Source organism: Papaver somniferum, chromosome 10, assembly GCF_003573695.1.
Source record: "Papaver somniferum cultivar HN1 chromosome 10, ASM357369v1, whole genome shotgun sequence".
In the NCBI taxonomy this organism is placed as follows: Eukaryota; Viridiplantae; Streptophyta; class Magnoliopsida; order Ranunculales; family Papaveraceae; genus Papaver; species Papaver somniferum.
In genome coordinates, this window is record NC_039367.1 from 73,863,482 (window position 1) to 73,925,135 (window position 61,654).

The 61,654-nt window shown below is 38.8% G+C and overlaps 2 protein-coding genes across 2 annotated transcripts; one reads left to right on the forward strand and one right to left on the reverse strand.

The window, feature by feature from the left end:
• Positions 1-40,127: 40,127 nt before the first annotated feature.
• On the forward strand, positions 40,128-40,751 carry LOC113315792. The gene has a single exon (XM_026564043.1). The coding sequence runs from the start codon at positions 40,128-40,130 to the stop codon at positions 40,749-40,751; it is 624 nt and encodes a 207-aa protein (XP_026419828.1).
• Positions 40,752-41,344: 593 nt separating this feature from the next.
• LOC113319630 (ATP-dependent Clp protease proteolytic subunit-related protein 3, chloroplastic-like) lies at positions 41,345-44,383 on the reverse strand. The gene is made up of 9 exons (XM_026567874.1): positions 43,979-44,383; positions 43,781-43,882; positions 42,894-43,016; positions 42,677-42,736; positions 42,239-42,335; positions 42,058-42,131; positions 41,856-41,909; positions 41,678-41,761; positions 41,345-41,605 (listed from the first exon to the last, which is right to left on the reverse strand). Exons 1-9 carry the CDS (start codon positions 44,279-44,281, stop codon positions 41,510-41,512), a joined length of 993 nt encoding a protein of 330 aa, XP_026423659.1. The 5' UTR covers positions 44,282-44,383; the 3' UTR covers positions 41,345-41,509.
• Positions 44,384-61,654: the final 17,271 nt, after the last annotated feature.

Here is a 61,654-nt window from a genome sequence, read left to right on the forward strand (position 1 = left end):
AAACTAATTTCGGGGTGTTAACTCTTACAGCACAATCTCTACTGTTAGTGGAATCATAAAGAGGTAAGAGTTAAGAATTACCATTTTTGTAGATGTCTCCATAAGTATCCTGTTGTCAGATTATATGACCCCATCATGTTGTCGAAGTTTGCACCTGGTATGATGATATACTGAAGTAGAATGCTTTGTGCACATTACAGTTACTTCGCAAGGATGTCTGATTCGCAGGAAAATGACACTTCCAGTGATACGTGTATGGACGAGACTTCTATTATTGGTGATGAAGAAGAAGAAGCACCCGGAATCAAAAATGTTCCCAATATAGATGATGCACTCTTCGCGGTTCAGCAAGACACTGATAGACGTCTCAGAACTCCAGCATTCCGCTGTAGATGGTGGATTTTCGACAAAGGCTAAATTCGTAAACTCATAATCATACGAAACTCTGATTTAGAAATCATACGTGAGTATCGAGACACGAGTCTCTCATCGAATTCTCAACAGAGGGTACTTTCTCTCAGAGTACATGTTGATATGAAGTCCCACGACTGGACAACGACATATCTCATGAATACTGAATACTTTCAGTGATTATTTCTATATAGCATCACGTGATGGACGGCTCCTAGACAGCTTGCTCTGCTAGTATAGAGCGATAACGTCTTCAGGAACAAACAACGAGTTTACCCTGACTATATAAAAGATATGACTTACCGACAAGCTCATATCGGGATGATTAATGCTCCTAGACAGCTTGCTCTGCTAGTATAGAGCCACAAAGTTAATTATTCCTAATTACAATCGCTCCCATTCCATGGTTGAATCCACGACTGGTCCCATGGAATGACAATAACAATTGTTCTGATTCTATGATCGAATCCACAGCTTGATCTCATAGAATAACAATAACTATATTATCTCATTACTCCGATTTCATGATCGAATCCACAACTGGTCTCATAAATGGTAATAGATAAACCTTAATTACTTCGATTCTATGGTCGAATCTACGATCCCATGGAATGGTAATGCTCACTTTATTATTCTGAATTCGTAGTCGAATCCTCAACTGATCCTATGAATTAATAATAAACATCTTATTACTCAGTTTTGTGAATTATTCTCCACTGAATTCCACAATTAGTAATAAATAATCAGCAACCGGGCGTCTGAGCTACCTCTAAGTAAGCCTCGTTTAAATGGTGAAGGTGTATTCAACGATGATACACTAACAGTCACCGCACGAACGAGTATTTCAAAAATACAACGAAACGATGAACCTATGCAAAATAGAGAAGAAAATAATAAATAATTAAAAATATTGACCAGGGTGCTGGGAGCACAGACACACGACCGACCTAGTGTGTCGTGGTCAATCGTTTTATATTTTAATGCATTTTTATTATTTTCCATGATTTGATGAAAATCCTCTCATTTTATCAAATATCCTTCGTCTCGAGGAAACTCCTCGGTTTCATGGTACTTCCATAAATCCATAAAAAATGATATAAAATTAAGGAAAGGAGTGTGGGGCGTGACCATTAGCCAACCGGCCATGCCTTGGTCCCAACCGGCCCACACCCACGGTTCCTTATTATTTTATTATTATTATTATTATTTCTCTAATTTCATGAAAAAACTCCTTGATTTCATGGTATTTTTGCATAAATCATCAAATAATAATAAAATATTAAAATAAATTATGAAATTTGTGGGATCGGGCCTTGGCCGGCCGGCCATGCCCTAACCGGTCCCACACGCCCCTTTGTTTCATTATTTTATTATTAGTTTTCCTTGATTTCATGGTATTTCTCTCAAATTAGGAAAAATTCCCTCAAATCATCAAAAATACCTAAAAAATATTAAAAAATTATGAAAACTCGTGGGACCGGGCCCAAGCCGGCCGGCCATGACTCCACGGTCCCGCACGCCCTTGTTTTTAGTATTTTAATATTTTTTACTTCTTTGAACTCATGAAAACTCCTTCAGTTCATGGAAACTCCCTAAATTCATCAAATTTCTCAAAATTCATGAATTTTTCATAAAATCATTATAAAATTAGGAAAACTTGTGGGACCGGGCCCTAGCCTGCCGGCCATGCCTTCCACGGTCCCACACGCCCTTGTTTTATTATTTTAATACCTTTGCTTCCTTGAACTCATGAAAACTCCTTCAATTCATGGAAACTCCCAAAATTCATCAAATTTCTCAAAATTCATGAATTTTTCATAAAATCATCAAAATATTATAAAATTAAGGAAAAGGCACCTCGGGACCGTGGTCATGACCGGCCGACCATGCCTTGACCACGGCGGTACCACGCCTCCTCATTCCTTATTTTATAATTATTTTTCATCATCTCATGGTGTTTTTCCTCAGTTTGAAACCCTAATTTTGGCATATTTTCACAAATGGATGCTCAATTGCACGCCAGAAAATATCAAAATTCTCAGGATTGAGACACGGACGCCTTGGGGACACGATCACGCTATCTTGACCGACCAAAATTGGCTCTTTGGCTCACGGAAGCCGGTCCCATCAATTTTCACAGTTTTGACCTAATTCTCACAATTGCTCGTATTAGGTCCAAAACTCTCCCAAACACTTTGGATTTTCATGAAGTGATCATCAGGCGGTCACGAGACAACCCAGGGCCGGTTTCATGACTCCATGGTCGGTCCCTCGCCTCGTCATAATTAATTAGGTTTTCTCACCCAAGGCTCAGACGAGCATTTTCGAATAAATGATTAAACCAGCATTTAATCATTCTTTCACCAACAAATCGTCAACTCTTCATGAGTTCTTCGTATTTTCTCACGTGAGCATATGGACACTACATGGTTTATCCACGGTCCCATGTAATCGCTCCCTCCTTCGTCCCATGGTTGAAATTCTGACGAACCATGAATTGATCATCAATTGATCAAATTAGGGTTTCTGAATCCAAGGATCATCATTCCAGATTCTAACCTTAATAATTTTATGACGACCTCATGGTCATTAATTTTATTAATTATGCTCGGTTCGACGACCAGTATTCTAATTAATATTTTTGGTACGCTGCAAATAATCCATCAGACGAGCAACACATGCTCAGACGATCAAATATTCAACAATTCATCACATGAGCAGCACTTGCTCAGATAAGGAATGTTTGCTCAATATTGGCTCAACAATCAATATTCAACGATCCATCGAATGAGCAATACTTGCTCACTTCATCGTAAGAACTATACCTCTGTCTCATGACATGTTCAATTCATGAGTTTCAGAACATCATGTTCTACTCAACGACTACATGGACTCATCGTCCCATCAAACCACGAAGTTATCAATTGGCTAACAAACCACGAGACGTCAATCGTGTCACTTGGGGGGATATCACTTAGGGTTTTGTTCTGGCGGTCTACGACACGTATGTTCAAACACACGATGGAATGTGAGCAAGTCGTGCAATCAGTTGAAGGAATTCACGAGGTAGTGGGTGGAAAATTGACCAAGTCTCCACACGTTGAGCAACTGGTTTCAAACACGATCTCCACTTCCCCACTCCTTGATTCCATCAACTGTCACACTTCATGGAATCATGGTGTCTACAATTCCAGCAATATAAATAAGTCTCTGAATCATGATTGAATCGGCATCAACAGTATCATCAATCTCACGTCTCATCGACAACACGAGATCATCAACTCATCAATTGAGCAACTACTCTCAATTGAGCAATTTCAATCATTCGGAGCTTATCATATTCAGAATTCACACACCCACAATCTTTGATTACCATTGATTCCATATATTTCCCAGCTTCCCTCCTACAGATCATTCCATCCTCTCTTGTGACTGAATTTACTCTGGAACGGTCATTGTCTTGATTTAGGCCGGAGTACTACAGATTGATCTCTCGAATCTAAAACACCCCCTTTGCAGCGGTGCATCTGTGTGAGGTTTAACATTCTGCTCGGTTCGAGGAGTCTCCTCCGTACGGTCGTCTCCCCAATTCCTTAAAAACCAGCAAATCGTTTTTCCCCATCTACAGATTGGCGACCACAGTGGGAGATCATTCTCTCGGTTGCAATCTCACAATTTCACAAGATGGTTGATCTCAGGTCAGGTTCAGTTACGAATCCTAACACAAACCGTGCTAGCACTATCAACAACAACAATCAGAATATCCCGGAGACAATCCCGACCTCCAACACTGATGGTGGTGACATTACTCCTCCTCGTGACGAAGGTCATCCATTGTCCGGACGACACCCTGAAGAAGTCAGAGGAGATCCACCGCCTACCATTGCTGATCTTATCAAAGCGCGGGAGACTCTTGCAAAGAACCAGACTGACATGGCTGCTACACAGAAGGAGCTGCGTAATTATCTCAAAACTCTTACTGACAAGATGTCAGAGAAGACTCAAGAGAAGGGAAAGGAGAAGTATAAATCCTCGGACGACGTTCCTGAAGTAATTCCAATCCATACAGTAGAAGACGACGAAGTCCACAAAACTGCTGCAGAAAACTCATCAGCGAAGGGATCACCGAATTTCATCACTCGCGAGGATCTGGAGCACCTCTTAGAGAAACATGGAAAAGGAAAGACATCGCATGGCCATCGTCATCAACCTCCTTATCATGCCGCTACGCAGAGGATTCCACTCCCCAAAGTTTACGTTTATCCAACTTTCACCTTATATGATGGAACTGGCAATGCTCGGGAACATGTCTCTCGTTTTCTCGAAGCCTTGGGAGAACATGAATATAATCATGTCATCCGTCTCAAGGAATTCTCAAAATCTCTGAAAGGCAGGGCATACACCTGGTATAACAACATCACACCAGGGACCATCAACAATTGGGGAGAAATGGTCAACGCATTTTACAGGAAATACTTCTTCGTGTCAGAACAAGTCACCCTCTCCGACCTTGGAAGAATGTTTCAAAGGGTCAGCGAAAATCCCAATGATTATGTGAAAAGGTTCAGAGTCCAAGCCCTGGATTGTCATGACCCAAACGTCACGGAACAACAACTGGTGGACTTGTGCATCAATGGCATGCTCCCGGTCTACAGGGACCTTCTGGAAAACCTTCGATTCCAGGCTTTCTCAGAGCTTCACGAAGCTGCGAAGAGGTCGGCAACCACTGCACCCTCTCTTTTGGAAAGAGGAAAGTCAACAAAGACTGAAGATTCAAAAGACAATCGAGGAAGCAGACGTCTGATCAACAAGCAGTATAACCTACAACCTTCAACAAATGCTGTCGGGGAAGGGAGTAAGCGAAAAGCAGAACCAAAACATAAGCAGACTTCCTCCACCCATTCAAAGACACACAAGAAGGAGAATTCGAAAATCCCTCCTCAGCATATGGAAGATCCAGAGGCACCTGATTTTCCCTGTTCAATGAAAGAAGTTAATGATCTACTCGATGCCTGGATTGAAGACGGCGCAATCAAATTGCCTTATGTCAAGAAGGAACCAACTGAAGAGGCCATGGAAAATCCTCGGTATTGTCGCTTCCATATATACGTCAGCCATCCCACGAGTGATTGCAAAATTTTGAAGCTTATATGAAAAGGTCGAAACAGGAGAGCTCAACCTGGGGACTGAGGGGGTGCACAAAAACCCCCTCCCAGTCAGAACTTTTACCATCTCCGAACCTCCTGTCAAGGAAGCAGTCCAATCTCTGATCTAATATGTCTGCGAGCTGTTGTATCTTTCGAAAGCTCAAAGGAAAGACATGTTCGTTGCGCTGAACCACATCGTATCTGGAAGACGTCCGATGATCCAAGAGATTATCACCGGACCTTCAGCCACTGACACAAAAATGTATGATTGGGGACTGCTCACCACAGTGCACATTAAAGAAAATGAGTTCAAGAGGGCGTTCATCGATGTTGGTACCGTCGTCAACATCATCCCTTTGAAAAACTCTCAGAGCTGCTGGTATTACTCGACGGGAAGCCACCCACGCTCCCATAGCAATAGGGATCACGAAGGAATCTCCAGAAACGCATACGGATTCATCACTCTCAAAGTTACGGAAAGATCGATCTGCACTGAGGCCAAGTTTTTCATAATCCAGGAAGACCCTGGATACGACATGGTCCTTGGGAGAACTTGGGTTCATGCTGAAAGGACAACGATGCCTTCAACACATCCTGTCATCGACAAGGATTCCGAGTCGGAAGACGAAGCAGAGGACGCACCACCGTTTGAGCATCTGGAAGAAGTAAAAACTCTGATGGGACTTACACATGAACTTGAATATAACCGCACACCTTTGTCAGAAGGTTTCGAGCTCAGGCAAGTCTTATTCCTCCTCTTGCTCCAATATTACCAATGTTCAAATACGCTACTATGGTACAAGGACTTCTCCGCATGAATAATTTAGTAGTCATCAAAAGCTACGAGTGGGTAACTTCACCTCAGCAATATTACACTCAATGGTTGGGTTCAGAACTTCTTCAAATCGGCCACTCCATCGAGAGATTTATTGCTGAAGACTTGGCTAAGCATGATCAACACTATGCTGGATACTCTCTTCCGCGCGAGTGTCTGTACGGGCCACAATCGAGGAATTCCATCAAACAGGGAATTCCGAATCAGCGGAAGATATTTAAGGCACGATCGACTAAGCCTAACAAGTTTCATGAAGGAGACCTGGTTCTCAAAGCAATTCTGCGCGGTCTTCATTCTACAAGGAACTCCAATTGGGAAGGACCATTCATGGTCGCTGAATCCATGGCCGGAGGATACTACAAATTGACCAAAACAGATGGCAGAATCCTACTAGTAATTCACGAAAATTGGCTCAAGGCGTTTATCTGAAATTATTGGACATTTAAGGTATTGGGCGTTTGAAGCACTCATGGCGTTGGGATTTAACATTTAGGATTTTCTTTCATTTGTATTTCAATTCCTCCAAAACATTTGCAATACTTGCAATCAGTATTTGAATTCAGCAATTTATCAAAATTCAGTTCATATTTCGTAAAAGAAAATCTCTATCAAATCTACAAGAAAATCCTCAACCATCAGTCAATCCAAAACCATCTAAATACCAAAAACCCAAGTATAAACCTCACATCTCTCAGAAGTTCAAGAGATCAACAAGAAAAGGCTTTCGCTCATCAGCATCCTTCAAGATTTGCAAAGCCGCCCTCTCCCTATTCAACTCCTCGGTCAGCTTGGAAATCTTGTCCTCCTTCTCCTTCACAGCATCGTTCGGAAAGGGGTTCCTGTCAACGATCATATGGCCGAACTTCTTCCATATCGTCTCATACAAGCGTGCATGTCCAATGGGAACGCTGAATCCACCGACCAGTTCATGATACGGGAGTGAAGTGTTAAATGGAGGATCGAAAACGACCCCTGCAGTTGGATATTCATACACTATTATACGGTTCTCGGTCACTGGAGTGGCTCCCACGACTAAAGCAACAGTTCCTTCGGTATTCTCCGCTGCTGTCTCGGTTTCTTCTATCACTGAGGCAACAACCATCTGGGTTTCCATAACAGCAGTTGCGACCTTCTCATGGCCTTGAAATACAGGGATGGTTTTATCCTCATCAATAACTCCGGAATGGTTAGGGTTATCATCGTTGGCTCCAGTATCCTCAACTTCGGTATTTAGCACCTAATACAAAGATCACATGAGGTTAGAGTCACAAATCCAAAGGAGATTATGAAACACAGTATACCAGCAAGGCAACATCATCAAGTTTCATCATACTACATTCAAGGAACGAGCAAATAACATGAAAGTCATGAAAACACATTTTACGATGAGCCTGTCTGAAGAAACTGAACTCTGCCCTGTACTAAGAGACGAACTGGGAGCAATATACAAGGAATCCAAGAATGGTTCATATTCCATTCTCTTCGTATGGATGTCCTCTATGACATATCAAAATTTCATGACAATCCGATGAACGAGCGAGTAGATGTGGCCAAAATATCAAGTGACGCACAATCTGAAAAAGTTCTGGAAGTCTCCTGGAAGTTTACTATTTCTCCCTTTTCAGGCTCTGAACGTGCTCAAAACTTAAAAAGCTTCTTTGCAAAAGCTTGGAAATTTTCCGGGCTTGAATTTTGACATGCAGATCGTCAAATTCCGACTACGTACGAAGATTCTACAGCGTTTCTATTAAAAAGTTGGGTTCTAAATTTTCCGACGATGAAATTCGACTAAGTTTTCATATATTCACATGGGTTCCCATTCATTCATCCACAATTCAGCACTTTTATACTTCTACGAATAATGTACAGGATATATACTTACTTGAGGAGTCTCCAAAGTGTCCAAGGGGTTGGAATTGTCCACATCAACGACAAGAGGAACATCACTTCCATCCGGCTCCGAATCTTGGGAATTACCTCTATTCCTATTCCTAGAGGATGGTTGAGTTCCAGAATTCTCCATCTCCATGACGACGTCCTCCTGTACACGTCTTTTACAATCAATATTTTCATCTATGATGCACCCCATTTGAACATATGAAGAAATACTTACAGTTTCTTCGTCACTCAAATCAGCGATTGCTTGTTCAGTAGCAGAAAATTGAAGACCTTCAAGACTTGATGGAGTAAAACTCTGCAACAAAATTAACAACATCGGCTTCATGATTCTAATGCTAATAGCAATGAAAGTCACAGTGAGAAATATTGGGAACTCACCAAAGCACCAACCGGGGACTTTACGGTATTAGGTAACAACTTATAACCTTTATGCCTGCCTTCTCCGCCAAGAATAACCGCCTCAGTCTTTGAGAAATCTACACCGATTCGAGGTCGTATATTACGACCGTCCTGTGGTGAAATCCAGTAATATAATCAGAATACAGTTCTTATAATTTCGTGAAGATTATAAAACATACCTGAGAGCATCCTGGAGACGACTTTCGTTTATCACCAGAAAGATACTTCAATCTTGGTCGACTGGAAATCATCTCAGCCGAAGGAATATCCTTGAATGGAGGTCTGGGAAATCTTACAAAGCCACGCAAACGCCCAAGTTGCTGGTCCCAGAATTCTACATAACCGGGGGTTACATAGACGAATCTATCAGAACCAGGAAACCAGTAGCTACTCCCTTCCACGTGAGTATGATCCAAATGAGTCCTGAGTTGCTCAACTGGTGGTTCCTTCTCCATATGGTTGGAACACACTGATCCATACCCATTTGTCGAGCTGCTCTATCAATATTATACTCCTCCACTGAAAGCTCTCCAAACGTGACTGATAGCAAATGACCAGGAGTGCAACTCAACATGAAAGATCTTTCGCCATCAGTCAGATGCGCACCAGACGTCAAACTCGTGCCTTCTCCAGTATTGAAAGTCATCGGCTGAGAAACATAGTCGGGGACTGACACCCACGGGAAAATTGAACTCAGATTCTTCATCTAACACATCAATAAAACGTATTTTAGAACGAGGCTGCTTGGTGGACCAACGCATGATCCTAGCATTATCTTTCTCAGGGAAAGTATGGCGCGCATCAGTATTCGGTCCTTGCAGAACATTACGTGGAGTAGGTGCATAATTCTTAAAATGCTCCCACATCAAAGCTTGAAGAAACATCGTGTTGGCATAACACTCAATCTTCATAGAGCCGTTCGACACACTGGAGTCTATAATCAAGGAGTCCAGGTTGTAATACAAGGAGCCTAAGAATAAACTACCTATCGGAAGTTGCTCACCTTGAGCCATCTTAATAGCAAAGGGAATCACAAAAGGCTTCAACAAGTTTCCACTGTCTTCAAAAACGTCTCTGGACAACCATAAACATAAGAAAGCAGCAATGGGTAACATACCGTCGATGGGTTTATCAGAAACCTCGTCTTTGGGCCACCAGTGTGTCAACCAGGAAGCATAGCATCCTTTACTACCAGCCTTATTCGCTTTCTCCATTGCAGCTGTCAAGACATGAGAAACGGCGGTCTCCTCATCTGAAAGATCCCCAGGAAGATTGCCCGTGATCGGGAGATGCATCAGAGCCGCCACGTCTTCCAAGGTAATGGTAAACTCTCCCCATCTACATATGAAAGTGTGAGTGGGAATGCACCAGCGAAAACAGAGCCACAATACCACTTGCGTCATGATAAATGAACAACTCTCCAGAAGCTTGAATAGCTCTCGTCACCTGCGCCTGGTCGAGCATAGTCCTCACATGAAAACCCAACATATGCCTCGCCCAGCCGGCAAATTTCTCCAAAGGTCGTCGAGAAAGCTTAAACTCTATGATTGATGAGGCGAAGACCCCTCGTTCAAGACAAAATCGAATCACTGTCTTAGGAGTCACCAATTTCTTCTGAGTAACAGTTCTGGGATTTATCAAAAGACGATACACTGGGGATTTCAAATGTTGCTCAGCTCCTGGGATATCTTTTTCAAAGAATGCATCATCTATGTTCGGGACATTCTTAATCCCAGGGATTTCGTCTTCGTCTCCCCCAACGGAAGTTTCATCCATGCATGTCTCATCTCTGGAGATACCATCATCAACGCACATCTCTTCCCTCGAGGCGTCGTCAGCTTGGGAATTGGACATCTTTGCTAAGTAGCTGAAAAGGTTCACACTACATTCTACTTCAGTATGCCGTCCAGATATAAATCAAGGAAATACAAGCAAAAATGGTAACTCTTAACTCTTACCTTTTATACTTCCACTAACAATAGTGATAGTAATGCTAGAGTTAACACCTCAAAATCGTTCGTCTCTTCGAAAACTGCAAAAAAACGAAACTTTATTTAATTTCCGAAACTGATTTTTCATGAAATCACGGACACAATTTTCATAATGTGAACATTCACACAACTGACCTATGAAGTTTACAACAATAAAATATTTCATCATAAATATATTGTCTATCTTCGAAGGTTCCTCAAAACCCACGTTTCTGTTTTTCGAAAAAACAGCAATTAATGCAACTTGCATACATAAACTCTCAAGGATTTTATTAATGAAAACAAACTCATGCAAATAAAATATATCATCATATTTTCACAATATATGTCACGGCTGCATATACATATATATAAAAAAAAATTTTTTTCCTTCGTATCGTCGTTATTTGTCTTTAAAACGAAGGTTTATTTCAAAAATATTGTGAAAGCTCACATCTCATACATTGATAAAGTTTTGTATTTACATGAAAGCTCATAAGCAAAATTTTATCACTGGACACAAGTTCATCATACATATTTTCCTTCGTGTCATCATTATTTGTCTTTAAAACGAAGGATTTTCCAATTTCATGAAAATTCACTTCTTTTATGATGAAACCTTGGTACATGAAACTCATACACTAAGTTTTATCACTGGACCTAGGTTCATATTAAAAAAAAATCTCTCCTAAATCAGGGATTATAGTTAGTTTTCAAAACTAACGATCGAACGAACATACGTTTTCAAAAACGAGGGTTTTTTCATAAAACTCACACTAATATCACACATGTATATAACTTCATCATGATCAAAGCATGAACAACTCATGAGGATCATAAACATCAGCAAAAAAAAAAACGTACCTGGTCGGCCGGAATTTGGCGCGGCGCGGACGACGTGGCGGCGGCGCGCCGCGGTCTTCTCCTGCTGCTGGCGTGAAGGCGAGAGGTGTGGAGAGCTGGTCGTGTGAGGAAAAAAAAAAGGATTAATCCCTTTTATATCAATTTTATTTCCAAAACCTAATTTTCTAAGGATTTCCTTATTGGGCCCGACCCGCGAATCCTAACCGACCACGGACTCGTCATCCAAACCAGCGGTTCAACACCAATTTATGCTCATCAAACGACGCTCCAATCATGACATTGAAGCCTTCATCAAGTCGTGGTTTCTCATGCTCTCTAAATCCGGTAACGTCTCAACTTACGACTAAGTTCAATTACTGGTATTATTATTTATGGCCGGAAAATCACCATTTAATGCTGACTGAGGAACACACTTTCCTCAGTAAGCAGGGGACTTAATGTAGATGGTGGATTTTCGACAAAGGCTAAATTCGTAAACTCATAATATACGAACTCTGATTCAGCAATCAGACGTGAGTATCGAGACACGGTCTCTCATCGAATTCTCAACGGAGAGTACTTTCTCTCAGAGTACATGTAGATATGTAGTCTCACGACTGGACAACGACATATCTCATGAATACTGAATACTTTCAGTGATTATTTCTATATAGCATCACGTGATGGACGGCTTCTAGACAGCTTGCTCTGCTAGTATAGAGCGATAATGTCTTCAGGAACAAACAACTAGTTTACCCTGACTATATAAAAGATATGACTTACCGACAAGCTCATATCGGGATGATTAATGCTCCTAGACAGCTTGCTCTGCTAGTATAGAGCCACAAATTTAATTATTCCTAATTACAATCGCTCCAATTCCATGGTTGAATCCACGACTGGTCCCATGGAATGACAATAACAATTATTCTGATTCTATGATCGAATCCACAGCTTGATCTCATAGAATAACAATAACTATATTATCTCATTACTCCGATTTCATGATCGAATCCACAACATGTCTCATAAATGGTAATAGATAAACCTTAATTACTTCGATTCTATGGTCGAATCTACGATCCCATGGAATGGTAATGCTCACTTTATTATTCTGAATTCGTAGTCGAATCCTCAACTGATCCTATGAATTAATAATAAACATCTTATTACTCAGTTTTGTGAATTATTCTCCACTGAATTCCACAATTATTAATAAATAATCAGCAACCGGGCGTCTGAGCTACCTCTAAGTAAGCCTCGATTTAAATGGTGAAGGTGTATTCAACGATGATACACTAACAGTCACCGCACGAACGAGTATTTCAAAAATACAACGAAACGATGAACCTATGCAAAATAGAGAAGAAAATAATAAATAATTAAAAATATTGACCAGGGTGCTGGGAGCACGGACACACGACCGACCTAGCGTGTCGTGGTCAATCGTTTTATATTTTAATGCATTTTTATTATTTTCCATGATTTGATGAAAATCCTCTCATTTTATCAAATATCCTTCGTATCGAGGAAACTCCTCGGTTTCATGGTACTTCCATAAATCCATTAAAAATGAAATAAAATTAAGGAAAGGAGTGTGGGGCGTGACCATTAGCCAACCGGCCATGCCTTGGTCCCAACCGGCCCACACCCACGGTTTCTTATTATTTTATTATTATTATTATTTCTCTAATTTCATTAAAAAACTCCTTGATTTCATGGTATTTTTGCATAAATCATCAAATAATAATAAAATATTAAAATAAATTATGAAAACTTGTGGGACCGGGCCTTGGCCGGCCGGCCATGCCCTAGTCGGTCCCACACGCCCCTTTTTTTCATTATTTTATTATTAGTTTTCCTTGAATTCATCAAATTCCTTGATTTCATGGTATTTCTCTCAAATTAGGAAAAATTCCCTCAAATCATCAAAAATACCTAAGAAATATTAAAAAATTATGAAAACTCGTGGGACCGGGCCCAAGCCGGCCGGCCATGCCTCCACGGTCCCACACGCCCTTGTTTTTAGTATTTTAATATTTTTTGCTTCCTTGAACTCATGAAAACTCCTTCAGTTCATGGAAACTCCCTAAATTCATCAAATTTCTCAAAATTCATAAATTTTTCATAAAATCATTATAAAATTAGGAAAACTTGTGGGACCGGGCCCTAGCCGTCCGACCATGCCTTCCACGGTCCCACACGCCCTTGTTTTATTATTTTAATACCTTTGCTTCCTTGAACTCATGAAAACTCCTTCAAGTCATGGAAACTCCCAAAATCCATCAAATTTCTCAAAATTCATGAATTTTTAATAAAATCATCAAAATATTATAAAATTAAGGAAAAGGCACCACGGGACCGTGGTCACGACCGACCGACCATGCCTTGACCACGGCGGTCCCACGCCTCCTCATTCCTTATTTTATAATTATTTTTCATCATCTCATGGTGTTTTTCCTCAGTTTCGTTGAAACCCTAATTTTGGCATATTTTCACAAATGGATGCTCAATTGCACGCCAGAAAATATCAAAATTCTCAGACTGAGACACGGACGCCTTGGGGACACGAGCACGCTATCTTGACCGACCAAGATTGGCTCTTTGGCTCACGGAAGCCGGTCCCATCAATTTTCACAGTTTTGACCTAATTTGCACAATTGCTCGTATTAGGTCCAAAACTCTCCCAAACACTTTGGATTTTCATGAAGTGATCATCAGGCGGTCACGAAACAACCCAGGGCCGGTTTCATGACTCCATGGTCGGTCCCTCGCCTCGTCATAATTAATTAGGTTTTCTCACCCAAGGCTCAGACGAGCATTTTCGAATAAATGATTAAACCAGCATTTAATCATTCTTTCACCAACAAATCGTCAACTCTTCATGAGTTCTTCGTATTTTCTCACGTGAGCATATGGACACTACATGGTTGATCCACGGTCCCATGTAGTTGCTCCCTTCTTCGTCCCATGGTTGAAATTCTGACGAACCATGAATTTATCATCAATTGATCAAATTAGGGTTTCTGAATCCAAGGATCATCATTCCAGATTCTAACCTTAATAATTTTATGTCGACCTCATGGTCATTAATTTTATTAATTATGCTCGATTCAACGACCAGTATTCTAATTAATATTTTTGGTACGCTGCAAATAATCCATCAGACGAGCAACACATGCTCAGACGATCAAATATTCAACAATTCATCACATGAGCAGCACTTGCTCAGATAAGGAATGTTTGCTCAATATTGGCTCAACAATCAATATTCAACGATCCATCGAATGAGCAATACTTGCTCACTTCATCGTAAGAACTATACCTCTGTCTCATGACATGTTAAATTCATGAGTTTCAGAATATCATGTTCAACTCAACGACTACATGGACTCATCGTCCCATCAAACCACGAAGTCATCAATTGTCTAACAAACCACGAGACGTCAATCGTGTCACTTGGGGGGATATCACTTAGGGTTTTGGTCTGGTGGTATACGGCACGTGTGTTCAAACACACGATGGAATGTGAGCAAGTCGTGCAATCAGTTGAAGGAATTCACGAGGTAGTGGGTGGAAAATCGACCAAGTATCCACACGTTGAGCAACTGGTTTCAAACACGATCTCCACTTCCTCACTCCTTGATTCCATAAACTTTCACACTTCATGGAATCATGGTGTCTACAATTCCAGCAATATAAATAAGTCTCTGAATCATGATTGAATCAGCATCAACAGTATCATCAATCTCACGTCTCATCGACAACACGAGATCATCAACTCATCAATTGAGCAACTACTCTCAATTGAGAAATTTCAATCATTCAGAGCTTATCATATTCAGAATTCACACACCCACAATCTTTGATCTCCATTGATTTCACACATTTCCCAGCTTCCCTCCTACAGGTCAACCCATCCCTCTTGTGATTGAATTTACTCTGGAACGGTCATTGTCTTGATTTAGGCCAGAGTACTACAGATTGATCTCTCGAATCTAAAGCACCCCCTTTACAGCGGTGCATATATGTGAGGTTTAACATTTCGCTCGTTTCGAGGAGTCTCCTCCATACGGTCGTCTCCTCAATTCCTTAAAAACCAGCAAATCGTTTTTCCCCATGTACATCCGCCTTTTGATAAATCCCAGAACGGTTATTCAAAAGAAGTTGGTGACTCCTCGAGCAGCTATTCGGTTTTGCCTTGAACGAGGACTTTTTCTTGCCTCAATTATAGAGTTCAAACTGTCTCGACGACCTTTAGAGAAATTTTCTGGATGGGCGAGACACATGCTGGGTTTTCCTCGTGTTAGAGCTATGATGGATAGAGCACGGGTTACCAGAGCTATTCAATCATCCGGAGATTTGTATATCTTTCATGACGCACGAGGTATGGTGGCCCTTCTAGCTCGCTGGTGCATTCCAACCCATACCTTTATATGCGGCTGGGGAGAGTTTACTATTACCTTGGAAGATGTAGTTGCTTTATTGCATCTTCCAATCACTAGTAACTTTCCTGAAGAGCTTTCAACGGAGGAGAAAGCAATTTCTGACGGTATGTTGTATATTGCTGCTTTCTTGTGTTTATGGCTGTCCAGGGACGTGTTTGAAGACGCTGGAACTTTGCTAAAGCCGTTTGTAATCCATTTTTACATTAAGATGGCTCAAGGTGAACAACTTCCCATAGGTAGCTTATTCTTGGTTTCTTTGTACTCTAACCTAGACTCCTTGGTTATAGACTCCAGTGTTTCGAACGACTTTATGAAGATTGAATACTACGCCAATACGATGTTTCTCCAAGCCTTGATATGGGAACGCTTTGCGAAGTATGCACCTATTCCCCGTAGTATCTTGCAAGGGTTGAATGCTGCTGATTCTCGACGTATTTTTCCCGAGAAGGACAACACTAGGACTATGCGCTGGTTAAAAAAACAGCCTCAATCCAAGATGCGTTTCATTGATGTTGTAGACGATGAGTCTGAGTTTAACTTCCGTACCTGGGTGCTGATTCCTCCTCATGTTTCCCAATTGACAACTTTCAACGCTGGAGAAATCATGGCTTTGAAATCTGGTGCTGACTTGAGCGATGGTGAAAGATCCTTCGTGTTGAGTTGCACTCCAGGTTATTTAATAGCAGCAACATATGAAGACTTTTCGGTGGAGGAATACAACATTGACAGAGCAACCCATCAGATGGGTATGGATCAGTGTGTTCCAACTTTTCGGAGGAGCAAACCATCGGTGGAACAAATTAAGACTTGTTTAGACCGTACACATGTCGAAGGAAGATCTTATTGGTTCCCTTGTGCTGACCGAGTTACGTATATAACTCCAGGTTATATAGATTTCTGGAACCAGCAATTTGAACGATTACATGATTTCGTAAGGGTTAGTCAACCTTTGGTGAAAGATCTCCTTCCGCTGATATGATTGCTTCTCGACCCAGATTGAAACACATCTCCGGCAGCGATAAGCGAAAGACATCTCCAGGATGTTCACCAGTATGTATCTTTTGCACATTCTTCGTAAAATTAAAATAATTGCCTTTGATTATCACCTCAATTTCTTTTGCAGGATGGTCGTACTGTAAGACCTCATCTTGAAGTGAATTTCTCAGAAGCTGAAACAGTCATTCATGGTGGAGAAGGTAGGAACAAGAATTGTAAGCTGCTGCCTAACACCATAAAGTCCCCGGTTGTTTCTTTGGTGAGTTGTCGACAGCTTTTACGCCGTGACTTCTTCTATCCGTATTATTAGGATCGTAAAACCAATATTTTTTATTTGGTTACAGAATTTTGCTTCGTCTAGTATTGATGGTCTTCAATTCTCTAATGCCGGGCAGACAATTTCTGATTCGAGCGTTGAAGAAGAAAATGTTGTGAGTACTCTTCCTCGTAGCCAAATATAATGCTTCATATGTAAAATGCTAATTGTTTGAGAATGTGTACAGGAGAATGTCGCCATGGAGGTGGAGAGTGTTGATACTCAGTCATCCTCTGAGAATAGAGATGGAGGAAATTCCAAAGGCTCGGAACCGAATGAAAGCAATGAGCCTCTTGATGTTGACACGGACAACCCCAACTCTTTGAACGCTTTGGAGACTCCCCAAGTAAGCACATATCTTGTAAACTCTTCATAGAAGTATGAAATTGTTTATTTATTTATGAATGAATGAGAATCCATGTGCATATACGAAAAAGTTTGTCGAAATTCGTCGTCAGAAAATTCAGAACCCAGTTTTTAGCAAAAACACCGTAAAATCTTCATCTGGAGTCAGATTTTCATGATATGCATATGCATATTTAAGCACGGAAAATTTCCAAGATTTAGCAAAGAAGATTTTTAAGCTTTGAGCATGTTCAGGGCCTGAAAAAGGCGAAATAGTAAACTTCCAGGAGACTTTCAGAACTTTTTCAGACGGTATGTTGCTCAATGTTTTGACTACATCTCCTTGATAGTTCATCGGATTGTCATGAAATTGTGATACGTGGTAGAGGACATCCATACGAAGAGAATGGTATATAACTCATCCTAAGATTCCTTGTATATTGCTCCCAGTTCGTCATCTAGTACAGGGCAGAGTACAGTCTCTTCAGACGAGCTTGCCGCAAAACGTATTTTCATGACTTTCATGCTATTTGCTCGTTCCTTGAGTGTATAATGATGAACCTTGATTATGTTATACTGCTTGTATATTGTATTTTATGATCTCATTTGGTTTCATGTTTAGATTGCTCTAACCTCATGTAATCTTCGTATTAGGTGTCAAATATCGAAGTTGAGGATACTGAAACCAATAAGGATAACTCGAGCTTCCCTGGAGTTATTGATGAAGAGAAAACCATCCCTGAACTTCAAGTCCATGATAAGGTTGTCACTGAAGTTATGGAAATCCCTATTGTTGTTGGTTCAGTGATAGAAGAAATCGAGCCCCCAGTAGAAAATACTGAAGAAACTGTTGTCCTGATTGTAGAAGCTGCCCCAGTAACTGAGAACCGTATAGTGGTGCATGAATATCCAAGTGAAGGAGTTTCTTTTGATCCTCCATTTGATGCATCACTCTCGTATCATGAACTAGTTGGTGGGTTCAGCATTCCCATTGGATATGCAAGCTTGTACGAGAAAATATGGAAGAAATTTGGCCACATAATTGTTGACAGGAATCCTGGACGTGCTTATGCTTTAATAATGCAAGTAAGTGTTATCTTACGTGTTGTAAGTGATATATGCACTAGGTCCAGAAATACTGTGACTCCAGATGTACTCTTTGATTGGGAGTTTAACTTGGAGAATTCAGAAAGACTTGGCTTCAATGTAAAGTGGCTTCGTAAGCAAATGAACGTTATCAAGGACTCATGTGAGAAGAACATACCCTTTCCCAATGATGCCGTGATGGAGAAAGAAGACAAGATTGCCAGGCTGACTGAAGAGCTGAACAAGGAGAGCAAAAATCCTTTTTTGCTGATGTTCTTTGATTTCCTTTTCATAATCTCTTGAACTTCTGAACTTCTGAGAGATGTGAGGTTTTTATTTGGGTTTTGATATTAGATGGTTTTGGATTGGTAGATGATTGAGGATTTTCTTTTGGATTTGATAGAGATTTTCTTTTAAGAAATATGAATTGAATCTTGATAAATTGCTGAATTCAAATACTGATTGCAAGTATTGCAGACGTTCTGGAGGAATTGAAATACAATGAAATAAAATCCTAAATTCCAAATCCATACATTATGAATGCTCAAACATCCGGTACCTCAAATGCCCAATAATTTCAACCAAATGCCTTAAGCCAATTCTCGTGAATTACTGGCAGAGTTCTGCCATATGTGTTGATCAATTTGTAGTATCCTCCGGTTATGGATTTAGAAACCATAAATGGTCCTTCCCAATTGGAGCTCCTTACAGAATACAAATCACGTTTAGTTTCCTTGAGAACCAAATCTCCTTCCTCGAATTTGTTCGGTTTAGCAGTTCGCGCCTTGAATATTTTCTGCTGATTCAATGGCTGTGGTATATATGGACACTCATGCAGAAGGGAGTATTCAACATACTTTCGGTCATGCTTAACCATATCTTCAACAATAAACCTCTTGATAGAATGACCAATTTGGAGAGGCTCTGAGCGTAACCACTTGGTGTAATATTGCTGAGGTGAGACTATCCATTCGTAGCTTTTGGTAATCGCTAAGTTGTTAGTAGGGAGAAGTTCCCGGACCAGAGTAGTATAATTCAACATTGGTATTATTGGCGCATGAAGAGGAATAAGACTTGCCTGAGTATGGAACCTCTTGGTAAAAGAACGTGAACTTTCTCCAGGCTTCTGTGTGAGTTATGTCAAGGCTTTAACTTCCTCCAGATGCTCGAACGAGGGAGTATCCTCCATTTCTTCTGAGTCAGATCCCTCTTTAACATCATGACATGTTGAAGGCATTGGAGCCTTCTTTCCAGCGTGAATCCAAGCTCGTCTAAGGATCATGTCATCTCCTGGGTCTTCCCGGATTATGTAAAACTTGGTCTCAGTACAGACCAAATTTTCTTTGGCTTTGAGGATGATATAGCCATACGCGTCTCTGGAAACCCCTTCGTGATCTCTGATTGCCATGGGATCATGAGTAGCCTCTTGTCGGGTAATGCCAGCGGCTATGAGAGTTTTAAAAGGAATGATGTTGATGGCAGTGCCGACATCAACAAATGCTCTCTCGAATTTGTTTCCTTTAATATGCACTGTGGTGAGCAGTCCCCAGTCATACATTTCTTTGTCAGTGGCTGAAGGTTCAGGAGGTACTTCTGAAATCAGCAGGCGTTTTCCAGATACTATGTAGTTCAAAGCTGTGAACATGTCTCCCCTTTGCGCCTTTGACATATAGAGTAATTCGCATACATGCTCTATCAATGACTAGACTGCTTCCTTGACTGGTTCTTCAGAGATGGAGAAAGTTCTGACTGGGAGGGGATCTCTGTGTACTCCTTCAACCCCCAGATTAAGTTCCCCTGACTCAACCTTTTCCCTGAATATGCGTTTCAAAACGTTGCAGATACTTGTGGGGTGATTGACGAACCTGTGGAAGCGACGGTAACGAGGGTTTTCCATGTACTCCTCAATTGTCTCTCTCCTGACATATGGCAATTTGATTGCACCATCTTGGATCCAGGCATCCAGTAGTTCAAGCACCTCTCCAATGGGGAGAGGAAAGTCAGGTGCCTCTGGATCAGGAGTTTCTGTACGTTGGCCAGAGGCCTGTGGTTCTGTTTTGTCCTTATTTTGTGTCTTTGGAGGAGCTGAGGTATGCTTACTTGGAGGTTCGGCCTTGCGTTTGATCCCTTCTACAATATCGTTTGTGGAGGGCTGCAGGTTGTACTGCTTGTTGATCAGACGTCTGCTTCCTCGAGTGTCTCGCGATTCTTCAGTCTTTGTAGGTTTTGCTCTTTCCAATAGAGCAGGTGTAGTAGTCGCCGATCTCTTCGCAGCTTCGTGAAGCTCTGAGAAAGTCTGAAAACGAAGATTTTCCAGTAAAGCTCTATAGATCGGGATCATGCCATTGATGCATAAATCTACCAGCTGCTGCTCCGTGACATTTGGATCATGGCATTCCAGGGCCCGGACTTTGAACTTTTTCACGTAGTCATTGGGATTTTCACTAACCCTCTGAAACATTCTCTCAAGATCAGAGAGAGTGACTTCATCTGACACAAAGAAGTACTTCATATAGAAGGCGTTAATCATTTCTCCAGAATTGTTGATAGTCCCTGGTGCGATGTTGTTGTACCAGGTGTATGCCCTGCCTTCAAAGATTTTGAAAACTCCTTGAGGCGAATGACATGGTTGTGTTCATGTTCTCCCAAGGCTTCCAGGAAACGAGAGATGTGTTATCGAGCATTGCCAGTTCCATCATACAAAGTGAAAGTTGGATAAGTGTAACCTTTCGGAAGAGGGATCCTTTGCGTAGCAGCAGGATATGGAGGCTGGTGATGATGGACATGTGATGTCTTATCCTTTCCACGATTCTCCAAAAGTCGCTCCAAATCTTCCCGAGTAATGAAATTTGATGGCTCCTTTACTGATGGATCGTATGCGGCTCTGCGGACTTCGTCGTCATGCACCGTATGAATTGAAACCACCTCAGGATCAACATTTGAGGATTTCTCCTTTTCTTTTCCTTTTTCTTGAGTTCTCTCTGACATCTTGTTAGTAAGAGTCTTCAGATAATTAAACAGCTCTTTCTGTGTAGTAGCCATATCAGTTTGATTCTTTGCAAGAGTCTCTTGCACTTTGATGAGATCAACAATGGTAGGTGGTGGGTTTCCTCTAACTTTCTCAGGGTGTCGGACGAACAGAGGATGACCTTTCGTGTTAGCGTGAGGAGGAGTAACATCATCACCGCTAGTGTTAGAGGCTGGAATTGTTTCCGGAATATCCTCATTGTTGTTGTTGCTAGTGCTAGCGTCGTTTGTGTAGGAACCTGTAACTAACCCAGACCTAAGACCAGCCATATTGTGAAATTGTGAGATTGCAACCGAGAGATTAATCTCCCACTGTGGTCGCCAATCTGTAGATGGGGAAAAACGATTTGCTGGTTTTTACGGAATTGAAGAGACGTCCGTGTGGAGACTCCTTGAACCGAGCGAAATGTTGATCCTCACACAGATGCACTGCAAGAAGGGAGTGCTTTAAGTTCGTGAGATCAATCTGTAGGACTCCAGCCTAAACCAAGAACAATGGCCGTTCCAGAGTCAATTCAATCACAAGAGAGGATGGGTTGATCTGTAGGAGGGAAGCTGAGAAATGTCTGAGATCAATGGAGATCTGAGATTGTGGGTGTGTTGTGAATTCAGCGTGAGAACGCTATGAATGATTGAATTTTACTCAAATAAGAGTGATTGCTCAGACGATGAGTTCGTGTAGACGAAAGGTTGTCTGTATGAACTTGCCGCGAAATTGCTTGTTTAGACGAATGTTCGAGCATTCGAATCTTGTCCTTTCAATCAGGATTCAAAGACATTTTATAATGCCGGAGTTGAAAACACCATGATCCCATGAAGTGTGACAGTTGCTGGAATCAGAGAGTGAGGAAGTGGGAAATCGTGTTAAAACCAGTTGCTCATCATGCGGAGACTTGGTTAATTTTCTACCCACTACTTTGCTGACTCTTCCAACTGATTGCACGACTTGCTCACATTCTCGTCATGGGTGAACACACGTGCTGTAGACCGCCATACCAAAACCCTAGTTAATATCCTCCCATGTGACACGATTGATATCTCGTGATTGTGGAGTCAGTTGCTGAATTTATGGGACGATGAGTCCATGTATTGCTGAGTTGAACATGATTTGCAAATGTTCTGAGACTCGTGAATTAAATATGTCTGCTGAGACGAGGTATTATTATGTTTACTACCTAAGACGAGCAAGTTGTGTTGCTGAGTTATTGAATATTGATAGTTGAACCAATATTCTCGAGTCTGAGCAAATATTGCTGGTTCAAGCAAATATTGCTAATTCGAGCAAATATTGCTGGTTTGAGCAAATGCCGCTCATTTGATGAATTGTTGGTAGCAGGACCAAATAAAATATTAATTTAAGATACTGACTGCTGGGTCGAGTAAAATAAATAAAAATGTTGATCATAGAATTAACATAAAATTATCAGAGTATTCTTTCACCAACCGCAGAGTGATGCAGGGACCGGCTACATGGGATGATGAGTTCACCATGTAACGCCCAGATGCTCGAATGAGCAAAATACCAAAGTCTCTTGAGGACCAGTTGGTGAAAGAATGATTAAATGCTTGTTTAATCATTTATTAAAATAATGCTCGTGTGAGCGACAGATAATAAAACCTAGCCGTGAAAAGATGAGGGACCGGCCAAGAGGTCATGGGACCGGCTCTTGGTGGCCGTGTGACCAATAGATGGTCATTTTAGCAAACTCTCGATTGTTCGGAAAGAGTTTGAACCTAATATGAGCAGTTGAACAAATTAGGTTAAAAATAGTTAAAACATGTGGGACCGACCACTTGCAAGCCTCAGGGCCACCCTTGGTCGGTCAAGGGGATGCGCCCGTGTCACCATGTTGTTCGTGTCTTCCTGAGAGTTTTGATATTTTCCGGTGCGCGTTTGAGCAACATTTTGAGAAAATATGCAGAATCCAGGATTTTGCTGAAACTAGGAAAAATACATGAGATGATGAAAAATAATAAATAAAACATGGAATTGCAAGGTGTGGGACCGTCCAGGGCTAGGACATGGCCGGACGGCTAGCAAGCGGTCCCGCAATATTTTCCCAGTTTTATGTAATTTTATGTATTTTCTCTGAATTGAGGGAAATCCCATGAAACTGGAGAGTTTTATGAAATTAGGGAACTTCCATGAGATGAGGGAAATAAAATAGGGAATGATGGAGTATGGGACCGGCAATGGCCAAGGCACGGCCGGCCGACCAAGGGGCACGGTCCCATCACTCTTTCCAATTTTATGTAATTTTTTATGATTTTAGGGAATTTTCATAAAATCAAAGAGTTTTGGTGAAACCAAGGTATTTTGTTGAAATCATGGAGTTTTCATGGAATGAGGAAAACAAAACAAATAATAATAACAATAAAATAATAGGCGTGTGGGACCGGCTAAGGCATGACCGGCCGGCTAGGGCCCGGTCCCACAAGTTTTCTTAATTTTATAATATTTTTCATGGTTTTAGGGAAAATTCATGAAATCAGGGAATTTATATGGTTTTGGGGAAAATTCATGAAATCATGGAATTTTCATGGTTTGAGAGAAATAATAAAATAATGAGACGTGAGGTGCGGGACCGGCCACGGCTAGGGCATGGCCGGCCGGTTGGTGCTCAGTCCCGTGACACCTTTCCCTAATTTTATTATTTCTTGACATAAAGAAATATCATGAGATCAGGAAAAATAAAAATAATAAAATATGATAAGAATATAAAATTGGGCGGGGGACTGGTCACGGCATGACCGGCTGGCTGGTGAGCCCAGTCCCTGGCGCCTTTGCTAATATTTTATTATTATTACTTTTCCTTCCTATTTTGCATAGGTTCATCGTTCATTCGTATTTTTGAAATGCTCGTTTGCGCATTCAAATACTAGTTTGTGCATTATTGTTAAGTACACTTGTACCTTTTTAGTTAGGGCTTATTCGATGCTCAGATGCCTGTTTCGCTGAATATTTATCACTAACCCATGGAATTCTGCTGGGAAAAACCACGAACTGAAATGACGAAATATAACGAAGAATCGTAGAATATTACTGGATATTCAGACGATTAGAGATAATTAACTGATGGCTCTATACTAGCAGGGCTTCCTATCTAGGAGCATTAATTATCTAAGAGTTGAGCAATATGAACTTGCTGGAGTATCATATTTCTCCTATATAGTCAGGGAAAACTTGGTTGCATCCTGAAGACGTTGTCGCTCTATATTAGCAGGCATGCTGTCTAGGGGCCGTCCAATCTTTCGATTCTATATAGAAATAATTACTGAAATTGCTCAGTATTCATGAGATGTGTCGTGGCCTCAGCTGGGAGACTACATATACTCTGAGAGACAGCCTTCTCAGTCAGAGGTTTTATGGCATGAGCTTTCATGCTTTATTGAGAGACATGAGTCTCAATACTCATCCAATTGCCGGATCTGGAGCATAAATAATTACTGAAATTGCTCAGTATTCATGAGATGTGCCGTGGTCTCAGCCGGGAGACTACACATCTGCAAATACTCTGAGAGACAGCCTTCTCATTCAGAGGTTTTACGGCATGAGCTTTCATGCTTTATTGAGAGACGTGAGTCTCAATACTCATCCAATTGCCGGATCCAGTGTATAAATAGTTAGGGTTTTACAATTTTACCCTTGTAGAAAATCCACCATCTACAACTTTATAGCCACGATTTGCAAATATACATTCCTTAGTTAATATAAGTTTAAGTTCACGAATAACCGTTTTTAGAAAATAACCAACTTAAGTACGCGGACTGGTACGCGGACTTAAGTACCCGGAATAAGTTTGTTTTCAATTCACAAACTCCAGCAAAAATTCTCGGTATGAGAACTTCCGACAGTTCGCGGACTTGGTACGCGGACTTGGTTCACGGACTCTTGTTCCGGTTTTCCTGAGCAGCAAAGTACGCATACTTTGGTTCAAGGAATAAGGACTTATACATGTATGAGTTACCTCACAATGTTTATATTCAACCATGGTTATATAATCTAAACTCTAATTTCAATCATTGAAACATTCTTAGAGGACGTTATATGATTGTTATTCACAAACCATTTTTCGTCAAAGCCATTTTCAAGTAATTGAAACGTATCATGATTTTCGTCACTAGTAAAGATGAATTTGGCCAAAGTGAAAGCTTACCAACAAATATTTCGAGAAATAGATAAGCGAGATAAACTCGGCTCGAAATAGCAAATGTGTATAATCAAAGTCTATATAGCAAAATGACTTTTGTCTCAAGATAGGAGATATAGTAGATAGACTTTTGAGTGATAGATAAGTTCAAGTCTCCACATACCTTTTAGTCGATGAAGTTCCATCAGTTCCTTGAGTAGTTTTTCGTCTTTGTATGATGATCGCCATGGAGTCTTGAGCTCAACTACACTTTCTATCCTATTCCGAGACTTAGCTATAAGTAGACTAGAAATCAAGACTTATAGTTTTTATCACTAACATTGACAAACATGCTTGAGATAGCAACGCATGCGAGTTCGACCGAGCAGTGCTCTAACACTATTTACTCATGACATTTACCATTTATCTTATGAGACTATGCCGTATGATTTTAGTACATTTATATTGCAGAGAAGAAATTTCAAACCTTTCGAAATTGGACTCAAGCAATGGATGTTCGTATGTCCTTAAAAATCTTGGTTAAGAATAATTTATTATTCATAAACCAATTTTGTTTAAGTTGATCATTTGGAAATTTCCCAAGCAATGATATTCATTATCTATGACGATTAGAGTGTTTCAAATTGCTTAAAGAGAGTTTTCAGAACTATTAAAATTCTATCATAGGGTGGGTACGCATATATTGAGGAGACAATAACTTAGGCAAGTAAATTGCTTGGAAATCAATCCAGGTGTATATTTGGAAACAATTTAAAAGGCCGTGTTCGTGAATACTATATTAGAAGGACCACCAGTTTTGTGATTATTTATGTAGTGAATGTTCATTCTGGACTAAGTCTAGGATTTTTCTACCGGTTGTTGCATCTTAGGCTGGCTTTTATGGAGCTTCTCAGCTGACTTGACGAGATAAAAGCATCGCCAAAACTCATCCTTCAAGTTGTGATTCTCTGCTTTGCTTGAATGACAACTTGAATCGATTGTTTATGTGTCAGAAAATAAAGAAAATCTTCAAAAGCATAATAATTTTCCGTTGCACAAAAAAAATGTGGAATCCACAAGATCGCATTTTTTTTTTTTTGCCTACATGGCTGGAAAATGTGGGAGACCTATGAGTCTTCACAAGAGTCGGACTTATTCCACATTACAACTGTTTGTCAAATTTTGGTAAATCTTTTCTCTTGATTTTATTCATGATACTTTCATAGATATTTATACATTACGGTTCTCCAAACTTACCTAAGACACTGATTTGAGACTTTCCTTATAAGTCTCACAATCATGACTTACATAACCAATCCTTTCCTAATATATACCACTTACCTTATCAGTCTCAAGTTTGTGACTGATATGGACAATACTTTCTATATATATACCACTTACCTTATCAGTCTCAAGTCCGTGACTGATACGGGCAATACTTTCCATAGACTAACCATTACGGTCTTGGAAAGTATTACCACTTTCCTTAATACCCCCCCTCAAGACGGAGCATGCAGGTCACAAATGCCCATCTTGGACAAAAGACCTTGAAACTGAACTCGGCCTAATGCTTTGGTGAAGATATCCGCCAACTGTATTCCTGTGGGCGTATACGAGGGAGAAATAATTTTCTGTACTATCGCATCCCTGATGATATGACAATCCACTTCGATATGTTTAGTTCTTTCGTGAAATACGGGATTCTGAGCAATATACAATGCCGACTGACTATCACAAAGAAGACTCATTCCCTGTGTATGACGAATTCCCAAATCACCTAGTAATTGCTTCAACCACTTCAATTCACAAGTAGCTGCAGCCATAGATCTATATTCTGCTTCAGCTGAACTCCGAGAAACTGTGTACTGCTTTTTAGTCTTCCAAGACACTGGTGAATCTCCAAGAAGCACAAACCATCCTGTCAACGATCGTCTAGTCAAAGGACAGCTTGCCCAATCTGAATCACACCATCCTTTCAAACTTAAACAACTATCAGAGCGCAACAAAATTCCTTGCCCAGGATTCTTTTTCAAATATCTTACTACCCGAAGTGCAGCTTCCCAATGTTCTTGTCTTGGATGCTGCATAAACTGTGACAAAATATGCACAGAGTAAGCTAGATCCGGTCTAGTCACAGCCAGATAAATCAATCTTCCGATCAATCGTCGATACCTTTCTGCATCACTCAACAACTCCCCTGTTGCTAAAGCCAAACGATGATTAGTTTCCATTGGAAACTCTGCCGGTTTTGCTCCTAACAACCCCGTCTCCATAATAATGTCTAATGCATATTTCCGCTGACAAACATAAATGCCTTGTTTACTGCGAGCAATCTCCAAGCCCAGAAAATATTTTAATTTTCCCAAATCTTTCATCTTGAAACACTGTCCCAAGTATGTTTTAAATTTATTTAACTCCACTATATTATCTCCTGCAACAATCAAATCATCCACATATACCAAGACATTAAGTTGCATCTTTCCGTTTATCATAGTGAAGAGAGAATAGTCTGAATAAGATTGCCGAAAACCATAATTCTTCAAAGCTGTTGATAGTTTCGCAAACCAACAACGTGGAGCTTGTTTCAAACCATACAATGATTTCTTCATTCTACATACCATATTAGGATTGCCTTTCGCAAATCCAGGTGGTATTTTCATATACACCTCTTCCTCCAAATCTCCATGTAGAAACGCATTGTGTACATCCATCTGATGTACTTCCCAATTTTTAACAGCTGCAACAGCTAGAAAAGTGCGCACTGTTGTCATTTTTGCTACCGGTGCGAAGGTCTCTTTGTAGTCTAAGCCTTCCACTTGATGATTTCCAAAGATCACCAATCTTGCTTTTAAGCGAACCAAATTCCCATTTTCATCATACTTCTCTGTATATATCCATTTACTTCCTAGTGCTCTCTTCCCCTCCGGCAGTTCTTGCAAAACCCAGGTATCTTGTTCTTCTAGTGCTCGTATTTCTTCTTCCATTGCTTTCCGCCATCCTGGATGTCTTATTGCTTCTTTAAAATTGCGAGGTGCTGAACTCGCAGTTATAGCTGCAAGAAATTTCTTATATGGTGTAGAAAACTTTTCACAACTAACATAATATGTCAAAGGATACGGCGTACCTGAGGAGGATGATTGTGATGTATGAAGATGAGATGGACCATTTTCTCTAGTGGTGTGCGTCACAAAACCCTTAAGTCTACTCGATGGAATTTTCATACGCTTTCCTTTGCCCATATCACCTTCTACAGCAACACTATTACCCGGACTGACTGCTTCAGCAGGTCTCTCTTGGACTGTTGTACGTTCCTCTTCCGTTGCAATCATATCTTGAACTCTTTCACCATCTCCGTTTGTCGCAGTTTCATCAGGCATACCCACAGCGTCTCCTGCTGTTGCTGTTATGCCTACAGCGTCTCCTGCTGTTGCTGTGACACTCGGTACTGCCACGCTCTCACTTCCTGTTGCTGTTGCTGTCACCTCTTCATCATCGCTCCAGTCACACGCTGGATTCAACTGAGCAGTCTCAGCTGATACTCCAATCTCCTCAGTCTCAATATAATGACCAGGCTGATCACTCGCAGTGCGAGTTGTAACTGTCGACTGCTGCACCACAGACGCTGCATTCTTATATGGGAAACTATTCTCATAAAACTGGACATCTCTTGACACTAAGAATTTTCTTTCATCCAAGTCATATACTTGCCATGCCTTTTTACCAAATGGATATCCAAGAAAAACACACCGCCTTCCTCTACTTGCAAATTTATCCCCTTTGTTATTTTGATCATGCACATAACACAGGCATCCAAACACTTTCAATTGATTATACGGAGGTTGCTTTCCAAACAATATTTCATACGGCGTTTTATTTTCCAGAATAGGTGTAGGAGTACGATTAATCAAATACGCAGCTGTCAATGCGCATTCTCCCCAAAACCGTATTGGCAAGTTGGCTTGAAATCTCAAAGCCCTTGCCACATTCAATATATGTTGATGCTTTCTCTCCACTCTTCCATTTTGTTGCGGAGTGCCTACACACGATGTTTCAAACACTATCCCATTAGTCTTAAAATATCCACGCAATGAATTAAACTCAGTACCATTATCACTTCTAACAATTTTGATATCTTTATCAAATTGTCGTTTCACAAGAGCTATGAAATCAAGAAACGTTCGTTCAACTGCAGTTTTATTTTGAAGCAAATGAATCCACACACCTCTTGAAAAATCATCTACTATTGTTAAAAAATACTGTGCTCAACAAGACGATGTAGCCCTATAAGGACCCCATAGATCTATATGAATCAATTCAAAAATACAACTGGCTTTATTTAGACTACTAGCAAAACTACTTCTATGTTGTTTCGCTCTTGGGCAAATATCACAAACTTCATTATGCTTCTTCAATCTACTTATACCCGGCAACCTTTGCAATACTTTTTCTGATGGATGTCCCATTCGTCGATGCCACAGCTCGTATGATGCTCCACTGACTGCCATAACTTCAACTTGAGGCACACCACAGAAAATGTATAGTCCACCTTGTCGTTCACCCATTCCAATCACCTTCCTCGTCAACCGGTCCTGTATAAGACATAAACTGTTAGTACATTGCACCGTACAAACTAATTCATCAATAAGTTGTGTGACAGAAATTAGGTTACAGGTTATTTGAGGCACATAAAGCACATTATCAAGTCTCAAACCGCCCTGTAGAATAACAGTCCCTATTTTCTCAGATTGTGCATATTTCCCATCTGGGAGTCCAACAGTACACTTCACAATATCTTTCACATCAATCATGTCATCTCTTCTACACGTGACATGATTTGTAGCTCCCGTGTCAATAATCCAATTCGGTTTAGTTTGCTTACCTTGTAGTTGGGACGTATTTTTCTTTGCATTCAAAAACTCAAGCACCTGTCTGAGCTGTGTTGCGGTTACTCCCATCAAATCTGATCCGTCTGAGGAATATGTGATATTTGACTGCTTTGTCTCTGCTATATTTAGATTATGTGCTCGAACCTGATTTCTCGTTCCTTGTCCTCTGCCTCCTCTTCCATTCGCAAAACCACCACGTCCTCTACCACCAGTTCTTCCACCTCTACCATATCCTCTTCCACTTCTCGGTTTATCTCCCCACCATTCAGGGTATCCAATAAGCTGAAAACAACCTTCATCCGAGTGTCCTTGTCTGCTACAGTGCTTGCAATATTTATTTGGATCATACGTGTTGTTGAGAGGACGTTGATCAGATTGTACCTTGAACGCCATCACATTGTCATGAACTTCCGGTGTGGTGGCTACATCTCCTTTCCTAAGACGTTCCGAGTTTATCATTGTTTGATATGCTACATCTATTGAAGGCAGTGGATCTTTGCCAACAACTGTTCACGCAAGGGACCATAGACAGCATCCAGTCCAATTAAGAAATAATGTAATAAATCTTCTTCTCTCAAAGTACTAACCTGTGTTGCAATATCACATTCGCACTTGCCACACTTGCACGTTGGTACCTTCATATATGTGATCATCTCATCCCATATCTTATTCAATCTTCCAAAATAAGCAACCACACTTTCTGTTTGCTTTTGTTTACATTCACTTAAAGATGTCTTCAGCTGGCATGTCCGTGTTCCACTTACAACACAAAACCGTCTCTTCAAGTGGTTCCATAATAAGTTTGCATCATCAAAGTCTCCCAAACTGGATCTAAGTGACGGCTCCAATGTGTTACTGATCCAAGAAACAAGCATCGACTGAATTGCCACCCATTCTTCCAACTGTTCACTTTCTTTAGGTTCTTTGATTGTTCCATCAATGAAACCAAACTTCCTCTTAGCTATTAATGATCTTCTTATGGCTCTAGCCCATTCATCATAGTTATGTCCTTTTAGAACAACCGGTGTGATAATTATACCTGGACCATCACTTGATCCTAGATGATATACTGGATTCTTCTTTTGCGTATCATATTCTATATTCTTGTCCTTGCTTGATTCTTCATCACCACCCATTTTTTTTTTTTTTTCAATCAACTGGCTCGTGATGCCATGTCAAATTTTGGTAAATCTTTTCTCTTGATTTTATTCATGATACTTTCATAGATATTTATACATTACGGTTCTCCAAACTTACCTAAGACACTGATTTGAGACTTTCCTTATAAGTCTCACAATCATGACTTACATAACCAATCCTTTCCTAATATATACCACTTACCTTATCAGTCTCAAGTTTGTGACTGATATGGACAATACTTTCTATATATATACCACTTACCTTATCAGTCTCAAGTCCGTGACTGATATGGGCAATACTTTCCATAGACTAACCATTACGGTCTTGGAAAGTATTACCACTTTCCTTAATACTGTTATATCTTTATAATCAGTACTAGGCCGGGGCTCAACCTTTTGGTGAGAGTCCGCACCATATAATCTCACTCAAACAACTTTTCAGTAGGAACCACGGTAATGGTATAATTTTACTTTTTACCACTATCATTTGATTTTCCATTTACTATCAAAGTAGATATTTAAACTTGAAATCTCTCTATAGAGTGTAGAGTCTGCTATGAAACTCAAGTTTGCCAACTTGAAAGCTGAAAAAATATCGATGAAAATCAATAAGTCAATTACCAAAATCAGGAAGATTTTGCAATATATTTTTGGCTAAATGGTTGCGCATATTTGTGCCTGTTCGGTGATACTTATGAAAGGTAATGTTATCAAAAATGTGCCCGCAATATTTACACAGGCATTTACGAACCCAGGTAACAATACAACTGCAAATGTACACATACTAAGAATGACTAAAGGTCTAAAGCAACCTCCAATGTTCGACAAATTGACTGATTTCTGAAAGTGTACATGCCCAGTCCATCCTTTTACAACTTTTACAATAAAGAGATCCCAAAACCAAAGAGCTAAAGTGAACTGAAAAGAATATGAGAGAGTTATGGTTCGATACCTATTCAGTGGCAACCCTATTACTTCTGCCCATGTTTTAGGAAACGGAAACATGTCACTCTTGAGCTCTTCGTAAGATACACTGTTTTTACCCATTCTACCTGTGATAGAACCATGTCAAAAACCTCGCTGGCCCACCTATCGGGGTCTTGCTAAGTCCCGCCCCGCGTATGATACTGCAATCTAGTGGCATTCATCATAAATTGCTTTTTGCAATGCCAAAGTTCCTACTGTCAAATTTTAAATTCGTAAGTACGCTGAAGGAAAGGTAATCATGTACATTCAAAATTAAGGATGAATGTATCCCAATAGCAAAAATGTAAAATACCTGAACATTGGAACCAGTGGTAATGTTGGGTCTGTCCTAGGAATTACAATGATCTTTTATTTCCTCTTGAATGCTAATTATCCAGCTATTTGCCTGTGATGATCCACTCTCTCGCTACCTACTACGGCTTCTGATTCTCACAGGGTACTTCTAAACATGCATATGTTATTTGAGGAAATCAACCGATACATCTAACTTGTTGTATACGAAGGGAATCACAATATACTGAGTGGATCATCACTTTTTCCACTTTACTATTGCAGACACGTATATATAAAGTGAACAATTTATATGATTACCTGAAGTTCAGTGGTAACAGGGTATTCATGTCACATCCAAGTCGTCACTAACGGGGCAAGATTCTATCTCCTATTTCCACTTAACATCAAGTCATCGCTAATGATCTTGTATGAGACTTCCTTCGGGTTTTAATTTTCTGACATCTCAACTAAGCCCATGTGCATAAACAAACTGTCGAAAACTGCTTAATACCAAACCTCAACCCTGCATTAAAAAAAAAAAAACAAATCAAAACACTAATGCTAATAACAATTTTAAGAAATTAATCAAATTTTGATGAGCGCGCCTGGATGTGTTTCTGGCAAATATGTGAGGAGCATAAATCAGGAATCTTTATATTCGGAAACTTAAACATCAAAGTTCAGGTTTAAATGGGGATAGTTATCGAGCTGGACAGGTTTAGTCAGCCAGAGCCTAGAGCTGGTGTCGATTAATAATGGGCCGAGGAATGATCTCAGCCATCCATCTTAAGATTAATCTCAGCCGCCTTTTGTCCATCATACACACCACCTTTTCTTAGAACATTGATTAGCATATTAGAAATTTGTTCGAAGTATATTGCACAAATATATCTAGGAGATATATTGCACTTGATGTGATTAGATCCAAACGGAAAGATGGTACTCGCGTATCTAATCACTTTCAATTGGTATTGAATGAGCTAAAATAATATTGATAAAGACATTTTAAATTTTGGTTACCAAGTTTATTTGTTGCAGAGGAAGCACACAACACTTCTACTCGCTAGATATTTTAAGTTTATCTAGCATTGTACTATATCTCAAGATACGACGGTGGTTGATTACTCATTCTTCAAAAATAAATATCATTGATATGATGAGACTGTATTTTGGGTTCTTGTAATAGCTCCAAGCTATTTGATTTGGGGACCCAGCAACCAGCAGAATACCAACTCCTGATATTACAAGTGACCCGACTAGACGCGTGACTAAAAATATGGGACACATATGCAGTGATGGAGCCATGATTTCAAGATAGGAGAAGCAAAAAAAAAAAAAAAAAATACACGGCAAAAAGATCTAGCAAAAAAATAATTCCATTGCACATAATAGATTGTATTACAATGCCTAATAGCCTTTGGTATACCCGATAGTATCCATAAAACCAAATTGAGAAAAAATAGTACCTGTAATTTTAGAAGAAAAACCAACCAAATTGAAAAAATATGGTAGACCAAAAAATTGGTCTGTTTTGCGAGGAAATTGGCCAAGTTGGGCTATTACGGAAGCGCAAATAAGGTCCAAAATCCTTTATGGACTTGGAAAACTAAGCTTCGTAGTAGAGGTTTTAAAAATTAGAGGGTCGCAAGTGCACACCTTTTCTTTGTGGTAGCTCTTCCCCTGGACGGATGTGGGAAAAAAAGTGGCGTCCTTCCCCACCGTGGATCAGCCAGGGGTGCAGTTTTGGTGAACCGCCACGTCACCTTTTCTCCAAGTCCCACATTCTTTTGCCTTCATTTTTGTCCCACGACCACGGGTATGATACTACAATGATTTTTGGGAGCCTACCATAGTAATTCAGGTATCCTACCCACTCCGCCAGCCTTCGTCAGAGATTATGGCATTAAACCATACAACATCTTAGCTAGGATTTTTTCATCGATATCTTAAAACGATGGGAAGTCGGGGGAGTTTTGAGAGATCTCAAATAAGTTTCTAATTAAGAGAAGTGGATCCTAACCTTTTCATTATCAATTTTCGAACAAAGGAGGATTTTAATTGGATCTCAGCCAATGGACCTTGGTATCCATTTGGAAATGTTATGGCTGCAACAACTGCGTTTCAAGGAATGAGCATATCCACTGACAGAGTAAAAGAGATATCGTTATAGGCTACCATTTCAAATGCTAAATGCGAACATAGAAGTGAGGAAGTGCTTGGTATTATTGCCAGTGAAATAGGTCAAGTTGCAAGAGTTTGCAAGGGTTCAGAAACACCTGATTGCCAACCAAGAGTTCTAGTTTGGGTAAACATAGAAAAACCTCTCATTAATCATTTGCTTATCAAAGTAGGAAGATATCCAGTTACCTCCATTTATTTCAACTATTTGAACCTCCCATCCAAATTTTGTACTCACTGTTTGCGCTTAGGACATAAAGTTGGTACCTGCGCTATTCTGCATGGAAGACCTTTGGAAGATATTTATGAAATCTCAGTTAACTCTCCATATCCAAGTGATGATATGAAATGGTTGAACGATGTGTTGGTACAAGTATGGAATCCGAAGGATGACTTTGATCATCATGGAACAACAGTGCCAGTAGAATCATATCTTAATCAACCCGGGGTACGTGAAACCTTCACTGATATCTTTAGAACTTACGTAGATGAGGAACCTGCTTTTCAGGATAATCAACAGTCATACGAAGTGTTAGGTCCCTTTGTAATTGAAGAGGAGATGCCTCTTGCATCTTCATCGGCGTTAGGAAAAAGAACCTTCCCATTTAACTTACCAGAGAACTATATATCGCTTCCCGATTCAGAAGATGAATCATTTAGATCAGCCAACTCGGAAACCTTTAGAGTCCTAGACGAGTCTAGATCAACTGAATCGGTGCTGCAAAATGGGTCTAGACTCCTGCAGGACACACCTAACCCGGTTCAACAACATATGAGTTTTTCCTCTCCCTTAGAGGGAAAAAGACTGTCTTTCAATAATGTTAGGGATTCTTTTGAATCCCCAATTTTTGTCTCCTCTTCAGCTCCTTTAATTCCTGCTCCTTACTCCTCAACTAGGAAAGCGAATCAATTCTGCACTGCATCTTCATTCCAAACTCCATTGACTCAGCCTAAATCAACTTTTAAAATTTCAGTTTCTGATTTTCTATCTTCACCTTCTTCTGAAAAATATCTGCTCATTTCCATCGGAGAATGGGCAGTTTTTAAAAATTAATTAATATGGATCAAATCTCTCAAAAAAAGATGTTCATAATGCTGCCTATCTGCCAATTCCATGCCCAGATTTATCCCCTTCAAAGCAACAAGAGGAGACACAGGTACGACCTGAAACTCTCTACACTTCTTACAGCTAAATTCTTGTACTTGATTTAATATATCTCTTAATGTTTCTACTAGTATTGTGCTTTCCTTAGTACCATATACTATTTTCATAGCCTAGAGTAAACCCATTAACTTATCTCTCTTTTAGGAAGGAATCAATTTTTTCTGAATTAATTTAGTCAGAATTCTTAGTTTTTTCAGTATCAACTATCTGCATATCTTTGCTCCTCTTTATAATGAAAATCATAGCCTGAAATGTACAAGGGTGTAGAAATCCTCCGACCCAAAATCATCTAAAAAATTTAACCAATAAGAAAAAACTTGAAATTCTATTTTTATCTGAAACAAAAAATCAGAGGCCCCTAGTTAAAAAATTAGTATATACTTTCCCAAATTATCACATACTTGACCTTGTAGGATTAGCAGGAGGACTAGTAGTGGCTTGGATTCATGGTTTTCACTTTGAAATAGTGCAATGAAACATAAATATGATAAATGTAATAGTCAATACTTCTTTTGACACTAAACAATGGGCATTAACCTGTTTTTATGGAAGTTCTTATCCCTCAAATAAAAATGTAGCTTGAGACTTTTTAGAAGAAATTTGTAAACAAATTGCTCAGAGAAATATGCCTTGGATAGTCATAGGAGACTTCAACATGATCTTTAATCAATCTGAGAAACAAGGGGGACTTCCCTTTAATAAAACATATAGTGAATATTATTACAAGATTCTAGAAAATGCTGGATTATATGACTTAGGATACACTGGCTATGACTTCACATGGGACAATCATAGGGAAGGGAATCAAAGTATACAAGAAAGACTAGATAGAACAGTTATAAATGCAGAATGGCATTTGCAATTCCCAAATGCTTCTTTATCACATTTGGTAGTTGTAGGATCATACCATTTCCCTATACTACTCACTTTAGATACTAAATTTTCAAAGGAAGAATAGGTCTTTAAATTTTATGATACATGGTTGAAAAAATCCTCTTGTATTGAAGTTATAGAAAAATCTTGGATAACAATTTCTGAGGAAGATGCAGCTGTAAGTCTAGCTCAAAACTTGAAAACAGTAGGAAAGAATTTATTAGACTGGAAGAAGAATATATTTGGTCTGCCAGCTAAAAGGATTAATAGATTGCTAAAAGAAATAGAAAGATTAAAAATGAGTAGACCAACTAAATTCCAACAGAAAAAGTTGAAGGATAAGCTGAAAGAATTAGAGAATCTATATGATACTCAATAGGCCATAACTAAACAACAGTCAAGAGATAACATTATAGCACTAGGAGAAAGGAACACAAAATACTTCTATATTATTACATTAAGAAGAAGAAAATGGAATAACATAGAAAGTTTGATAACTAATCAAGGGGTAGCAACTAGAAATAGAAATGAGAACTCTGACTCCTCAACTAACCAGCAAATTCCAAACCCCATTTTTGAAAACATTTCTTCTGTCATATCCTCTTCTGATAACTTAAGCATTTTAAAAATTCCTACAGTAGAGGAAATTTTTTTAGTTTTAAAAAACATGAAACCTAATAAATCACCTGGTCCAGATGGTTTCCCAGTTAGTTTTTTCCTTCATAACTGGAATTTAGTATGACCTCAGGTAACTGATACAATCCAACACTTTTTCAGAACTAAAATAATGAACCCAGATTTAAACAAAACCCATCTCTTCTTAATTCCTAAGATAAAACATCCTAAAAACCCTAGTCAATTTAGACCAATAGGATTCTGCAACATTGTCTACAAGGTTATAGAGAAAATCCTAGCTAATAGAATAAAACCTTTTTTAGAAAAACTTATTTCTCCTTTCCAATCTGCCTTTTTATCCTCCAGGCAAATTTCTGATAACATAATAGTAACCCTTGAAATTATTCATTCTTTTAAAAAGAAAAAAGCAAAAACAGGAGGTCTAGGGATAAAAATCAATATGTCCAAAGCTTTCGATAGAGTAAACTGGAGTTTTTTGCTAACTACACTTCAAACTTTGGTTTTGAGGTTTGTCAACTTATAGAACAATGTATTTCTACAACCACAATATCTATTTTACTAAATTGGAATCCTGGTGCTCCATTATCACCTTCTAGAGGTCTAAGGCAAGGAGACCATCTTTCTCCGTATTTATTCATTATCTGCATGGAAATCTTTTCAAGACTTCTACTATCTCAGGAACAAAAGAAACTTCTACATGGAGTCAAGATAACACCTAAAAGTGAACCTATTTCACATCTTTTCTTTGTTGATGATTGTCTGCTTTTTGTTAAGGCTGACTTAATAGAATGTAGAAACTTATTAGACACAATAGCAATCTTTAGTAAAGGCTCAGTTTCAGCTAATTAATTTTGAGAAATCAGGAGTTTTCTTTAGTAAGAAGGTTGAACTTAAACATCGGAGAACGATGTCTAAACTGTTAAAAATAAAACACATAAACCTTAAAGACCCTTATTTAGGAGCTCCTCTTTTCATGGATAGATCAAAGATAAAAACCTTTACACCTATTCTTGAAAGAATGGAATCTAAATCGAAAGGTTGGAAAGGCTTAGTTCCTTCCCAACCAAGTAGGTCAATTCTAAATAGTTGTTCTTTCTAGTATCCCATCTTATCAAATGGACCGCTTTTTGATGCCAAAATAGATCACTAATAAAATGAATTCAAAGAGACTTCTGGTGGGGAAAGGATGCTGGTCATAGAGATTTCTACCCAAAGGCTTGGCCAAATCTTTGTAAACCTCTTCTTAAAGGGGTTCTAGGATTTAGGGATGCCCGTAAGTTTAATCTTGCAATGTTATCAAAAGTAGCATGGAGACTAGTCAAGGAACCTAATGCCCTTTGGGCAAAAACTATGGGTTCAAAGTATTTAGGAATAAATTTCCTTTTAGAACAAAACCTTCGCAAAAGGGTTCTTGGACCTGGAGCTGCATTAGACAAGGATTGGAACTTGTTAAACAATATAGTGTTTGGGAAGTAGGTAACGGTCATGACATCAATATTTGGAATGATAAATGGATCCCAGAATTAAGGGACACAATATAAAACCTTAGAACCTAAAGAAACAGTAATTTAATTTGCGTCTCTGATTTGATTGACATAGAAACCTGTAGATGAAATATTACCTTACTAACTTCTTATTTTCCAGATGATATAGTTTAAAAAATATGTAAGATTTATCTTTTTAAAGATAAAAACCAAACTCTTAGAAATGATCAAATTAGATGGACTCTAACAAGATCAGGTGACTTCACAGTCAAATCTATGTATGATAAACTGAATGAATCAGGACTAGATATAGTTAGTCTATCATTACCAAAATCTTTCTGGAAATCTCTGTGGAACTTGAATGTCACAGAAAGAATTAAATTATTTATATGGAAATGTTACAAAATGCGCTGCCAACTAATGCTAAGCTTTATGGGAAAGTAAAAGATGTAGTGCCTCATTGTACTATGTGTAATATATAAGTAGAAACTGAACATCTCTTATTTCCATTGTCCTTTTGCTAAGGAAATTTGGGACTCGACCCCCAATCCAGTTCTTCTATCCTTAGACACTTCGAGCACAATTTTAGATCTCTGCAAATACTGGCTAGATAACCCTAGGACAAATATATCCATAAAACTTCTTCTAACAAAAATGTGGTTCATCTGGAAAGAAAGATGTGATAGGGTATTTGAAAATAAATCCAAATCCGCTAGAAGCCTAACATTAGAAATTCAGAGACACTTAGAATTTTGGTCTACAAGGAAAAGAAAAGCTCATAAGCCGAAGGGGCTGAAAAAGAAGAAGCAAACCCATATATGGAAGGCTCCTACCAAAGATACCTTAAAGATAAATGTAGATGCAGCTTGGGTTTCAGTTTTGTTACCATCCAATTATGCTTTAATATTAAGAAATGATGCAAGAAAGTGTGAAGGAGGAAGAGCAGGGAAATCAGCAGGCTCATGCCCACAAGAAGCAGAAGCTATAGGAGTGTTGCAGGCGGCAATTTGGGCTAAGGAAAAGCAGATTAGAAGTTTCAGCATTGAAGGGGACTGTGAAAGCATTTTCAACTACTTACATGGTCATAACCCAGACATTTCTTGGCGTACTAAAGCATGTCTCGACGAAGCAAACAGAATAGCTCAACTCTGTCACAACTTTTTGGGTTTTAATTTTGTTCCTAGACTAGGAAATCAAGTTGCAAATGTTTTAGCCAAATTTATAAGACCTTTAAATTCTGTTGTAGAATGGGAATCATCTCCTCCCCATGTGGCTTAAAACAACTTTTAGTAGATAAATCTAATATTGAAAAATCTCAACTTCCCAGATTAGATGGCTCTACTCCTACTGTACCTGTGACTCTTTCTGAGACTTAGTCTCTTTTTAATGAATTATCTTATTTACAAAAAAAAAAATATATATATATATATATATATATATATCCGTTGCATCATCTTTTAATTCAAAATAGAGTTGCCCATGTGTAACTACAGACCTCGAAGTTAAGTCTCTTTCGATCTTGAAAAGGAGAGATTTAGAAAAATTGCTTCTCGTCAATATTGAAACATTGATGACACCGGCAAATGTGTATGTCACACTATTCAGATTTCCACGGTGAGCAGTTTCAGTGTTTAAGGTAATCTAGCACCCGGGTGAGTGCAGCTACTCACAAGAGTGATGGTTACAGTACTTAACATGAATCACCTATTCGATAAGTTGAAGAAAGATACCTGAAGAGGGCTAGAATTAACCATATTTTCCTATTTTAGAAACTGCGTTGTTGCAGTGATGTATCTATATCCTCCCTAATTCAGAAACTACATATGCAGCTGTTGGATTTGGTGCCAGGATTTTAGAAAAGATCATCCCAAAGTGAAAGTTTAAACAGTCGAAGAGGAACAAAAATTCCATCACAAATTTAAACCACCAAGAATATAGGTTCTGTAAACTACTTTGAGAGAGATTACAGATTTATCAGTATAAAACTACTTACAGTTTACAGATGTGAAACACTAACTATTATAACAAATGAATGATTACATCCCATCGACAACCTTAATTCCCGCTATCTTGTCCCACTCATCAGGTGTCGGAGCATCTGCCATTATCTTCTCTTGACCTCGCCATAGAATCTGAACCACGAGTTCGTTTTTAGATCAACATTTATCAAGATATATAAAGGTGGCAAGTAAATAGAAATGTACCTTGTCAATAACACCAAACTGTAGAGCCCGTGATGAATCCATATAAAATGGCCTCTTCATCAAGTTTGCAACAGCCTCATGCGACTAACAGAAGATCAAACCATATAATTAGATCCTCATCATTCTTGCTTGACCCAAAAAAGAAAAAAGAACTACAAGATATGCACAATATACTCACATTCCCAGTGTGTCTTGCGAGGAGTTTAACAAGTGTGTCTCTATTAGTTACAGTCTGGTGAAAAAGGAAATAACAGTTAATACGAAGATTTCCAGATGAAGTGCACAGATATGAAGAATACAGTGTCTTAGTATTCAATGGAACTGCTAACTCCATCCATTCTTTTGCCTATTGAAGCAATAAAAGAGAATGCATGACAAACCTCTTTAGCACGAATAAGAACATCACTTGCTGGCATTTGCCCGGATGATGGAGCACGAGGTTGTTGGATCATTGCTGAAACATAATTCACATGCACCTTAGGATTAACATCATATGCAGTTACATAAAGTGCCACACAAGAGAGGAACTGCGAATAACAAGATTCCGTGTCTATAATAAACCTTTGGCATGTGGAAACATAAACCGTCTTCCCTTCTTTCCTGCAGCAAGTATGAGACATGCCTGACCAATAGCGGCCCCAACAGCAACTGTATGTATCTGTGTGTGCAGAAGACCATGAGAAACAACACATATTCTTTGTATGTAACTATTCACTCATTGCAGCTTTGAAATGAGGTTTCAAACTAGCTTTCTTTCACAAACTGTGCTCTTTAAAATCAAAATGTGTATAGCGTACACAAATAGCACAAGCTCAAATTTAGTGCGATCAAATCTTATAAACAACAATGGCAAGGAGTACTAGAAGAACACCTTAATCATGTGGAATACATCCACATACATGATAGCATAAGAAATTTATGTACAGCTGGAATAAACTCCTTGCTGGCCATGCACTTGGTGAGCAAAAACAAGAAAAAACAAGTAGAAGTTGAACTTACCTCGTTTTTGATATGCATCATTGCATCATAGATAGCAAAACCCTCTGATTCCATTCCAACCTGAAATAAAGCCAAATTGAAATCAGAAATAACTTCCAGATCATAAAATGCTGGTGAAAGAATTTCAGGGAAGAAATGCAACTTCAAGCATAGTAAAGCTGACAAATGAAATTAAAGAATCACTAGTTTACAGCCGAAAAGCAATAGAAAGACTCACTGTTTCACCATCGTCTCGGGTTGTTCCAGTTGAGTTAATGTAAACATAGATTGGGTCTTTCGGATCCATCCACTGCAAGTAAAGCAACTCCGCGATCACGAGCTCTGTCACAGCTGGTACCAACTAATAAACCAAAGAAAGAGTTCCAATTAGGAACAATTTATCGTAATCATAATAGATGAGCTGGTAAATTAATAAACAAGAACATTATTGCACACTATGCAGATCGAAAAGAATGAACAACAACATTTCTGTTAAAAAACGATTTCAGAAAGCAAACAATTTCACTCACATTTTTCTCTTAACCTTTCAAAAGCATGTCTAGCAATCTTTTACTTCTGGTTCCCCAATATCCTCTAATACTCTACCAATTAGGGATAGTACGACCATATTTTTTTTGTCAAACACAATCCCAACTATCAAACTTGCTAAGAAATCAACCTTTACACATCATATAATCATAAAACAATGGATTTTCAATTTCACAGAGCATTAGAAATATCAAAACCAAATCAACAGTTAAAAAAGTTACAAACAATGAAGTTTTGAACTCCCAATTTTACTTCAATCAAGGGTTCCTCCTCCAAAACCACCTCCACCCCACCAAATCCTGGCACCAAAGCCACCTCCTTCTCCCAATCAATAGTGGACCTGGTGCCACTGGTAGAGGCCTTCGAGGAGGCAACAGGAGTTAAAGGTGGTGTAGGGGCAGGGGGAGGTGTAAATGGCGTTGGAGCTGGTTGAGGACTAGGAGAAGGTTGGGGCTAGTGCAGGCAGAGGATTAAGTGCTGGAGCAGGCACTTGGTGCTGGAGTGTGAATTCGGGGGATATGTTTGGCAATTTTGTTCTTAAATTCAATCAATGAGAAAAAAAAAATGAATACTTACTGGCATGCCAATGTAAACAATCCTTCCATTGAGAAGCAACGATGGCAAATCCGGTGGTGGCTTCCTTGGCCTATGTTCACTGTAAGATACAGATCTTTCCACCTACAAAGCCAAAATTAAAACTTAATCAGAAATTACACAGTTAAAAACTGAAAACTAATCAAAGAAACCATTAGAGAGGGGCAAAAAGAGGGTTACATGAGCAGGAGTAGCCATGAGAGTAGGAGTTTCAAAGAGGTCGAGATAAGGAGGAAGGTCAGAAGATTTGGATTTTAGGTCAAGAGGATTTTCAGCAGCAGCAGCTGCTGAAGCTAATTTAGATAGAAAGGGGTCTTTTGGATTCAAAGGAGGCATCGGGATTTTAAGTGATGATGATGATATTGGTTGGGTTTTGATGCAACTAATTAGGGTTTTTGAATTCCTAGTACTACTGATACTTCTTGTAGATGAAGAAGATGAAGATAATGATGCAGCCATGGGAAGCTGCAGGCAAGAAGCCATGTTTGTTGTTCTCTCCACCACCACTGTGGTTGTTTTCAGAGAGGTTTGAGAGGAGAATGAAGATATAATTGGGGGTTCGGATATTTTTAGATTTCTTTCTTTACTTTCGAGTTTACAATCTGTATGTGCTTGTTATACATGGCCCAATAAGACCAAAATCTTGGAGCCCCAAATTGAACGGTGAGCGTCACTGTTCAACTAGAGAATAGTGAGTTTTCGAGAGGGCCACAATCGCTGAGAAAAGAGTTCTCACATTAAACCTGGAGAGGACACTTGGCGATACTCCATTGGTCAAGGGGTTATAATTTGCAAAACACCCAATTTCAAATCGCGTCAGATTTAACCTAAATCACATAACATCCTTGCAGAAATAACAATCATCCTTCCTTCCAGAAATAACAATCATCCTTGCAGAAATCTTACGATTCCGTGCTAAAAGGTTTGATATTACATAAGATCATTCAAACGGTGAGGTAACGATCATCCTTACAGAAATCTTACATGACCCTGCAAAAAGGTTTGATTTACCTAAACTTTCTGTGCATGAAATCATGGATCTTCATCATCAAATACCAGGCTTAAGCAAAGATGTTACCGGACTTGTTACGAAGCTGCGCCTTTCACTTTTGCTCCATAAGCCATTATATGTGCAGTTGCGAGATAAAAGACTACACAAAAGTATTCTTATACCTGTGTCAGAACAAAGTACAAGTCAAGTGGAGATAAGCCAAGCCAAGATTAATGCTGTTATCGGTAGAGCAAATGCTGCTCACCATGGTTAGGAATATTTCTTCTGAAAAAACTTTTTTTCTCCCTAAATTGAACATAAACAGAAAAATAAACTAGCGTGAGAAAAAAATAAAAAAAAAAACCTAAAACCAAACTATTAATGGCGGCCAACCTAAAACCTAACGCTTAGGTAAATGCTAGGTAATCATTACTTCGAAGAAAACAAAATCTCTTCTCCCTCTGTTTTCTTCTCCTTCTCCGTCTTTCTGTTTTTCTTTGTTCGTCAATATGTTTTGATTTTTTTCCTGATCGATCATGTGTTCTAATTGTTCAATATAAACTTTGTTCTAATTATTGTTTGTTTTGTTTTATTTTGTAGGTGTGGTTTTTGAAGAAGAGATGAATAGCCAAATCCAATTATGTATTGGTAAACCCTAACTCTTTTATGTCTCTTTATTTCTCCGAATCAATGAGATAGAGAAAAGATTTGTTAGTAGTTGATCTTTTAGGCTTCGTCACAGTTGTTAATTGAGCTAACTGAGTTTAACCCTAACTGAGTTGATATGTACCCGACTTTCAGTTTTATTTCAGTTGATATTTTACTATAACATGTCATCCTTTTATCAAAGATTTCTTTGTATTTGTTTTCTTCTTTTTCTTCTACTCCCGTTTTTCTCTACTTTACTATTGTTTGTTTGTTTTTTTTTTTTATGTGCAGGTGCTAATACACGTATGGAGAAGCAAAACATAATCATTGTGGCTTATCGATCATGTTCTTATTAACTGAAGCATGCAACATCTTCATAAATCAAAAATTGGGGTTTTGCTCCTTTTTTATTAATTAATTTGATGTGTTTTGATTTTGGTGACGAGTGCCTACCAGGTTTCTCTTGGAATGATTTTTGACATTTGTCTTAATTTTTACTACATAAATTTGTTTTCCACCGATATTACTTATGAATGTGGTTTATAGACTTATTAGTTCCATGTTTCTCTTTGTGAATTTGATGCAGGTGTTGATGTCTTTTCGTTCTGTTATTAGCAGGATCAGTATAAATGGTCATGATATGCGGTAACTCCTAGGAAGATTTGATATAAACTTGGTTTCTCAAGATGAGCAAACCAGAGGAAAAACGTTGTCTTTATAGTTGATATACAATAGGGTTTACAGTGTTTGGACAACAATTTTTAAAAAACAGACTTCAACTAAAACAGGAAACCCAAAGCTAAACATGGAAGCTAACCATATATACATTATACATTCTGTTCTCTAACATTTCCCCTCGATCTAAGCGGGTGATCAGTCACAGTAAGCTTAGAGCGCAAAGAGCAGAAATGTTGTTTTGGTGTTTGTTTGGTAAAAATATCAGCTATTTGGTCTTTGGAGCAGACAAATCGAACAACCAATTGACCACGTTGAACCCGTTCGCGCACAAAATGATAGTCAATTTCTATGTGTTTAGTGCGCCCATGAAAAACAGGATTCATGGTGAGATATGTAGCACCGAGATTGTCACACCATAAAACAGGAGGAGTGCATACCGGAGCTTGGAGTTCTTTTAGCAAAGATTCAATCCACATGAGTTCAACAGTTGCAATTGCAACACCTCTATATTCAGCCTCTGTACTTGATTTTGAAACAGTTTTGTGCTTGCGAGAACTCCAAGAGATAATATTTGATCCTAAGAAGACACAATAACCACTCGTACAACGCCTATCAACTGGATCACCAGCCCAGTCGGCATCGGTATATGCTTGAAAATTTAGCTTTAATGTAGGAGAACGTTGCAAAGTAATACCATAAGAGGATGTACCTTGTAGATATCGCAGAATCCGTTTCACAAGAAGTAAATGTTGATCAGTTGGATTTTGCATGAACTGACAAACCTTGTTTACGGAAAACGCAAGCTCCGGGCGTGTGATCAATAAATATTAAAAACCACCCACAAGACTTCTATATAATGTAGGATTTGATAAAAGAGTTCCACCTTGTGGATTTAATTCAGTAGAAGTGGTGAAAGGGGTACTCACAGGCTTGGCTCCATGCATATTGGCACGTTCTAACAAATCTTCTATAAAGCGCCGCTGCGAGAGAAACAAACCAGCAGGAGTTCGTGTAACTTCAACCCCGAGAAAGAAAGATAACTCTCCAAGATCTTTCAAGGCAAATTCCTTCTCAAGAGTAACAATCAGATTTTGGACACAAGCTAAAGTAGAGCCTGTCAAAATAATATCGTCAATATAGACAAGTAAATAAACAGTACCCTCAGTAGACCGACGAATGAACAAGGAGGAGTCTGCCCGCGAAATAACAAACCCAAGTTTTTGAAGAAAAACACTCAACCGATTATACCACGCCCTAGGTGCTTGCTTTAGGCCATATATGGATTTATGCAATTTGCATACATAATCAGGAAATTGAGAATCAACGTACCCTGGCGGCTGTTTCATATAGACTTCTTCCGTAAGAAAACCGTTCAAAAATGCATTTTGAATATCAAGTTGTCGAATGGGACAAGAGTATGTAAGAGCCAATGTAAGAGCAACCCGTATGGTACACGACTTTATGACTGGACTAAAAGTTTCACCGTAATCAATGCCTTCTCTTTGATTGAATCCTTTAGCAACAAGACGGGATTTGTATCGTTCAATTGTGCCGTCAGCATTTCGCTTGATCCGAAACACCCACTTACACCCAACTAGATTCATACTAGAATTCCTTGGAACCAAAGACCAAGTACCATTTTTGAGAAGAGCGTAATACTGGTCATCCATAGACTTGCACCAGTTAGGATTATTTTTTGCATGTGAATAACAAGTAGGCTCAAATAAAGAGTCAGTAACATTTGCATGTTTAGAAGCCAACAATACTTTCTTTTGGATAATACCATCCTTTCCCCTAGTGATCATAGGATGATCATTTTGAGTGACGGGTTTTCAAAGGGAATGCTAGATGGATTAGGATTGGGTATTTTGGGCAGTTGAGTTATAGGAGCCGTGGGAACTGTAGGTAGTTGAGAAATGAGTGAATCATGAGGTGGCAGTCTAAATGGAATGGGAGAAGGTTCTGAAGATTGCTGTTGAGTGGACTCCTGCATAGAGGGAGTAAGTGGGGTGGTGTCTACAGGTGGTATGTTACTAGAGACGGAAGATGATGTGATTAGAGTGGAATCGAGGATATTACCGGGGTTCTCATTTAAAGAAGAAACAACAGGGTCAGTGGAAGCCTGAGATGGGGTTGGTATAGACAAGACAGGAACAAAAGAAGGATAAGAAGGTACCTGTAGTGACGACGACGGAGATGGTAGTACAATGGGTGTAGCTGCAAAAGGAAAAACCGACTCATCAAAAACAACATGCCATGACCAATATATTCTTCCATACGGAACATGGAGACATTTATAACCTTTCCGAGTAGCGCAATATCCTAAGAAAACACATGGAGATGATCGATACTCCAGTTTATTAGACCGATAATCACGAAGGTGAGGAAAACATAGACACCCAAAAGTTCGAAGACATAAATAGTCTGGAACTTTATGAAATAGCAATTCATATGGAGATAGAATACCCGTAGGTACCGAAGGAACACGATTCATAAGAAAAGTGGCAGTAGAAAAAGCATCGTACCAAAAACTAGGGGAATGGAAGCCATTGAAATAAGTGTGAGACCTGTTTCGACGATATGACGGTGTCGCCTTTCAGCAAGGCCATTTTGAGCAGACGTGTGAGGACAAGTGAACCGATAAAGTGTACCATTTTGCTGAAGGATTTTGGTGAATTTCCGATATTCAGTGCCATTATCAGACTGAATTTTTTTAATTTTTCGATTGAAAAGAGTCTGAACATGCTTATAAAAATTTCAAAGATCGAAACAACATCAGGTTTGACATGCATCGGGTAAATCCAAGTAAATCGACTAAAAGCATCAACAAAAATTATATAATACCGAAAACCTTCATTAGATAAAATCGGGGCAGCACCCAAAACGTCTGACATAATTAAATCCAAAGGATTGTCATAAACGGTGGTGCTAGAATAGAATTGGAGTTTATGACTTTTATTGGCTAAACAGGACTGACACATAGAAAAGCTAGAACTAGATACTGGTAGATGATATTTCGAAACAACTGTCTTAACAGTTTTTAGCATAGGATGCCATAAACGGTGGTGCCAGTTTTGAAGCGATGTACGTTCTCCGACAAAAGCATTTATAGATGAGACTGGAGAAAGTGTATAGAGACCATCCTTAAGCGCTCCCACGAGTACTACCTTCTCCGTGCAACGATCCTTCACAAGACAACCATTACCATGAAATTCAAATAAAACATTATTATCACGGCAAAACTGAGAGACGGATAGAAGGTTGTTAGAGATATGTGGAACGTGAAGGACATTGGAGAGAAAGAACTTACGATTTGGAGTGTAAAGGACAGTATTACCAATGTTAGATATTCCCATACCAGAGCCAACAGCGGTGCGCACTTCATCGGGTCCATTATACTCGTGATGAGTCTGTAGATTCTGAAGGTTATTTGTCATATGACTGTTGGCCCCACTGTCCACAAGCCAATCATAAGTATAGTTTGGTTGGTGGTACGTAGCATAAGCAGCAGGAGGAGGAGAGTTATTGTTCGATGAAGACCGGACACCTCTATTTTTATAACACTTAGCTTGTTTACGCTGGTCACGAGGAGGATAAGTGATCATATCAATTCGTTTGCGGCAATCTCGAGCACCATGATATGGCTTCTCACATATTTGGCAGATGATAGCAGGTTTTCCGTCTCGTGTGAGGGGAACATCACGACTGCGATTGGTGGAGGCAACATTAGCTTGCAGCTGAGAGGTAGTAATCTGATTTTGCGCACTGACACGAAGGTCATAAGAAAGTAACATAGCTTCAAACTCATCAGATGTAATAACGCCCATGGTGGTAATTAGAGAGCTAACAATGGACTCATAAGCGGAATCAAGACCCTTAATAACATAATGGCGGTATTCCTTGTCAGAAATTTCTATCCCGCTAGCAGCAAGTGAATCGACAATATTCTTAACTGACTGAATATAGTCAGGCATAGCTGAGTTTCCCTTCTTAACAGATGAGAGAGATTCCTTAAGATGAATAAGATATGCATCAGTTTTGGATGCAAAAAGACTCTCTAGTTTCGTCCAGATAGAACTTGAGGTTTCACATGACTTGACTTTCGCTAAAATCGGAGAAGTCAGAGAAGACATAATCCATCCAAGCAATAACTTGTTCGTGCATCTCCAAGATAAAAACAAAGGGTTAGGAGCTCCGTTAACAATGGCCGCTAGAGAAGCAAAAGTGCCATCGACAAACTTTTCTAAATCGTATCCTTGCAAATGGGGAATGAATTGAGCCTTCCATAACAAATAATTATGACCAACAAGTTTTTCCGTGATAGCACCATGTAGGAGTTCAAAAGGAACCTGCTCTGAAGTTGCAGAAGAAGATAGGCTACTGATTGATGAAGATATTGTGGAAGATTGGGTTGATTCAGTCGACATAGTAAAAGGTTAAATAAATTGAGATGAATAAGGTTAAAAGAAAGAAAACCATAAATAGGTCCTAAAGGTGTCGACCTATCTGATACCAAGACAGATTTGATATAAACTTGGTTTCTCAAGATGAGCAAACCAGAGGAAAAACATTGTATTTATAGTTGATATACAATAGGGTTTACAGTGCTTGGACAACAATTCTTAAAAAATAGACTTCAACTAAAACAGGAAACCCAAAGCTAAACATGGAAACTAACCATATATACATTACACATTCTGTTCTCTAACACTCCTATCTGTTCTTATTCTTTTTTATCCATTTTCCTTGAGTTGTTGAGTGAAGTATTGCTCATGCAGTTAATGTTCTGTTGTTGAGTACCATTGACAACCCCATGGTGTACAATAACACAGCGGAAAACACATCATGAATGGGGTTTTAGAAGAAAAAAAATGTGAATCCTTAGACAACATTGTGAACTTAGTGACTAACACTTTACCTAGATCCTTAGGCCACGACAATGTATTGCAGACAAAAATGATGCAACATCTTACGGTTTGTACAACCCGAAAATTGAGATAACATATGACGAGCACAAGCTGAAAGCTCTGTTGGATAATTTTATTATTCTAAATGATTTTAAGTTTCTTATTGCTTGATTTCCTATTTACGTCGGGTAATCAATGATGTGTATTAAATCTGGACACTTTATTGATTTCAAGTCTTTCATTTGTTTCATTTGGTTACTGACTGACAAAGGCTTATCAAAGTTCTACTAAAATTGGTATATACAACTTTTGGCCCTGTATGCTCAAGTGCCATAAATACACAATATGTTTTTTTAGAATAAATCATATCGTGCACCTAAGGCTATCTGAAAATGAAGTTTGCTCGTGGATTCTTAATAATCTTAGCCAATTATAACTTTTAATTGAACATTTAAAGAACTTTCCTTTTCTGCAGAATGATCACTTTAACAAATGAACTTTCTGTTGCTAACTCGGGGAAGAATGTAGACAGTGTAGATGCGGAGATGAAAAATTATCTACGAGCAACTGAGAAATCCACGACAGATACTAGCATTACGAAGTAGATTATGCAGAGTTGCCAGCAGAGGGGCTTTGCTTAGTCAATAAAGATATACAAACAATTTGTTTCCTCACTCTGGGTACCTTTATCTTCTTTACATATTTTTTTTTGTTTCGTAAGGTATTTAATGGAAACATTCTGAAGCACACATCCTCATTACTAGCTTGCATTTGGGTGACGCGTAAGGAAAAGTTTGCAACAACATCTCTGTCCAAGTTGCATGAGAATGCTTTAGATAATGATAATGGGGTTGAAAGCATAAAGAGTATTTAGCAAAGAAAGAGAAGGAAGTCGGTAAGAAGGTAAGAACTTTGCATCATAAATCTTGGTTTAAACATTTCTTAACGATTCACTTGCACAGTACCCACATAGTTGTTGAGCTGTTGGTTATTATTTGATAGTTCACACCCTTGAATATTGGTCAATGATTTTTCCTTAGACTGTCTCATCAGAGTTGGGATCATTAAATGCCATTGTTTGCATCCCTGCTAAAGATTATTGACTACCTGGTAAGTGATGGACTCTAAGAGCATCCACAGTGGGCGAGTATAACCAAATTTATGGGATGAGATCCTAACACAGTGGGACGGAGTAAAGATCAAATTTGGACCAAAGATCAAATTCCAGACCAAATATGGTCGCGACCAAATCCCAAATTCTGATATAGTCGGGCGTAAACTTAAAGTACGTTTGATGTTGGGCGTAACATAAATTTACGCTTGTTAACGGGCGTAAACCAAATTTACGTATGTTGGTGGGGCGGAATTTAAATTTACGTTTGTTGCGGGCGTAACATAAATTTACGCCTGATGAGACGGACAGAAGAATTCCGCACGTTGCCAGGCGGACACCAAATTTCCGCCTGTCTGGGGCGGACACCAGATTTCCGCCTGTCTGGGGCGGACACGAAATTTCCGCCTGTCTGGGGCGGACACCAAAATTCCGCCCCTCCCAAACGGACTTTTTTTTTACGCCTGAGAAAAATTATGAAACATGAAATGAAATTTTCGAACGTTAGAATGATAAATTTTTCGAACGTTGGCGTTCGATTGCGTAACAGATTTTTGACCGTTGGTAAGATATTTATATCTTTCGAACGTTTGAAATTGAATGTTAATAACGGGTTTATTTTATACCTATATATACCAGATGAATTCCTTTCACATTTTCATATCATTCATTTGTATTCGGCAAGAAAAAAATAGTATCAGGAAGAAAAAATAGTTTTCCATATTTCAAATCATTTTGAAAATTTTCATCGAATCGTTTTTAATGTCAACACCACGAATAGCAAGAGGTCCAAATTTTACGACAATCGAAGATGTCACGATGTGTAAAATTCATTTATCAATATCTCAAGATCCCGGCGTTGGAGCCGATCAATCAGAGATTGCGTTGTGGACTCGTATCAAGGATGATATTGAAGCTCATTTACCGGATAAACCAGAGCGGTCTTGGAGTTCCTGGCAAAAACGATTTCAGGGAATAAGTAAAGAAGTGGCGTTGTTTTCGGCAAAACAGGCGGAAGTGGAAGGTGAATATCATACGGGATGGGGTCCGGAAATGACCGTGAGTATTCTCTCTGTTTTGAAACAATTATTTTCTAATATTGAGATGCCCATGAACCTAATTGTTTTTAAAAACATTAACAGCTCGAAGAAGTAAACAAACGGTTTAAGGAATGCAATCATGGAAGAAAATTTAGGCACGAAGAGTGCTACCCAATTGTCATAGAAAATATAAAATATAATCGTCGATCGACTTTTGTTTTTGATACGACGCACGATTTGGATAGTATCGTGAATACCGAGGAAGATGGCACTCAAGTCGAGTCCGGTAACGACACAGATAAAGGAGACATAGAGAATACATACCTTCGTCAGATGGGAAAAAAAGCAGCTAAACGATTGAAGAAAACCGGGCGAGAGAAATCCAACAGCCAAGAGGAATTGATGGGAATAATTATTACACAGCAAGAAAATTTCAATTCTCATTACCGGGAACAATCAAGATTCAAGATGGAACAAAAAAAGGCCGAGTTTGCACAAAAACAAGCTGAGCATGCGGCTAAAATAGCCAAGGAGGTCGCAGACGATGAATTTCGCATCATGATGATGGATCTTTCCAAATTGGATCATGTACAAAAGGAGTACTTCGAACTTCGAAAGGCTTTAATAGTACGGGACAAAAGGAGCCAATTATAATCGTCAAAACGGGATAGTTCGAACCTTAAGTATTAAGTCTAATAATAAGTGATAATAGTTTTAGTAGTTTATTTACGTTTTAATATGTATTAATTTTGTCATTAGTCGTATTATTATGTAATATTTGAGATTTAATTTTATCTTCATTTAATTTAATCAACTTTAACTTATTTTGTAACATCTTACTTTAATTTACCAAGTGATGAGTATATGAAATAGAGTTAATACATTTCTTCGAAATTATTCGTTAAAATAAAATCACATAATTTTTTCATATGGGAAACAACATTTAATTTCAATATTTTTTCCTCGTCTCCAACCTTTTAATTCCCATATTCTGCCCATATATGTTCGATTAAGTCATCGCGCAAGCGAATATGCCTATCTTTGCTGCGCATATGACGTCGGCGTTGCTCAGCTCTAATTTGGGAAAACTCCTCACTGTTGCCTCTTAATATATTAACCGGTGTCGGGTTGCTACGATGATCATAAACATGTGGCCATTCACCGGGTAGACGCTCATCCTCGACTATCATATTATGTAAGATAATACACGTTTTCATGATATAGGCAAGCACATCTGGATTCCACATTCTAGCAGGTTGTTTGATGATTCCAAACTGTTGTTGAAGTACACCAAATCCCCGCTCTACGTCTTTTCTTGCACCCTCTTGCATCGCTGAAAATATCTCTTTTTTCCTACCAAGCGGATGTTTAAACGCCATAATAATAGTAGCAATTTCTGGATATATTCCATCACCTAGATAATACGGCATGTCATAAGAATGACCGTTTACCACATAGTTCACCGGTGGTGCTTTTCCCATGACCAGACTTCGAAAAACATATGAACGGTTCATCACATTAATATCGTTGTTAGAGCCTGGCATACCAAAAAATGCATGCCAAAACCATAGATCATACGACACCACCGCCTCCAACACGATACTTTCGCTCCCTTTATACGCGGTGTAAGCCCCTGATTCGGCAGACGGACATTTATCCCATTTCCAATGCATGCAATCTAGGCTACCTATCATCCCTGGAAATCCTCTATCTTTGTTTTGGTTGAGAAACAACTCAACATCACCAGCCGTAGGTTCACGCAAATATTCTTTCCCATACACATTGACAATCGACTTGCAGAACCTCCGAGTTGCTTCCAACACCGTGGTTTCGCCTATGCGTAAGTACTCGTCTATTGCATCTGCCGCACATCCATAAGCTAACATTCGCACCGCTGCAGTTACTTTTTGATGAGGGTTTAATCCTAAAACTCCACATGCATCAGGCCTTTGCACAAAATATCTGTCTTCGGCTGTAACACCTTCCACTATTCTGTTAAACAATTGTCGACGCATCCTGAATCTTCTGCGAAAAACATTAGGTGGTTGGTTTGGATACGGAGAAAAATAGTCGTTCCACAGAAGTTCAGCACCAGTCTCACGATCTCTTGGTATTTTGATACGAGTTTGAGGCCATTTAGAATTGGTAACAAGGACTCCCATACTAACGGCCATGTTATTTTGCATAATTGCTATTGAATCATCATCCGAGGAATAAAAACTACTATTAGAAGAAGAAGAAGAAGAAGATGAAACAGAAGAACAATAGTGAGCGGTATTCTCATATGCTTCCATATTCTATGTGAATCAGAATAAGTGTGTGATTGTAAAAAGAGGTGTGTTGGTATTTATAGAGTGAGTGACGGAGATCACATGCTTCCATTTTGTAACATCTTACTTTAATAAATAAAATAACATAAAGTATTTGACAAATTTTGTAAACTGTTTGTCAGTGAGGTGTTTGTCGTATTGAAATGACTAGTCGGTGAAATTTGATAAAGTATTGAACTGACTACTCGCTGAAATTTGATTGCCTATTGAAATGACTACTCGCTGAAATTTGATTGCCTATTGAAATGACTACTCGTTGAAATGACTACTGGCTGAAATTTGATTGCCTATTGAAATGACTACTCGCTGAAATTTGATTGCCTATTGAAATGACTACTCACGGACTACACATAACAAAGATAAATAACATAATAAATGTCTAGTATGACTACACATAACAAAGATAAATAACATAATAAATTCAAAGCTAAACCATATAAATAGTCATCACCGGCTAAACATTTCCCGTATCCGGAGGTGCCGATCGCGGTGGGATAAAAGCCGTTCTCGGAATGGGCCTGACCGAGGACGTTGAAGATGATCCTTGACTCATAGAACTCCACACTTGTGGGGGCAATGTGGGGGAAAAGGCGCCGAATCCAATGGAAGGTTGGATGGTGTGTGGCGTTCGGAAAAGAGACAGTTGATACTCCAATTCCGTGATCTTATTATTCTGGTTTCCTATAAGTTCATCTTTCGCTAATAGACACTCCATCCTATCTTTCGTTTCTCGTAATGTAAAATCTCGAAATTGTTTAGTAAAATCAGCATATTCTTGGAATAATGCATAACTATCGCCCTGTCATGAAAAAATGAGATAGATGAGATTTTTTTTTTTTTTTTTGAAATAAGCAATGTAAAGTTGAACGAACACTTACGGGCGATAATTTTTGTTGCGGTGGAATAAGAACATGTTCATCTGGTTTTCCAAGTTCGGTAGAATAGAAGTCACCGCTGTACCCAAATGTTTGGACCTCCCAATCAGGATGTGTCACATATTTTCTGAAATTAGTAACCTTTTTCCAATACTCTAAATATACTTCATACTGCACAACTTGCACCACCTCGGTTGCATCAACAAAACTGTCCGCTAGCAGGAGTTTTGCTTGGTCATCACCCAAATGCCCAATAATTACATGTAGTCTCATGGGAACAGCAAACGAGGGATGGTTTTGCCTCCAACATCTTTCTCCTAAATAAACATTATGCTGTATAACCAAAAAAGGAATATAATTGTAGTGAGTACGTTATTAATTAGATAAATAACGAAAAATAAAAAACTATGTTATTGACGATTAATATTAATGATATAATATAAAAAATCATGTCTAACTCACAACGCCATTCCAAGAAAATATCCATCTCGAGTCCGACAGCTTCCTAGCAGACTTTCCCATCTCAGAACTGAGGACGTCGGTGTATGATTCCCATGGGTGCCATGTCACTTGGTCAATCGTCAGCTGATTCAGTAAAATCCTACAACGAATAATATCATTCTGACACCTCCTTCCATTCCATCTGGAAATTACAGGCCATTTATGTTCATTACCGTTCATTGAGATGTCTGGTCGACATATGCCTAGGTATTCATACCCCCAAAACTAGTCCATAAAATTAATGAATCAAATTAATATATCCAAGGAAATAAACTTAAATGAAAATATACTTTACGTTGAAAATTAAAATAAAATCGATTACCAAAATACCTCTAATATTTGGAAGGGCCCGCTTAGTGCCTTCTGTTGTTTCCTACAAGCTTGTCGGAGACCTGCATACAATCTCGAAAAGGCACTACCGCCCCAGTCAAGGTCTTGTATTTTATCAATTTCTTCGAAAGCAGCTAACCATCCAGCATCAATATAGTTCTTTGCATTAGGAAAGAAAAATTGACCCAAAACATACATAAAAAAGGCAATTGCTATTCTATGGGCGAGGAGAGAATCTTCATTAGCCGCCACCAACTTATCTTCTTTGAAGTATGAGCTTAAATATGTAATTGTAATTGAGTTTGATATCCACGACGCGCCTCTTGTTCCCTGTGTGATATCCGGAAAAATCTTCTCACGGACATAGTCAAATTGGTATAGGCTCGAATCATACGGAACTACATAACCATCACCGATACTCAGTCCAGTTAACATGACCCAATCTAATGGCGTGAACCCCATCTCACCAAATGGAAAATGGAACGTGTTGGTTGTATCCCAAAACATCTCAACAATATAATCAACAACGGCATGTTGGGTAACGTTACACTCTATGTTCAACAATTTTTCCCACCCCGCTTTTTCAATCAAATATTTAACTCTAGGACAATGTATTGAAATAAATTTATAATAATGAATTACCGATGCCAGACATCCACGATGTTTAAACTTAAATGTTGGTGCGTCTGAAAATGTAATGTCTTCAGTAGCGTGCGGCTTATCATCTTCCACTATAGGAAACCTCCCTAACCCGGGGACGTCGACCTCCTCAATTTGACCGGTAGAGATTAAGTTGTAATCAGCTTCGGTAGATTTTTGTCTCTTGTTGGTCTTTTGGCGACCACTAAACCTCGATATAAACTTGTTCATTCTACGCACAAACATGTTAAATACAATTTCATAATTAAAAGACCAATCCACGAACCATAATAGACATAAATTTAACCGAACAAAATTTCAACATCATAAAATTCCATATAAATTTAACCAAAAAAAATTATCCAATTAACTATATTTATAACTATTTATAATTAACAAAAAATTCAATTAAAATACGAAACTAAATTAACAAAAAGATAAATTAAATTAAATCACGTAACTAAATTAACAAAAAATAATTATCCAATTAACTATATTTATAACTATTTATAATTAACAAAAAAATAAATTAAATTACGAAATTAAATTAACAAAAAAATATATTAAATTAAATCACGTAACTAAATTAACAAAAAATAATTATCCAATTATTAATATTTATAACTATTAAATAAAACAAAAAATTAAATTAAATTACGATTAACCCAATTTTAATAAGATTTGATTAACCCAATATGAATATCCAATTAGTAAAAGTATGATTCAATTTTCAACGTAAAAACCCTAAATAAATTCGAACAAAAAATACATTACCTGCGCATATTATTACACAAATTGAAATAAATTCGAACAAAAAATACAATACATGATATTATTATTACACAAATTGAATAAAGAAAGTAGAAAATACATACCTTATAATGGAGTTTTTAGGGTTTTTGTGGAGTTTTTAGGGTATCTGTACGGTTGGTAGATGGGAATGGAGAAGAAGAATATGAAATGAAGAGGAGCCGTGAAGCAAACAAGAATATGAACTGTGTAAGAATATGAACTGTGGAAGAAAATGAACTGAGAAGAAGAAGCCTCGTGTAGAAGAGATGGGTTGTGGTTGGGAAGGAGAGGCAGTATTGGTGGAAGGTGCGGTTCATTAAGATTACGCCCGATTTGATCGGACGGACAGGAGAGTACGCCATAACCCTAAACCCTAATGAAACGGAAATTTTGGTTACGCCCGTCTCAGGCGTAATAATTTTTTACGCCTAACAAATTCATCACGCGGACAGAAGAAGTCCGTCCGTACAACTCATCACGCGGACACAAAAATTCCGCCCGTCTGATCTCACACGTGCTGTGTGACCGTGTTTAACTCGGACGGAATTTAGATTTACGTTTCTTCGAGCGGTCATTTGGAATCCGTCTGATCAACGGGCGGAATTTAAGATTCCGCCCCTTGCCAAACGTAATTTTTATTTACGCTTGATAACAAACGTGATTTATATTTACGCCCGTTTGAAACGTAATTTATAATTCCGCCCAGAAATGAAACGTAACTAATACTTCCGCCCGTCTTCATGCGTAAAACTGTTTTACGCGCGATCAAATTTGGTCTTCTCCCCATAACGTCACAATACAGATTAAACTCATATTTAGTCTTTTTTTTTAGTCTTTGATCTTTGAGTTTAGTCGTACCATTGCAGTCGCTCTAAGCACCAAAGACTGAAGATTATAGTTAGATGTTCTGTAGCCCACATCATTCATGGTGTGAATTTATTGATTTTGTTCGAAAATTATTTGTGAAAACATCTTTGCACTAAAAGAGTCTCAACTTGAAACATGGATATCCCTTGGGCAACTTATACGATGTCCCATTTAATTTTCCCCATGAATGACTATTGGGCACTACGACTAATAAGAACTGATGGTGTGAATTTATTGATTTGGTTCGAAAATTATTTGTGAAAACATCTTTGCACTAAAAGAGTCTCAACTTGAAACATGGATATCCCTTGGGAAACTTATACGATGTCCCATTTAATTTTCCCATGAACGACTATTGGGCACTACGACTAATAAGAAACATGGCTTGGAAATTTGCACCCTTCCTCCCGGAGGGTTGTTCCATTTGTCTCGAATGTTTCACACTGTTAGCTGAAAAACCATGTTTTGGGCACCAAATCAAAATCTGGGTCATGAAGTAAAATTGGGTTACGAAGAAAATTTTGATGCTAAAGTGGATAATTTTGGGTGAAAGTTGCACCAAATCAAAAATGCATTGCGACCACCAAATCAAATCAAAAATGCAACGTGATCACCAAATAAAAAAATTCTAAGCATGCAATGTGACAGGGCGAGGCCTAGCCGAGCCAAACCAAATAAAAAAATGCCAAACATGCATTGGGACGGGGCGAGACGTAGCCGAGCTACACCAAATAAAAAAGAAAGAGCACAATTCTAAAAGAAAGAGTTACGCCAAATCAAAAGAATTTAAGCATCCATCGGGAGGGGGAGAGACGAAGCCGAGCCAAGCATTCATTGGAAAAGGGCGAGGAGAAGCCGCAGGACGGGCGAGATGAAGCCACATCCCACCAAACATAAAATATGGTTGAAACTAAAAAGAATTTATGGTAAATGGTTTTCGGGTCCGCCCGGGCATAGCACGGGCATAAAATCTAGTTGAGCCTCAAAGTTGATGCGATATCTTAAGTTAATGACATTTCTTAAGACTAGCCAGGAGTAGGGTGAGCAAAACACCCAAATCCACGGATTTTACCTAATCCAATCCGTATTTGGTGGGTTATACTCGGTCCCAGTCTTGGCGTATTAGATGCTGGAGGATTTGAAACCTATAGGTTCACGATTGAACGTGGTGAAACATCGTTCATCTGTTGGAATCCGATCCTAAGAAGATTGTTGGGAATATACATAGAACATGAACGTTATAGGAAGCTGGTACGTAATATATATTTTCCTATCGTTTAGGGTTTAGTCTTTTCTCTTCAGAGTGTTTGTTCCTAACTAGTAAGCTTTAATTCTTTTTATACATATGCCTAAGAGCTTTTCATCTTGGTGATGCATTGGAGGTCCTCAAAAACATTTTAGAAGTATCAATATCCATGAATATTTTAATTTATTAGTTGGAAAGACAATACGTTACTCTTGTTATCTTGTTATATTGTAATGACTTAGATTTAGAAGTCCAAGTTTCAACAATTAGTAATCTAAGTTTTAAAACTCGGTTATATTTCTCTTTTTAAATATTTACCTATTTTCCTTTGTTTTTAAGATGCAAATCCATCCGCATTCAGTCTACTCAACCACGAGTGTCAAATCCGACGGGTAATTGATTGGACCGTGAAAATATCAAATCCCAAATCCGCATCCACCCATATATTGCTCACCCCTAAATAGGATGAGCAATTGTCACGATACATGAGATTGTTTGCCATGCTCAGTTGATGCCATAATCTTCTTCGCTTGTTGTGCCACACATTTGCATGAACGAAAGAAATCAAGTCCCCAATTGAAATGGTTGTTATTGCTTGTTTATAACTATTAACCGACGTAGGTTTCATAACATCCACTGACAAAAAAAAAGATAATTGCTTAATGTACATTGAAACGCAGGGAACATCAAATACACCCAACTTTTTCATTCGGCAACCTGTATAGACAAAACTTAATATACAATAACAAGTAGACCAACTGAATGATATATCTCAACCTCTATTTAATCAGTTTGTGTATAGACACAGAGTCCATGAACCTGATTGTTAAGCAAAGTACTTGGACGATCTCAAAAATCAATATCCAAGATCAATCTAATCATATCCAAATAATCCAATCGG

Bases quoted from the DNA above. Each gene is read 5' to 3' on its own strand.
- LOC113319630 (XM_026567874.1), bottom strand. From the start codon at position 44,281: ATGGCTTCTTGCCTGCAGCTTCCCATGGCTGCATCATTATCTTCATCT. The intron at 43,017-43,780 runs GTAAGTATTCAT...TTGGTTTATTAG, and splicing joins TTGTTTACATTGGCATGCCA to TTGGTACCAGCTGTGACAGA. The intron at 41,762-41,855 runs GTGAGTATATTG...ATCTTCTGTTAG, and splicing joins TCGCAAGACACACTGGGAAT to TCGCATGAGGCTGTTGCAAA.
- LOC113315792 (XM_026564043.1), top strand. From the start codon at position 40,128: ATGTGGTTCATCTGGAAAGAAAGATGTGATAGGGTATTTGAAAATAAA.